The following is a 51,407-nucleotide window of genomic DNA, read 5'->3' as shown; positions in this document are numbered from 1 at the left end:
CCATCCAAAACTGATGATCGGGATTAAAAATTGCTGGGTTTTAAAACTCACCGATAATAAGAATTGAGAATTTGGGCCAGCTCTCAAAGTTATGGGTCACTTTTGAAATCATTTGAAAGTTCCAACTGAGAATTGAGAATCTGGATTTCTCTTAGAAAGGAGGGAGAGTGAGATAATTGAGAACCTGGACTTCTCAAAGACAATACTCATGAGCATGAGAGAGAGAGTTGAGAATTTGGAACACTTTTCAATGACATTACTCATACCAGTGAGAAAGAGAGTCTCACGTATGTCAAGGTCCACACGTGCATCCCACCGACCTTGATGTTCCACCACCCACGAAGAAAGCAATGGCAACCGTCGCCCATCTCTCTCTGTGTCTGCCCACAATTGATGCTGTCTTCGTCCCTTTCAAAGCTTTTGCCGACAACCCACCCAACTTTCTCTCTCTACCATCATTGCAACACCCCTCTTTCATATTCCATGGACAAAAATACAAACTCTGATCCTTAAAATCCAATAAACAAATGCAACCACTTTGCCCAAGTTCAAAGAGGGGCCGCTATAATTGAAACCAAGGTTGAAAAACAGTAAAAAAAAAAAATTGTGACTTTTATTCCTCTTTGGACCCACTTTGTAAGATTTGCACAAAAGGTTTTTTGTCTGGTTACCTTTGGCACTGCATTCTAGAGAGAGAAAGCAAAGACCCAAGCAATTTAAAATGAGCACTTATACTATGTTCCCATTTGAGCATATTATGCATCTACTCCCTCGTAAACACAGTATTTTATTATAAAATTTTTGGAACCACATAAGAACTAATAGATAGTTCTTTTCAAAAGAGAAATTTTGAATTTTGAGGTTTTGACACTCAGTTCTAGCAATTTAAAAATTAGACAGTCTCGATTCAATCTTTAGGCTACTGTATGGAGAGTTTATTTTGAACTTTTTTTTTTGTTGAGATTAGTTTTTGGGTAATAGAAATTATATCCCCAAAAATTGATATCTGAAAGGCATTGCTAGCATGTTATATCCAAGGGAGTAAATGGATAGTATACTCCAGCAAGAGTCGGAAATCTTTTGGCATTTAAAATTAGAGAGATGGGAAAGAATTGTGGGATTGGAATCGTTGGATTCATGGGTGGGTGCGGTAGTTGCAGAAGACTAAGACATGCTGCTTGCTTGCCTTCCATATAGCAAACATGTTCAATCTCTTTTCTTCTTCTTCTCTCTACAACATTTTGTCATCTCTAGGAGAAAAAGAGAAAGGCTCACGGGCTATGGCTTAATCCGCGACATTTGCTCTCCAAAAGCTCCCATGCCTGAATATGGCACTTTTATCTCTTTCTGGAGAGGGGAGAGGGAGGGGGGGGGGGGGGGGGGGGGGAAGAGACTGGTTAAACCCATGAGAGAGAGAGACAGAGAGAGATTGGACAAAAAATTTAAAAGTAACAGACATTTTCTGTTTGCTCCCCCTACCACTCTTCATATTTAGTATGTGCTTGATACTGCCTCTATAACTCAAATTTTTTTTTTTTTTGGGAGTTAAATATTGAAAAAGTTAATATAAGGGTGTAGTGTGTGCTTGATACTCCCTCTATATATCTCAAACCTCTTTTTTTTTTTTTGGGAGTTAAATATGGAAAAAGTTTATATAAGGGTGAGGTCCTAAACAATCAAATTACGGCGCACATCAAAAACTCACTAAAGGAGTTTGTTTTGATTATGAATAACCCTTATTTCGATCATCTCGACCATAGGATGCATGGACATGAGATCTGTTTCAGGTCTTGAAAATAGTGTCTTTAGACAATTAATTTTTAAGATTTTCAAGTGTTCATAGATCTGTTTGATCTATATTATTTTGTAATCTTTAAATTTTATAATTAGAAATGAATTTTCGGGCCATCACAAAGATTTCTGATATTGAAACGATATTTTCAGCAGTATTGAAGCTGTGCCTTACTTTGATTGTTTAGGGCCTTAGCCTTATACAAACCACGCCGGTTAAATGTTTATCTCAAATATGTACACTCCCCACTAATATATACACATATATACAACGTGCAATTCTTCATAAATGAGGAATGGGATTGTATACATTGAGATTGTTTATCTTCACACAAGGAGGTCATAATTATTCCTAGCTATTAAATGTCAAATTCAATGGCTTGGGGTGCATCATAAAGTTTGAGAATTTTTCTTCTGAAACTTTTGAGTCTAGTCGACAAGATGCTCACTACTACCAATTTGAAACATGAAGATCAAAAGTGACTTTGACCTCCTTGTGTTGAAAGAAAATAATCCCTTTGTATGCTTTTCTATAACATGATGTTGTCTCTCTCTCAATGTCTTTCAAATCCTCTTTCTATACTTTTCCAAACCAAAATATGGTCTCTCTGTGTGCTGTCTTTCGTAGCTTATTAATGTGTCTCTCTCTTGTATGATGCATGTCTGGACAGTCTTCAAATAGGGAGGAGCGATTTGCATTGGATCTGGTGTCGTGGACGTAGCTCCTTTAAAAATAAGGTATGGAACGAGGGTATTTTGGTCATTTTCCGTAGGGACAAAAAGAGGTCGCAAGGAAAAAAAGATAGCCCCAAGTTGAGTTTAGAGAGAGAGGGAGGGTGATGATGAGTGCAGGTTAGAAGGGGAGCAGGTGGTCCCTTCGGCCACCTCCGGACATGTCAAGACTTATGCCGTGTGCACCATCATCCAACCATGCTCATTGCACGTCACACCAACCCCCCCTCTCTCTCTCTCTCTCTCTCTCTCTTATTCATTTGTTACGTGCGCCGCACGTGCACTTGTGTGTTGGTGAGACTGATATGTTGCGGGCCTTAGTTAGTGCCAGGAAAAATCGAACCAATACGGTTAATCTGAGATAGGGCCAGAACTGGTTCAACTGGCTTGATCGGGCAAGTCTCGGGCAATCAAAAAGTGTTAAAAAATACAAAAAAATAATAAAATATGAAAAATATATTTAGAATATGATTAAATAAAGCACATTTGTAAAAATGGATTTTAATTTGGATGTGGTTTGTATAGAGCTGAGGCTCTAAACAATCAAAGTAGAGCCCACCTTCAAATAGTGTCTAAAAATGTAGTTTTAATACTTTAAATCTTTGTGATAGCCTTAAAATATATTTTCATCACTAATTAATAAATTTTAAGCTTAAAAAATAGTGTAGATCGAGCAGACCTATGAAACTTGAAAATCTTGAAAATTGACCGTCTAAAATACATTACACAATATGCACGTTTTCCAAAACTTGAAATCCATTTTTTTGTTATGTCCATGAATCTTGATGTAAGGATCATCAATTTGAGGATGTTTGGGGATCAAAACAACCTCTTCTAGTAAAATTTTTTAGGTAGGGCCTAATTTGTTTGTTTAAAGCTTAGGCTCTATATAAACTTCTTCGGATTTGTGTCCAGGGGTATTTTTGAAAATTTTCAAAATATTGGGAAAAATGTAAAAATTAGTATTAATCGCTAAAACCATTTCTAATTTTTGCCAAAATGATAAAAAAACATTAAAAATACATTACAAATATTTTTTGAAATTTGATATAAATTTTTTTGATTTTTTTTAAACGACCCGGCTGATTCACCAAAACCGACCAAAACTGGAAAAAGCAAGTGGCTGGTTCCGATATAACCGGATAGTTAGAATTTGAACTGCCTGATTTTTTCCTAACTTAGTCTATGAATCCTCCTCTAACCTTAACAGCAACAGGCTGGGCATGGGTAGCCCTTATCCGCATAGGGCCAGCCCAGACCGATCGGCCCTGTTAAGGCCGGGACGGACGAAGCTTGGCAAAATAACAATTGACGAAAAAATAACAAAAAAGACAAAAAAAAAAAAGGATGGCTGGGCCAAGGCAAACCAGGTCAGCACTGGCCTTAGCCCAGCCCTCGAGCCACAATTTGTGGCCCAAGTCCAGGACGACCGAGCCGATCCGTTGCCAGCCCTACCTATACATATCTTTTCTGTCAATAGTGTTGAACCCCGACACTACCATTTTAATCACAACAAACCCTCTCTCATTTAACATAAGCCACCAGGATGACACCTACCTGTCCCTCCTCATCCAACATTACTGATAATAATCCATAAATTTTCATCTCCCAGACGTGCATATACACACGAACACAAAGAACAATAGCCATTATAGTCCTCTCTCTCTTTCTCTCTCATCCAACATTACCAATTATAGTGAGTCCTACCAGACTATTTGTTCTCCCATCCATTATAGCCCCACAAAAACTTTATGGTGTGTCTCTGTGTTTCTCTCTAATCCAACATTTGCCATTATAGTCACACCAAACACTTTATGTGCGTCTCTTATGTGCTTTTTTTTCTTTACCTTTCCTGAAAAGTTTAATCTTCATTCTTTCTTATTCATCAGGTATTAGCACGAGCGTTGCACTATGGCCCATGATAAATAAGATGAAAGGTATATTTAATGTTTAATTTAGATAAAAAGTAAGTTTATTTTCTATTTTATTTAGTTTTTGAGAAATTTAGTATTATCTGTGATGGTATTTAACTTTTATGTGGTTATTATTTTATAAACAAGTATACAAAAATACCATTTATTATTAGTACAAGGAGGTCACATTCACTTTTCTCCTTCAGATTTTAAATCAGGTGGTGCTGAGTATATATCATTGAAAAAACTTTGTGCATATTCCAAGCTATCCAATTTGACATCTAATGGCTAGGAGTAATTGTAACATTTTTGTAAAAAAGATAAATAGTCTTATAATACACGTTCTCTTATTTTATTTCTTATATTGAGTTCTACTTTCTGGGTTCTAACTATTTAATATTAGCATTGTATACTATGAGACCATTTATCTTTGTTACAAAATGGCCAAAATTACTCCTAGCCATTAGATATCAAATTGGATGACTTGGGATATGTTATGAAGTTGAAGACTTTTTTTTTTGAACTTTTAGTTAAGGACACTTTTACAACCACCTAATTTGAAATCTGATGAAGAAGAGTGTTTGTAACCTCGTATCAAAAGTAAATGGTCATTATATACTTTTCCTTTATATTATACCAACTCTTTTATAGTTTTCTACATTAATATTTAAAGGAAAATCTTTATATAAAGTTACAACTGTAAAATGAAGAATTAAACTTGCATCTCAAAAATCCATCAAAAAATGTTGTTTTAATGTTGAAAAACCCTCTACTTGATCATCTCAACATTAAGAAGTATAAATATGAAAAGGAAAAATATCTCGAGTCCCCGAAATAGTGCACTTGCAATACATTATGCAAACCATCAATTTGCAAGATTTTTATATATTTATAGATCTACTTGATTTGAACTATTTTTGGAGTTTAAAATTTTATAATTAGAGTTGGAAATAGATTTTTAGACAATCGTAAAAAAAAATTTACACTAAAATTGTATCTTATAATAAAAATTTGGAGATGCGCCTTAATTGGATTGTTAAAGGTTGCAACCTTATGCAAACCACACCCATTTTTTAAATGGATATCACATTTGGGAAAATTATTGACATAGTTGTATGGTTGTTTAGATAGAGGTTCCTGCTTCGTGGAAACTCCTATTTTAACTTCATTGGGCTTGTTCAATTTCTTAGCATATAAAATCTTATTTTTAAATTTTTAAGTGTTGTTTAACGATTTATATATCTTTTTTCCAGCTATTCTAACTAGTTTACTTTTAGTAAACACTGGATTTGAATAACAAACGAAAGAGGTTTTTAAGGGAAGCTAGAAATAAAACTTTACCAATAGATCTGGATAACAAATGATATAAGATTTTAACCTAAGAGAAGTTTTAGTGGAATTGGAGGTTACTTAGTTATGGAAAGGAATTCAAGAACCACACTGTGCACACTATCTTAAAAATCACTAATCTGGATTGAAAAGTAATGGAGCCAATTCCCTTACGGAATTGGAATCATGATATTATATATAATGTTGCCTACTTTTGTCAAAGAACCTCGTAATCGGGATTGATGGATAGTCAAATCTAATCAATGATCTTATATGGTGCCTTTTGTATCCTTTATTTTTTTTTAACAAAACCTATTTTTTATGAAAAAAACCAAAATCAATGAGATTTTGAAAATTTTAGTTCAGATTTGTAGATTTCTAAGTTTTAGTCCATAATTTATCTAGAAGGATGTAGCTTCAATCTAAAACAGGTATTTCACAATTTCATACTGCAGGATTGAGGAGCACGATGTAGATCTCTTTTTACACACCGATTCAACTTCGATTGCGTTGGCAGGGCTTGAAGGCAAACACTCTGGTGAATATGAGCTCAATGAGCCCTGCTTAGATGAGGAGGTCATAGAGATGTGGAATTTATTGACCAGTTTAAGTAGACATGGCTGAGAATAGGGTGGTTGGAGGGACAATCGCAGCGCTTGAAGGCAAACACCCTGGTGATTATGGGCGCAATGAGCCCTGCTTAGATGAGGAGGTGGTAGAGATGTGGAATGTATTAACGAGGTTAAGCAGACATGGCCAAGAACAGGGTATCGATCATTATCTTAACTTCTTGGTGTGTTGCCGCCTTGGGTGGCTTATCCATCAGTTCTTGTCTCAAAAATAATTAAGGATACCACTCTATTGGAAGGTCGTCGGATAGAGTGGTGGAGGACGCGGGAGAGGAGGATGCGATTTAAGTTATCACCAGTAATGCCAACGCTTACACATCTTATAATGGGAGTATCGATCATGTCTGATGGTTGGAGGAACAAGACCATTCACAGTCATTTTCTTAAATTCTTGTGTATGTCCCTGGTGGGACAGTTTGCCACTTTAATTTAGATGTCTGAGGAATACTCAAGGATTCAACTCTATTGACATGTTTGTTGCATAGAGTGGTTGAGGAAATCAGGGAGGACTAGTGCATGGCAACATGCCAGGCTTGGCTAGGCTAGCGAGGCTTAGGGCTGGCCCAAGTCAAAGGGGCCCTTCCCTAGGTGCTGTATAGGCCAGGCCGAGCTCAAAGAAGAGAAACACAAATCTAGCATGGGTCATGTCACGACCATGGCCTAGCTTGGCCCACAGGCCATGGTGACCCGGCCCTTAGACGACATTTTGTAACCCAAGCCCTATGTTTTAGGGCTGGGCCACCCAGGGCATTGCCACCTTAGAGGTGACCTCATAATTCAAGTTTTGACTGATGATATTAAGGCTTACATATTTGCATGGAAGAAGTTGATGAGTAAGACGAGGCATTGGGAATGAACCATCTATTCACTATTCATGCAAATAGTCTTTATAGAATTTAATAGATAATTATGTTTTTATTAATTGTTGAAGATGCACATAATTAAAGTAGTTCAAGTGGAAGGTTCAAAAAGGTCAACAGGTATGCTCAGAAGGATATGGTTAAAAATAGTGAGAAAATAGTATAACTTTTAATAGAGCAGAATAGTAAATCAAGATTTGTGTCGCCAACCCTAATTAGTGAGAAAAAGACTTTGATGATGATTATGACATTCTCTTGTTGTTTGCAATATCTATGTTTCTTCTTCACCTCAAATATTATTATATAAAGCCAAATATTCCCGTCAAGGTCATGACTGAAGTGAAATACTACACAGTGAGATCCAAGAGAAGTAATTAAAACCAGACTGCAAGTCTTAATAGAAGTGAGAGTCAATTTTATATAAGGAAATTTTATTAACTTAGTGAAATGTTTGAAGTTTAATGATTATACCTTGATCTTTTCCTCGGCGTCCTATAGAGATGTGGTGGCACATTCTCAGCGGCCTTGTTTAGCTGCACGGTGACAATTGGAACAACAATGGTTTGGATGAGTATATGAGCTATCCAAACCATATGAGCTATCTCATTATTCATTGTGGTTCGAGATTTTATGTTTTGACCTATATAATAAAATATTAGATATTTGATAATTCGTGTAGATTTTCTTATGATTTAATTGCATTTTAGACTGTGCAATGAATGTGCTGGCACTTATACAAGAATTAGACTCTTTAAGCATTTAGATATTTTCGATAACATCACAAAAAAGAAGTAATATAAGGTCTATTTATGAATAAAGTGATGTAAATAATTTTCTATTTTTTTTGTGATTTATATTTTTTTCTCCCGCCTTTTTTTTTCTGTTTCTGGTAATTCAGTGGGGAAGACATGCCCCTATCTATCTTTTCACGTAGATAAAGAGTTTTTTTTTTTTTTTTTATAAAGTGCTAGTGGGGTGGTCTTAATGGTGGGATTGGAAGCTAGTGGATTTTTTAAGATGTTAGTGGGGTGGTATTAGCGGTTGGATTGAAAATTAGTGGGGTGGTATTAGTGGTAGAAATGAAAACCACAATGCAGCGTTCAAGATCGGGGATGCTACCACCATGTCTCAACGCCTTTTCCAAATGGATAAATAATCAAAAGTTTGTTTTTGTGAGTCGTGGGTAGAGGGCCCTACCCTATAAGAATTGTGCTTAGGATGAAGTGTTGCAAACGTCAAAGCGTCTACCAATTAAGCGAGGGCTCTTTTCCTAAAGCGCATTTATGCATCTATCATTATGTCACGAACATTATAAACATTCTCAGTATAAACATTTTCCGGTACACGTAAACTTTTAGTCTAGTAAGGTTAGCTGGAACCCCTTTGTTTCTTTTATGGGGCTTTTTTTGGGATCATTGATTTAGTTAAAAAAAGAAGAAGAGAAAATCAGCAATATTTTACACTTTTTATGCTATGATTTTCTGCTTTTTAAATAACAATATGAATATACTATTAGGGGGCACAGACTGTATATAAGCTTTTGGTGTGAATATTGAATGTTTAGTTCCCCTTACATATCGGAATTCTTTTTATTTGGAGGGTGCCCCATATGAAGGAAACTCTCAAGTATTTGATTGGAGTTGCAGGCCCAACTGGGTTTGGATCAAGTTCCACTGCTGAGCAAGTCACTGAGAACTCTTCTTCTTCCTTAATCCAACCCCAATTAACTGCTATAATCACTGGTTTGTTCTCTCTCTCAAGAAAAAGCTTGTGATTTGACGGAGAAATGGATTGTTTTGCATTTTTTTTGTTTGATAACTAAAACAACGTGTTCTCGGGATAGGCTCATCTCCATAGGATTTTTCAGAGGAAATCAAGATTTTATTGTTTTTAATTCGATTATCAAATTGCAAATGATTGAAAACCCAAATTTTATGTTAGTTTTTTGTTGGGGTGGAGGGGGGGGGTTTGGGATCGTATCTATGTGGTCCTGCAATTGAGCAACTTTCTAATTGGTTTATTTCCATTTCTTTCTACAATATTTAATAAGAATTACTTTTGATTTTTTAATTCATTAAAAATAAGTGTCCTCTCTCTCTCTCTCTCTCTCTCTCTCTCTCACACACAAATAAAATTTTGTTCTTAAGTCATTGTTTTTCAGTTTATGGGCATCCATAGATTTCGTTTAGAGCTGGTTTTAAGTAAGTGATCAGATTTTATTTCATTCAGAAGCCTTTTAATTGTTTCTTCATTTTTGTGGAATTTTTATAGGAGCAACCTCCGGCATCGGAGCGGAAACAGCGAGAGTTTTGGCGAAAAGAGGAGTGAGAATTGTGATTCCAGCAAGGAATACAAAGAATGCCTCTGAGGTTAAGTCCAGAATTAAGAGTGAGAATCCACAAGCTGAAATCATAGTGATGGAGCTTGACTTGAGCTCTTTTTCTTCAATTAGGAGATTTTGCAGTGAGTTTCTTGCTCTGGGGATTACTCTTAATATCCTCATGTAAGTCATCTCTCTCTCTCTCTCTCTCTCACTCTCTCAAATAATTTATGAGTTTTCAATCTATTCACTAGAAAGGTCATGGGATTTGAATTTTCAAATTTCTTTCTTGGATATCTATACTTATCACGAAGTTGGCCCTTGTAGAAACAATGCTGGGAAATTCTGTCAAAATTTGGAGCTTAATGAAGACAACTTTGAGATGACCTTTGCCACAAATTACCTGGGTACTCTCTCTCTCTCTCTCTCTCTCTCTCTCACTAAGAGTGGCGATTGGCTAGGTCCGGTCTGGGTCGACTCGGACCTAGACCTGATCTAGACTCAAACCCATCAAGTCTAAATCTTCGACCCGAACCCGACCCGATTTGGGTCCAGGTCTAGAACTAACAAAAATATTTTGAAAATATTAATATATATATATATATATATATACAACCAAGCACATACACACACATCATAGGCAAATTAATCAAAATATTATACATTTTAAAGAATATTTTAAATATATGTACCATATGGGTATATATCACCGTCCATGCCTTCTCCCAATTAAATACATATGTGTGTATAAGTTTATGTGTATATGTGTGCATGTGTGTATACATGTGTTTGGGTCAGGCCCGGTTGACCCAAACCCATATCCAACTCAGGTCCATGGTTTGGGACCCAGACTTGACCCACCGGTCCAAAACTTGAATTGGACCCAGACCCAAACTCGGATTTGGATCAAGTCGACCCGACCCAATTGCCACCCCTCTCTCTCTCTTTAAGAAAGAAGATAATTATCACATATATTTACTTATGCTTTTTTTTTTACTATTGTATTTTGACAAATTGCTTTCTTTTAATTTTTGCAGGCCATCATTTACTGACTGATATACTGTTGGGGAAAATGATCCAAACAGCACACCAAATGCACGTTGAAGGACGGATCATCAACGTTTCTTCCGTAATTCACAGTTGGGTTGGGAAGGAGGGGTTCCAATTTAATGACATGATCAACCCTAAAATGTATAATTAAAAAGATGATTATTTCTAAATTTACAAGTTTTATTCTAATTTGATAATAATTACCATGGTTTCTGTACTTTTGTTATTTCAGCTACAATGGCACACGTGCGTATGCTCAGTCGAAATTGGCAAATATATTGCACACCAAGGAAATAGCCAGGAAACTAAAAGTAAGTCTAATTTTGGAATTTTTTCCTTTTTATGCAACTTTTTACTCTCTGTTTATGTTTTATTTTATTTTCTATTTTTCAAATCAAAATCATGCGATCCAATGTATGCTCCGCTGAAGAAAACCGTATGCTTGCTCCCTCGGGCAAAATACTAACTTAGGAATATTTTGGTCACCTAAAAATTGCTAAAGCATTATATTCAAAACAAAAAAAAATTGAATTTTGAGTTTTCCACTACTTAAATCTTCCCCTTCAACAATTGGTGACTTCTATTCAATTTTGAACCCTTTTTTTTTTTTTTTTTGAAGCCAATGGATAATGCAATTTGGAAAAAAAATTTATCGAGTATATCATATAAGAAGTGCGAGTTTAAGGTGGAATGATTGAAAAAGGTAAGAGGTATGCCAAAAAAATATGGTTGCAAGCCGTCCGAAAGGATATAAGGACTTATGGTCTCACTAAGGAGATGACCTTTAATAGAATATAATGGAGAATTAGGATTCATGTAGACGACGCCAATTAATTGGAACAAGGTTAAAATGATGATGATGATGATATATAAGTTGAAACTTTAGAGTCCTAAAAATAGTATGTTTTGCTTATGGACAATACGTTCCCTCAGGAGCATGAAATCCATTTTATATAGGGATGGTATAGCATCATGAATCTTCAATGGTTTGGTTGTGCTTAGTCTCATCGAAGGATTTAAAATAATTTCATTTTTTTATTTATTATTTTTATTAAAATAATACATCACTAAAAGTTTCCTATAAAAAATACCTCATAAATATATTTTGGGCCTAAATGAATCTACACCTCAAATTTTAAATAAATTTAATATTAAAATAAAAATAAAAGTTATTTTTTGGTAGGTTGGATAAATCCTGGTTCAATTTGAATTGTTGGAACGGTGCATAAGTACCTTTCCACTATCGGAACGATGTGTACGGAATAATTTCCCATATACACGTATAAGCGCAAGTCTGCATGCTTTTAACCCTCTAAAATTTATTTTTAAGATGAATTTGAATCCAGAATTTCGGAGATCGATAATCTCCCATGGAAATTATTAATCTTAACATATATACGTATAAGCGCATGTCTGCATGCTTTCAACCCTCTAAATTTTAGTTTTAAGATGAAATTTGAATCCAAAATTTCGGAGATCGATAATCTCCCATGGAAATTATTAATCTTAAAAAATATATGAATGCCCAAATTTTGAAAGGTATTTTTAAACATTTTTTCAAATTTTTCATTTTACTTTTACGATTCATTATATCTTGACCATTTTAAAAGATGAACATATGGCAAAAAGTAATTTTTTGTGATTTAAAATGTATTCTAGATCCCAAATACGCAAAAAACCCAAGATAAGTTGCGGAGTGACATCAATCCTCTCTCTATATATATATGTATATATATATATATATGAAAAAACTAACAATAGTTGGACAGACAACTATAATGAATAGTAATATACGTGGAACTCTAGCTATCAGATCTTTGTCATATGGTTCAAAATGCATATCACTATATAAATTTTAATTTTTTTTTTATAAATTTGATTAAGATGAACTTTTGGGTATATATATATATATATATATAGGCATACGTGCACATGTTTTTTCTTTTTTTTTTTGTTTTTATTAAATCCAAAGTCCATATTACAACAAGTGGGTACAATTCCCATGGCATGTGATTTATTCGAAGCCATTTAATTGGATTTATTTTTAAGGCCAATATATAGGAGTGGAAAGGGAATGGGGGCAAGTGCCACACTGCAAGGCACCATTCCTGTTGTTAATTGGGGCAGTGGTGGTTGGGGACCAGTGCCACAGGGGGGCTCCATTCCTTTGTTAATGCTTCAAAAAGAAAAGTGAGATATACCATGGAAAGTGTAAAGGACCCTACTGTAGCTAAGCCGGGCTTGGTCTTGGGCATGGGCCTGGGCCTCTTTAGGCCGGGCCAAAGCTAAGGCTTGGCTTAGGGCCAAGGTCTTTTTTAGTTGGACAAGAGCTCATATACTTACCAATGGATTCATAGAAAAATATTTGCTCTTTTAAAATTAAATAAAGAAAAAAATTTCTATAAGGTATCGTCCTTATATTATTGAAGTAGGAAGGTGCACATCAAGAACAGAGTGTTCGAATATTGGAAAACCCTTTAATTTAATCATCTCGACTTCTAGATTTTCTTGATACGCAGAAAAAATAAAAATTCAAGTCTTGCAAATAGTATATTTTGTAATAAATTATCTAAATCGTCTATTTTCAATAGTTTTAAGTATTTATAGATCTAATCAATTTTTATCATTTTTAAAATTTTAAATTCAATCCATCATAAGATTTCCGACATCGGAACTCCATCTCCAGATAAAATTTAGAGATGCACTTTACATCTAATAGTACAAGGAGGGCGCCTTAGCTTAAATAAAGGGAAAGCTTTCTATGTGACCCTACCTAGATATAAATCATATCTGACCCCATTTCTCAACCATTCGATCCAAACGGATGGTTAGGATTGTTCATGTCATGCCAAAATATTTTTTGATTTTTAATTTTTTCTACAAATATTTTTGAGTGAGATATGGGGTTGTCCAATCTTTTTATTAGGCCGCTTCGAGCAAAAAACAAAGGAAAACATTTCTCATGAAAATAAATACGAACAATACCTCCAAACGTTTTAGGGGTATTTTGATAATTTTTATCAAATGAAATTTTTATTAGGACATGATTTCAATGCGGCCAGCCCGCATATTGTAGAAATGTAGGCTTGGCAATAAACATATTTTTTTATATATTGTTCCAAAATTTTTAGAGAATATATAATCTTTAACATGGAGATCATGAATATATATATAAAAAAAAAAAGATTGTAAATTAGAAATAATAATTATATTAAGAGAACATTTGGACCGTTTGTTACGGATCACCTATTTGCATCCATCTTTAAGATGGATGCTTTATACCTTTGGACCGCATATTGCATAAATGCGGTCCAGCCCACATCAAACAATTTTCCTTTTTTTTATTATTATTATCATATCCGCCCCTGCCAAATGTATGCATACCCCAAATTTTGCTACAAAATGACGTATAGAATAAATATTAAAAATAAAATACTCGAAGCTATCGAATCAATATCTGTCACTAAAGAGCCAGCTTGTGGCATTGTGGCTTAAGTCATCCAAGCCATCTACTCAAATTTGACGGTTGATATTTGGGTTATATGTATTTTGTATGTAGGTGACGTCACATGTAAAGCTTTCCCTGAAAAAAATCGAACTCCTCTTTATCTTCTTGATGTCTTCCTATTTTTATGGGGTGTGGTTTATATAAGGTTGAGGCCTTAAACAATAATGTAAGTCGCACTTTGAAATAGTGTTGAAAGATATTATTTCAGTATTGGTAATCTTTGTAAAGACTTGATAATTTATTTTCATATCTAATTATAAAATTTAAAGCTTCAAAAATAGTGTAGAGCAAGTAAATCCATAAAAAATTGATTATCTTGAAAATTGACGATCCAAAAAATATATTGCAAGATGCACTATTTCAAGACTTGATTTCATTTTTTCTCATGTTCATACATTTTGAGGTTGAGGTGATTGATTTGAGGATTTTTGAGCATCAAAACAATCTCTAGTGAATTTTTGAGATGCTACTTACTTTGATTGTTTAAGGTGTCACCCTTATATAAACTTTTTTCACTTTTATATGGCATCACACATTCAAATTATTTATCATAGCTATATCCAAAATAACCATCCTAAAATTGGGGGTAAACAGTTGTAGATTTTTGGAGTAGGAATTTTATGCGATCCATTAATTTTGATTCTTGATCTGACTTGTAGCTTTATTAACTTCAAAGGTATTAAAAATGTGGTTTATATAAGGCGGCGACCTTACTTGTAGAAGTAACATTACGATGTTCTATACTGTTTGTTTTAGTTGGACGATATAGGTTTAATACATCTTTTAAGACTCTCAGAAAGTCGTATGTCTTTTAAGATAGTGTCAAATCTACACCATCTAAATAAAATACATGATGTGGATTTATGAGCCTTACTTCCGCAAATTGCAACCTGATATAAATTTTGCCCCAATAATTAGGATAAGGCTCTAATGATGATGATCAAACTGTTGAGAAGATGCAAGTACACTGTTTGAAATCGAAATGCCAACCTAATATATCTCCAGATCTGCCTTAAAATTGGCCTTGTAAATAAAAGCCATTAAAATACATATGAGGTTTGTCATTAAAATACTTTATAATATTTTAATGCAAGTACACAGTGGATCTCTTCCAATTTAGGTTGGCATTAAAATAAAGAGATCCACTGTGTACTTGCCAACCTAAACTGTTGAGAAGATGCAAGTCATTAAAATAAAGGCCATTAAAATACTTTATAATATTTTTTTATTTAATTTTAAAGTGCCCATTAAAATACATATGAGCATGGAACAGTTGAAAAAAGATAAAATACTAAATTGTTGAAAAGTTCGGCATATCTTGATAAATTCCCCAAAAATTAATGAAAGTACCTGTTTATACCCAAACTTCTATTACAAATAGCTGTTTTATTTTGTTATACCATTATTTTTAATGTTATTTTGTGTAAAATTTTCAGGCGACAGGAGCCAATGTAACGATAAATGCCGTCCATCCCGGGATCGTAAAGACGGGAATTATCAGAGAAAAGAAAGGATTGGTTACAGGCATGATTTTATTTTGCTTTAATTATATATTTTTGACAGACACCTTGCCACATTCTAGCAATTATGTCCACTAGGAAATAACCAAAAAGATGATTAAATTTATGGCAGGCAAACAACAAAATTTAGTGCTAAAATGGTTACATAGCAAAACAAACAAAAAAAAAAAAAAAAAGGGAAAATAACTAGTAGATTCCGTACTGTGATACATACCACACACAAATAGTATACTGCATGTAACCTCGATTGTATGTTACCACACATGAAAAGTAGACATATGGGCTCTTTCCCATCCATTTTGATGGTTCGTTTCAACCAATGTTTTTAGAGTTTTTTTAACTCGGTCGTGGCCCTAGCCAAGTGACTCGGATGCGTCGAATGGACTCGGCTTAGTCATATAGGGCCCAAAAGGCTCTAAACAACAAAAAATACTAAAAAAAATAAAATAAAAATTTTAAAAGAAACAAAACTAAAGAGTAACTGAAGGAATCAAAATAAGCTGAAAAAGAATAAAAAAATTGTTTTAGAAAAGATTGATCTATGGTTGGAGACATTTAAAAAAAAAAAAAAGAGATGTATGAATTTTGGCAATAAGAACCCACAAATCAGTGTAAAACACATCCAATTATATGTATAATATTTATACATCAACCCTGCAAGTAGATATATTTTCTACATTTTTCTTCGTTTTTTTTTTTAATACACATGAGTCGTCCTCGGGTACTCTAGTCGGCCAAGGGCCATGTTGGAGTGGGCTCCACCGAGTCGTTAAACACCGATCTCAACCATCGATTGACTGTTGAGATTACAAGCAAATATCACTTCCATGCTACACGCATGTTATTAGACTTTCTCATTAGTTTTTTGTTGCATTGATTCAAAAAACGGTCGACCAACTAAGTAGGTTGTCTCTTGCATAGGGATCCTGGGCACCCTCCCAGGCAGGCAGGTGCTCAGGTGACTGCGCCCGCCTAGGTACAAAAATAGGTGGGGTATTTTTTGATGTTTTCTTTTGTTTGGATTAAAAAAAAATACATATTCTGGACCTAAAATAAGATTATTGGACACCTCTGACCCCTTTTGATGGAAACTTCCCCTTTAATTATAGCACTTTAGTTTTGCCACCACTAATTTTTTAATCAGACCCAACAACTTCAATTAGCACGACAGCACTTTAGTTTTGCCACCGCTAATGCAGTAACTAGACCCAAAAACTTCAATCAACACGAGTTAATAGGCGTTCAATGGTCTGATTAATGAATGGCCCAAGACATCCATTCAGGGTATATGACCGAGTGTGGAGTGTGACAGTTTAAATTTTAAGCTAGTAAGACTAAACCTCTTGGGTATTTTGTAGCCCAAGTACTATCTGGCATAGAAAGAGGCTATAGGGGTAAATCAGTCATTTGGTTCTTAAAAAGCTTCAAGGTAAAATGTTATTAGCCACTCAAAAAGTGTTGGAATTTAATCCAATTAAAATTTTAAATCATACCATGAATATTTCGGAAAACTAAAAAAATTGGATAATGTGATAATAAAAAAAATCTCTCATCTTAAAAATCATCAAAATCATCTAACAACATATTTGTACATATTTAGTAAATTTTTATTTTGTTTTTTTACATCTTGCTATGGTGCCAGGCGAATTGCCTCTGGAAATTCCCACAACTCAGCCACAGCATTGTCGAAGGCCGAGTTACTGGGCCAAGTCCTACTACAATGCAAATCAGTGATAGAATCCTTTGGTATAAAATAATCATAAATGTACCTAAATGCTCTTTTTTCTCTTAAAAAGTATTTTGTTTGCAGATACCTTGGGATAAAATTTAAAAATTATGAAAGCCCAAAATTGGGCTAGTTTCAAATTGTTTATTCAACAACGGTGCTTTCTTATAAAGATTGTATATTATGGGACTATTTGCCTTTGTTACAAGGAGGTTACAAATGCTCTTAGCCATCTGATTTCAAATTGGATAGTTTAGGATATGTCATAAAGTCCAAGAAATTTTATTTTGAACTTTGAACCTAGTCAATGACACAACTCCAACTACCTGATTCGAAATCTGATGGACAAAAGTGATTGCGATCTCCTCACACCAAAAGTAAATAGCGTCTTTGTATATTTTTGCTTCCTACAAATACCAAGCGTAAATTTATTGATTTAGAGAATGGTTCAGGAGTAGTTCTTTAAACATTCTTAACATAAAACAATAAATTGTTAGTCTTATGTGCTTTCTTTTACCTTTGCAGATTCAGTTTACTTCCTAGCATCCAAATTGCTTAAGTCCATATCTCAGGTTTGATCCCAAATCCCTTTGCCACTTTGCCAGTATTAGCATAATATGATAATATGGTGTTCTAAACACCGAATCCGTGGTTAGAAGTTAGAACTAGTCATTCATCACTTATGCGCCGGTTTAGAACTGCCTGAGCCAACTAGCTGGTTCTCTGCAGTTTTTTCTATTTAGAAAAAAGAAAGGGAGAAAACTGATGGAAAACCACGGATCTTAGACACTGATTGGTATCCCACTAGTCTCATATCGGCTCGAAAAACTTTAAAACATTGTGCTAACATATTCTTTTAGATACTACTACTGAACTACATACAGAGAGGGATTTGGATCTGATCATTGAAATGAAAACTAAATTAGGACTTTGGTAAGACTGCAAGAGACTTCAAAATTTTTTGAAAATCTATATTAATTCTAAATCTTTTAAGATGAATGTATGTGACATCATGTAGAATAAGAACAATAAGAGCTCTTGATTTTTGTTGATTTAATGATAACCTTTAGATATTTTACTTTCTTCTTACAAAGCGAGGAAGCTTCCTTCATAAATCAGAATCCTAATGTAACAGAATTGGTTGCATATCTTTCTCTTTCTCCCTGTAACAAGAGTAGACTTTGTTCCTGCTGGAGCAAAAAAATCTATTTATTCAAGGGCAAATGATCCACGTAGGAGAATTTTTTTGAAGTGAAATTTTGGGATCCACTTCGAAATCACCAAATAAGTATTTTTTCAAACAAAAGTGGTTTATACGTTGGAGAATGAATTTCTACATTTACGTTTCCCGAGGCATAAAGTATCCATTTAAAGATGGATGTAAGTGATTGTCCCTCCAAGAGAAGCAAAAATCAATGGCTCAAATATTTCCTTCTAAAAAATATCATTTTTAATTTGTTATTTTTATTTATTTTTACATATTAAATAAAAATATTCCTTAAAAATGAGGGTCAAAATTTATTTAAAAAAAGATTATTAAGGGGGTTTTCTGTTCTATATATGTGTCTGGAAACTCATAGAAACCGTAGTTTTTCCTAAAACAATAATTTTGAGTACGTAAACAAGTAGAATTGACCATCTAAAAATAAGATAATCTATGTAAAATTCTCAAGCTTGATTTTTTTCAGGGTGATCAACGTCCATATTTCCTTCTGGGTTGGCCCCTAGGTTGAGCAAATCCTGTTCTCAAAATTTGGGATACTAAAACTACTTCTAATTAGTGTTAACCCCGGGCAAAACATATGTACATTTTACTTTTGTGGGAGAATATAATCTTTTCATATCAAATTTCCCTGGTTTCTTTTGTATTTGAACTTTTTTATTGTGGTATTTCAACAGGGTGCGGCCACAACATGTTTTGTGGCTTTAAGCCCAAGTGTAAAGGGAATTTCTGGGAGATATTTTGAGGATTGTAATGAAAGTGCATGTTCAAGCCTAGCCAGTGATGAAATGGAAGCTCAGAGGCTGTACGAACTAACCCATGAAGCCATTTACTGTAGAAAATCATGTAAGAATGCCCAAAGTTAGGTTTTTAATAATGCTTGGAGGCTGTAAATCCTTTTTCCTTGTAAGGCTGGAACAGGAGATACGGAAAAGAGAAATTCGAGTCACAACATGTACAACAACAAAGGTGTAATATATATGAAAATAGTAAATTTTAATTCTATTTCATGGAATCTCTGTCTCTTTAACATAGTAAGGTGTATATCTGGGTGTAATTTATACGAAAGTAGCACGTTAAATTCTATATCATGAAATCTCTCTCTTGGGAGCATGCTTGGAATATCGAAAGTAAAAAAAGCTCTAAAAAAATATGCAGATAGAAAAGGCTTTATGACCATATGGTATCCCCATGGAGATTTAGAAGTACACCGGGGGGATCGGTATTGATTAACTGACGAAGTTATTCAACAAGTTGTTAATAGCAAAAAAAACATTTCAAACAAATGGAGAAAAAGTATTTTGGTACCTATTTATAACAAGGGATTGTCTACAAAGATACCATATATATTTTGTACATGGAGATTACAATCATTCTTGTCTCTTAGATTTAAAAATGGGTAGTTATATAAGAGTCATTGGATAGGCACAAAGTTCCAAAGAAAACAATTTGGACTTTGTGACTCACCTCAAACCATCCAATTTGAAATCTGATAAGTGTGAATGATTGTAATCTCCATGTACAAAAAAAAAATGGTCTCTTTGTAGAGAATCCCTTATAAGAATAAAGGATATATGCAAAATTGTACTAATTATCAAGGATTAAATATATGAGCCATAATATGAAACTATGTGAGCGAGTGCTTGAGAATGATTAGGGTGCATCAATAACCAATTTGGTTTTATTGCAAAGAGGCCACAATTGATATTATTTTCTTACTTAGGCAACTGATTGACAAGTTTATGGTTAAGGGGAAAGACCTCTACATGGTCTTTTATTGATATAGAGAAAACTTATGATAAAGTACCTCAATATTTAATTTGGTGAGTGTTACAAAAGAAATGACTCCTCAAATATTATTTAAATTTGGTGAGAGATATATACAAGGAGCAATAACTAGTGATCAAACAACTAGCGAAGAGACGTTGGGTTTTCAATAACAATAGATTTATATCTAGGGTCAGCATTGAGACCATACGTCTTTGTACTTAGTTATAGACGACTTAACCTGGCACCTACGAGATGAGGTATCATGGTGTATATTGGTCGCGGATGACATAGTTTTGATCAATAAGACCCAAAGCGGCGTCAACACAAAGTTAGAACTTTAGGGAGATTCTCTAGACTATAAAGGTCTTAAAATTAACGCCTAAGATATCATATAGAATGCAAGTTTAACAGTAATAGAAGTAGAGACAATGAAGTAGTTAAGATTGATAGCCAAGAAATACCAAAAAACACACTTTCAATATCTTGGATCGATAATCAAGTCGAATTGAGAGATCGGAGAAGATTTCGTACATAGAATTAAAACTGAATGGTGAAGTAGAGATGTGTAACCAGAGTTTTATGTGATCGCCATATACCAAAGAAGATGAAGGGGAAGTTATATAGGACAGCTATGAAACCGACTTTGCTTTATGGTCACGAGTGTTGGGTGGTCAAAAAACAACATACCCATAGGATGAGTGTAGTTGAGATGAAAATATTGAGATGAATGAGTGGCAAGACAATAAGGGATGAAATTCGAAAGCAATGCATTGGAAGAACTTAGATGTGACTCTAGTACTTGATAAGATGAAAAACAAATTAGACTTATGTGGGCTGACAATGTGTAGGATAGACCTAGTATAACACCTGTTAAGAGGTACAAGTTGGTTCAAGTGGAAGGCTAAAAAAAACAACGGGTAGGCTCCAAAGGATATGGTTGAAAGTAGTGAGAAAAAATACAGAGACTTGTATCCTCATTGAGGGTACGGCCTGTGATAAAGCAGAATGACAGACAATGATTCACGTACCTGATTAAATAGTTGGAAAAGTCTTTGACGATGATTATGATGATGACATACTATTAAATAAACATGGCCATCTGATAGGCTTTGGATGGTAATGAAAGATGAGCAAAACACTATAGAAATTTATTCATAGGGCTTTTAAAAAGAGTTTTTGTGACGTCAACCTTATACTAGGATCATCAGATAATTTTTCCAACTATTTGGAGTCGCTACACGAATCATGATCAGTCATTCTACTGTATCAAGGATATACCCTCAATAAGGCCATAAGTCCTCGTATCATTTCTCACTACTTCCACTAATGTCATTTTGGGTCTACCCCTTGCCCAAAAGGACATGGTAGGAAGTAGTGACACCTCAAAATTTTAATATAATAATAAAAGTGTAATTTAATCAAGGGATACATGACCATTGAGAGAGATTCAAGCCTATGAGTAGCAATAACTTGTAAGATGTAATTTAATAAACATCTTAGGCAACGAAATTAAGGTCTGTGTGGTTGAAAGATGACGATGAGAGTACTTATTACTCAATGGCTTCCCTATTTGCAACCCCAAACCTTGGATTTGTACAGTTGAGTTGGCAGTTTGGGTGATTAGGTGCTTAGGGTTGGAGTGGGCAGCCAATAAATTTGTAGGTATGCTGAGTGAGAAAAAAATTGGATATTATCATCCACATATTGATAGGTTTATTAACTTTATTTCGTGCACCCACCACACATCGAATGAAACGCATATAGAACTTTCAAAATTAGGTAAAGCTACCTCAAAATAATCATTGAATCAATCAATTTATCAGAATTCAATAAAATGTTAGCTTAATAAAATGATCTTGAGTACCTTTCTAGTTAGAAAATAACTAAAATGCTCATGCTCATCGTTTGAATAGGGTTATTTTGGTGATTTTAGTAAAATCAATAAAATGCCTCTACTTGTTCTCGATGTCAAACCAAAGTATTTTAACGAAAAGGCATATGCTTTTAGTTGAGGACTCAACATCATCTACTCGTTCTAGATTGCTAGCCAGAAAATAGATATTTCAATGAAGGGTGTGGTTTACATAAGGTTGCAACTGTAACAGTCAAATTAAAGTGTACCTCCAAACTTTGTCATGAGGTTCAATTTTGGTGTTGAAAATTCTTAGGATGATGCGATAATCTATTTTTATCTTTAATTATAAATTTTAAGCTACAAAAATAGTTTAGATCAAGCAGATTTATAGTACAAGATAATACTAAAATGGATGGTCCAAATAATGTGTTGTAAGATGCACTATTTTTAAGATTCAAGATCCTTTTTTTCTCTATATCTATACATCTCGATGTTGAGATGATCAATTAGACGTTTTTCCAATATCAAAACAACATTTTTTAAGAATTTTAGAGATGCACTTTAATTCTACATATAAACTTTTTCTTTTAATAAAAAGCACATTTTAAGGCATATGTTTTCGGGATGTCAATTTCTGTAGGTTATCTGCAGAAGTTGCAGCCTCTTTGGAAGGGATGGCTACGGAAGAGGAAATAAATTATGCAGTTTTCTCCTTGCCTGAGGATAAATATCCTGGACTTGATGGTTCACGCTATTCTTCTTTCAAAAAATTTAGGATTTGATAAAGGGTGTTTTGAGTAAATCTATCAATTCAATTTACATTGCCTTAATACTAAAAAGCAGTCAAATTCGAAATGCCAGACATTGGACCAAAAGGCCTTCGTACAAGTTTGTACAAAATAATTGCTAAGGTCTTAGCTAAAAGGCTAAAGAGGGTGCTCAATCTGGTGATATCAGGAACTCAATCAGCTTTTATTCGGGGCCGTATTATTATTGATAGTGTGTTGAGTGCGCAAGAATGTGTTCATTCAAGGAAGCAAGAAGGCAAGCCAGGGATTCTCTTGAAGCTGGACATGTAAAAAAATGATCGGGTGGACTAGGATGTTTTAGATAAGTGGAGAATCTAGATCAAAGGATACTGATCTTCTGCTCATTTTTCTGTCCTAGTCAATGAATGCCCCAAAGGTTTCTTTAAGGCAACAAGAGGTTTAAGACAAGGAGATCCACTCTCTCCTTTCATATTCATAATAGTTGTTGAAGATTTTAGCTTGATGATCCAAAATGTAGAGGCGCTGGGCAGATTCAATGGTTTTAAAGTATCTCCTTCATCTAGCTTGAGTGTTTCTAATTTATAACATGCAGATGACACTTCAATGTCTTGTGATGCGAAGGTGGATCAATTGTTAATATTAGGAGATTGCTTCTATATTGTGAAATGATTTTAAGATTGAAGGTTAAATTTTGAAAAAACAACTATTGTGGGGTTGGGTTGTGAAGCAAGTCCTCTAAATTTGCTGGCCTTTCGTTTGGGGTGCGATAATTTTTCAATTAAATATCTTGGCTTACCAATTTTAGATGGTAGGTTTCCTAAGTCGGTTTGGGATGCAGTAGTGAAAACGGTACATGCTAATTGGTTAGAACGAAACAAAATGATCTTTGAGAGTTTGGCGATGGAGATGGTGAAACGTAAGACAATGAATGCTATGTGGACCTGGTTTTTAATAACCAAAGAAGGTTTTGGGGCATTTAGGGTTGATTTGGAGGTCAATTTAACAAATTTCGTAAATCAGAAAATGTTGTAGGTGAGACCAAAAGAGAGATGGTTACCACCAATCATGGGTAGTTTCAAACTAAACTTTGATGGTAGCTTTTTTAGATAATCCAAGGTTTTCGGGTTTTGGACGCATCCTTAAAAATTCAACTTGAGATATTATTTTATGCTATGTTGGGCCCGGTGGAGTATCGACTGCGAATGAAGCAGCGATGGTGGCATTACAGTAAGGATTGCAATTGGTGGTCCAAAGGGGCATTCAGACCGCTTGTATTTTTTAAAGAGATTCTCTAAATGTTATAAATTGGTGAAACCATGTATCAGAGCGTCCAGCATTTGAGAAGAAAATGGATGAATATCATGGATCAATGTGCATCTTTGCAGGTATCTTTTCAGCATGTATACAGGGAGCCAAATGATATTGAAGATGGTCTAGCAAAACGAGGAATAGAGCAACATTCTATTATTGTTTCTGATGTACTCATTTCTTGAGTTGTTGTATATCTTTATTGGTCGAAAGTAATTTTGTCAAGAAATAAAAAAATAAAAAATAAAATAAGAATAATAATAATAAGGAAAAAGTTTATATAGTGTCGATAGTGTCGAGGCTCCAAACAATCAAATTTGAGCCTACCTCAAAAATTTCACTGGAAGAGGTTGTTTTGTTGCCTAAATATACTCAAATTGATCATCAAGACATCGTCAAATTGATCATCTCGACATCAAGATGCATGGACATGAGAAAAAAATGGATTTCAAGTTTTAAAAATAGTGTATTTTGTAACGTATTTTTGGACCGTCAATTTTCAGTATTTTCAAGTTTTAATAGATCTATCGATCTACATTATTCTTTAAATTTTATAAATAAAGATGAAAATAAATTTTAAGGCTACTACAAATATTTTCAGCATTGAAATCACATTTCTCGATACTATTTGAAAGTAGGCTCTAATTTGATTGTTTAGAGCCTAGGCTCTATACAAACCGCACCCTAATAATAATGTTTTGAGTTGAGAACTTGTAACGAACGGGATAATTAACATCACTCGTCTGGCGTCACATACGTTGGCAGAGCAAACTATGCAAAATACCCGGACTTCAAAATCCCTTTTGGCTTGAGCCACATGGTGGCGAAAATTGACCAAAATACTATGTTCAAGACTCCAAATTTGAACACGGGCATTTGAGGTAAATTTAAATAAAACAGCTAGAACGTACTCGGGTCATGTTGACTTTTTAAAGCAACCTTTTTTTTTTTTTTTATGAATAGATTGATTAGATCACCTCAATAATTCCAAAGTGATTTAATCATTTTCATTATCATCCTCGTCGGAATTTTTTCTCAACTATTTGGATCGACTACATGAATCATAATATGTCATTTTGTTCTATCGAACCATATTAATAATCCAAAAATATCATGGAGCCCCATTGCAGAGAGAGACTACCCGAACAAACAAATGGTGTCTGATAATGTCAAATTCCTAATCACATTTCTAGGATGTATTGAAAATAAAATCTTTGAGATGGACAATGACAGGGACTTTACGAGTCAACTAGAAAGTTCTTTTTCCGGTTAACCCAATGATAGATTTAAGAGTTACAACTAGAAAGTTCTCTTTCTAGTTAACTCAATAGTAGATTTAAGAGTTACAACCACTACTAGGACCATTGCATGCATGACACGAGATATTGTTGGAATAATCACATTAACATTAATATTTGCTTTGACAGTTATATTCGTTGTGAGATCGGTATTGATAGTTCCATTTCAAGTAGAAACGACCATTGCAATGACAATTATATTTACAGTTACATATGCAATGAAGGGATAAGTGATATCTGTAGTGAGGGTATAAGTGATTACATCTGTAGTGAGGGGATAAATGATATAAATCCATTTCAAGTAGCAGCGACAATTGCAGTGACAATTATATTTACAGTTACATCTGTAGTGAGGGGATAAGTGATAGTGATGGTATTGTTCTGTTCTTGATTTTCGAGTGTTCTTTCACACTTCATCCATCCAGTATCCCATAAAAAGGCGTTCATTCCTAGAAGGCTTATTTTGTACAAGTGGAAAGCCCTTTTCTAGCCAGAACACCCATTAAACCCTGAAACCAAACAGAATATCATTAATCTGATACTGCCAGTTTTCAAATTGAACATAATGCATGAGGCTCACTTGCAAGAATGGCATTCGTACACACCTACATTGCATAATAAAAGACGCAGTGGTTATAACTTAACAAAGAAATGAGGCAACAAATTCTCTGTCAATTTGCCATTCCCCCTTTTAAATAAAATTTAACCCACGATTTCCACCACTACATTGTATCAACATTTGAGATCACATTTTGACTGTTCCTGTAGTGAGAGATCCAGGCAAGACAAAAAACCAATAAAAAAAACTGTTCTTTGTGATGATACAGTATCCCTATCTCCTCTTTTAAGTTAAGCGCAAACTTCTTATTAATTATAAAGATCATCATCATCGCCAACAGGAGCTGTAGAAGATAATGGATCTGCAGCCCCTGTTCCTGAGGGATTTTCAGGTCGCTCGGGGAATCGAAACTCTGACCCAAATCCTCGAGATTGATGCAGAGTTTGAGCAAACATTTGGTACTTGCGAATGTCAGCATCACTGACACTCCTCCTGGCATATTTCATGGACTCTTCAAAATGTGCAGCCTTGATCTCGGGAACATCATCAATGTCATCCTCCTCCATTGCCTCGGGATTCTCACTCTTCTTCCTCTCCCGTTCGATGTCCTGTAATCCCCAAAATAGTCAGAAACATGCAAGGTATAGTATGAGCAGCATGCCTGAACACAGGCGCCCTGATTTTCAGGGGGAATGTCAAAACATGCAGAGGATCGATCTCTCTCTCTCTCTCTCTCTCTCACACACACACAAAAGATACCAGGAAATATATACACACAATGCACATGCACATAAAACCAATTACAGTTTCCCAAATTTATAGAAATTTAAAATATTTGGGGAAAAAAAAACAAATGAAACAAGCAAATATAGAAGATACTGAAGGAATTTGATATATGATTTATTTGTTTTTAAATTGTTTTTGAGACATGATTTTTAAAAAGAGACCCCTCTTGCCCATAAGAAGAATAAATGTCATTATGTAAGTCACTGTTTGTTTGTCCGAGTCACTGTTGTAGAACTCTTGTAGAAATAGACATCTTTCCTATGGTAGTTTACAAGTTAATGGACATAATTTCTCTATAATAATATAGACCAGTTATTATCACGACAAATGGATAATGTTTGAGAAAGCATGATTAAATACAAACATTTATTTTCATCAAACAGAGTCAATCAGCATGGTGAACATACCTTCTCAATGTTCTCTCTGATTGCATATTTGCAAGCACGCTGACATATTTCTGTGATATCAGCTCCACTGAAACCATGAGCATAGTGAGCAAGGGCTGAGAGATCAACATCCTTTGAAACAGGGGATTTGCGCAAGCAAGCCTTGAAAATTTGCAGCCTTGAAGCCTCATCTGGCAAGGGAATGTAAATCAGCTGGTCCAATCGTCCAGGCCTTAGCAATGCAGGGTCAATAATGTCGGGCCTATTGGTTGCCCCAATGATGAAAACTGTCTTCTTTGCATTCATGCCATCCATTTCTGTCAACAGCTGATTCAAAACCCTATCGGCAGCACCACCAGCATCACCAACACTACTTCCACGCTGCAAAACCCAAAAGTCGAACGATAAATTGTTGCACATTTGTAAATGAAAAGATTAAGAGTTGCCTGTTTGCAATTTGAAGAAATGAAAATGACGGATTTAGAGCTTGAGATAAAGGAAATGCATAAGCATGTGGAGAGAAATATTAAGGACACGGGACTGGGTCAAAGATGGCAGGAATTTGAGGTGAAACACAAAATCGTATCTAATGTTCAAGACTGGTGAAGATAGAAAGAAGTAAAGTGAGTTTAGTCATGAAAACTGACAAAAAATGCATAAGATAACTTTGAAGCACTATGGCATAGTGATGCCGAGCTCATTCACCAGGTCAAAGTGTTTTTGGTACCAACTTCCCCATGGAAAAAGAGAGAAGTAAAATAAACAAACATCAGGTAATTTTAGTAATGCAATCAAATGAAAAATTTGCACGTGAAAGAGTTCTATATGACAAGAGATACTGTTGCGCAATTTTACAAAATCAACGGAGTACATAATCCATTCGGGCTATTGTTGAACAATCAGGCAAAAATCAAAGATCGGCCCAAGTTATAAAGGGTTCATCATTGGAGAAGAATACAATGACCATTCTAGAATCCAAAGAATACATCTTGTTGACAAAAAATATCGGTTAAATACCACCTTAGGCATTTCCATAAAACCGAAACACCACGAGAAATTTGAAAACATGACGATACTCTTTATTCACATTGGTTAAGCTAAAAATAACAGATTAAAGGGTTTCACTGATAGGTCACTTCGCTGATCTCGGTGGAAAAACCATAGCAGCGCCATGAAATAAACACTGGGAAAGGTCAAAAAGAAAGCTGGCATCAGCATATTAGCTAACCTGAGTAGCAATCGAATCAAGTTCATCAAAGAAAAGCACACATGGAGCCGACTGGCGGGCTTTATCGAATATCTCTCGCACGTTAGCTTCACTTTCTCCAAACCACATCGTCAACAATTCAGGTCCCTTAACACTAATGAAGTTAGCCTGACACTCGTTTGCAATGGCCTTTGCAAGGAGGGTTTTCCCACAGCCAGGAGGGCCATAAAATAATACTCCTTTAGATGGTGACATGCCAAACTTCTCAAATTTCTCAGGATGCTCCACTGGGTATTGAACAGTCTAGAAGTAAACAAACAAAACCATAATTAGTTAAGAGACGTAAGCTACATAGCAAATTATAATCATCAAGCAAAACACTCAAAACACACAACATGACACGTCAATAAAGACAGGCCAATTTTTTTTTTTGAAGAAAGGTTAACTAGGACAGGCCAAATTTGGTAATGGATTTACTTATGAGTATATATTGCATTTCAAAAGATTTCTTGAGTATATAATAAAAATGTTGAGAGTATAAAACATAATGGAGAACTCAACAACACTATAAAATATGAAAAAGAGTAGCGAAAACAATCAGTTGGTAAACTTTAAGAATTAAGGGACAGGAAAGATAGGAAAATGTTGTGAAGATATGAAAACATCCTTCTAAAGTATAAGGACAAAAAGCTTAAGTAAAAATGTTTGAGCCAATCACTCAACTGGGAATCAGCACTCAAATACACCCAAATACAATTACGACCAACTAACTCCACCAGGAGACATTATCTAACAGAACATCTTGCTAGGAATGTGAATCAATTACTTTTTTGTTGTAAAAATTTCCACAGTCAATTGGAAAAGTAAGAGAAAATCTAAGGAAAACTCACCTCCTGAAGCTCCCTCTTGACATTGTCCAAACCACCAATATCTTCCCATGAGACATTCGGTACCTCAACAACCTATACAGCACAATTAGTAGCACCATGAACATTAACTCTAAGAATATTACGAATGACATAATAGGATGACCCAAATTAAAAGAATCGACTTACCGTTTCACGCAAAGCAGATGGATTCGAAGAACCCAATGCAGTTTGAAAGTGTTCATTTGTCACAGCCATGGAGTTGAGAATCTCGGCATCGATTGTTTCATCCTCCAGGTCGATGATGTCCATCTTTTCCCTGATGCACTGGAGTGCAGCCTCCGTGCAAAGAGCAGCAAGATCTGCACCAACATACCCATGTGTGTCTTTGGCTACTCTTTCAAGATCCACCTATAAAAAATTTAGAAGACGGAATAAGCAACCAAGGTTTGTCAGAATACCTGTAATTAAAGAATCCCAAAATAAATAGTCCTTGATGCACAAGATGCCATAAAAGTAAGGGAAAATAACCAATATACAACTGCTCTAACAAAGAAGAAAATCTCAAAAGGTCAGATTTTAAGATGGGTAGGAAAAGCATTTACTCTATCTTATATAAAAAAATCACCCTGACAGTTTATTTGAAAAGGCCATAAAAAGCGCTCATTTTCCAACAAACCAAAAAAATGACCCATGTAACTACTATTTTAAAGTCCCTCACCTTCCTTCCCCAGATGCCTTCTCTGCTGCTCCCGCAGACAAACATTGATGGAGAAAGAGAAGAGAGAGTAACATTTTTAGGCCGGTGTGTCATTTAACTTGACAAAAGGGTATGTTTGTTTATTTTCAAAAGCAAAAATTTAGGGTAGTTGCTTTGAAAAGCAATATTACTATCATAATAATTCAAAAGGTTGCAAAGAAGAGTCATACATCATCTGCAAGCTTCATATTCTTCGTATGAATACGAAGGACTTCCAGCCTTCCGACTTCATCTGGAACACCAATATCAATCTCCCGATCAAACCTTCCGAACCTTCTAAGAGCTGGGTCAATGCTATTGGGCCTATTAGTAGCCCCCATCACAATTACATGAGCTCGGGACTGAAGACCATCCATAAGAGTAAGAAGTTGTGATACAATGCGCCTTTCTACTTCACCATGTGTTTTTTCTCTCTTTGGGGCTATAGAGTCAATTTCATCAATAAAAATGATAGATGGAGCATTTTTCTCTGCCTCCTCAAAAGCTTTTCTTAGATTGCTTTCGCTCTCTCCAGCCAGCTTTGACATGATCTCGGGCCCATTGATTAAGAAGAAAAATGCACCAGTTTCATTGGCAACAGCTCGTGCAATTAGGGTTTTCCCAGAACCTGGTGGCCCATACAGCAATATACCTTTTGGAGGCTTCACACCGATAGACTTAAAAAGCTGAGGGTGTCTCAGAGGAAGTTCAACCAGCTCGCGTATTTGAGCCATTTGCTTTCTAACTCCACCAACATCATCATATCCTACCTCATTCAATCTTTCTTCATCCTCACGCCTCACAGGCTCCCCCTCACAGAATATCTCAGTATCTGGGGCAACAACACAATAATCACCAGGATCTGTCTCAATGACTTTGAATTCAACACTTCGCATACCACCTCTGACAAGAAACAGATCTCCCTTTCTAGCCGGCCGATAGGATTCCAAGAAGTAAGCTGTGAAATAATAACGCAAATATATAAGCATATGTAAAAACCTACAACATAATAAAGACAGCTGTAAGCAAAAAAAAGACTCGAAAACGCCTGGTTTCTTCCACAAACTAAGTGCTCTAAATATAATGGACACAACACTCTTTTCTCAGAAAATCATTTTTTAGAACATATAAATTGACTGAATTTGAAAAGACAGTAAAAGAACCAATGCTACACTTTTTCCCCAAACAACTGACAAACAAAAGAACAAATAAATAAACACACAAAATAAATGAATATTCTAAGTATAACTGTTTCCCGTACTAATTTACAGACAGGAAATTAAGGCACACAAGCAAGTTATGGCACGTGTTGGCAAACCAAGGGCATATATATGCAATTAAGGGGTCTTGGGTATTTCTCAGAATACTAGGAGACTCTGAAGTTATCCGGATTCTAAGCAAATCTTCAATGATCATTGAGAAGAACAGTGAGGATATAAAGAATAACAAAGCTAAAAACCTGCTTTTTAAAGGCACTCACGTTTTAAATAAGCATCAAAGAGATTCCCGGTCACACCCTCAATTGTATCATCAATTGGAAGGATGTGAACACGCTTCCCATACTTAACATCAGGGCACTGATGCACAGAGACGACATCACCAAGACGCACCCTTAGATTAGCCCTCACTACTTTGTTCATTCTAATCTTGGGTTCTTCACACTGCTCATCAACCAGAACGACACATACTGTATCCTTCCGCTTTTTCCCCTGAGAATAATCATCGGCAAAAAAAAAATCAGAAGTTGCTCCAAACTTATAAGAGCACTGTCCCATCACCCAGAAATTGACTAGTTGCAAACCAAAAAGAAACTGTATGCATGAACAAGTGTACTGAACAGGCATGTGTGCACGCATCATTTATATGAAAGGACAAATCTGTGTGTGAGTATATACACATGCAAGTGTGGGTTTGCATATGTGACCATGCCTCTCTGAGATTGTGTGAATATCACAGCATCACATATTCATGTATGTAGGCAGATATACACATGCATGCATGTGTGCTAGACTGCATGTAAGCATACATAACAAAAGTTCACCTTGATAAGAATAGTATCTCCACGGAAAAATTGAAGCTTCTCCATAGTTGCAGGGTTCATGGAGACAACTGAATTGTCATCATTGATAGCTTCATCGACAACAAGGCGATTAGGGGCTTTCTTACGTTCCAGAATTGCTGTGCTAAAATCCTTCTTTCCTTTTCTGTAGAATAAGCATAAAATCACAACATTGACTCAAAACTCTTTACGTTTTACATGATCGCAGTTCAGATCCTCAAATTCGAGAAAAAAAAAAAACTGGATATCAAATTACACATAGAATTATCAAATTACGCATAGAATTATCCCAAAGATTTCAAACATGCCTCTCCATCTCTACATTATGTAATATCCCAACCCTAAGTTACCAACTGGGGATTCAATTGTCACTTACCAACTCGGGGATCTAACAAGAAGACGGGCTTGATCATTGTTATATAGATATAAACCATACATTATATGCATCACATTCAAGTCGAACAAGCATCAAATTCAAGTCAAAGGGCAAGTAAACCATGTCACTCTCCAAGCCAACCACATCAACTACAAGTCAACAATGTATGGCAAGCCTTATGGATGACTTGACTCAATGACAAACTTGAATAGACTTACAGACGCATGAAAATCTTAGTCTTATTTTATTGGAAAATAACTGTTCACTAATATCTTTTATGGTTGGGTTTAAAACTTTGGGGTAGGCCATAGGCCCACCATTGTTTCTCTTTCTGATAATTTCAGTACAATGTATTTCATGATCCACAGTCCCATAGTTCTATGCTTCAAGCAAGAAACTCATCTGCTTTATCTTCTGGTAATAACTTATGCAAGGTTGCAATCCATCTGATTTTTTTTTTTTTTGGGTTGTTGTTACAGCCAATATACTTGACTGCCCATATAATTACAATAGGAAATGTAATCCAAGAGTTGGATTGGTGCAAAACTTCAAGGACTAATGTTTTAATAGCTAAAATCCAGAAATAATATCTGGGAAACAACAATCTGGGGACAACATGGTACGAAAATCCAAATCACTCCAAAAAAACCAGAAACCAGGTCAACCTTGCGTATCCTGTGGCATATATACCCTACACAAACATATTACCTATGAAAAAATAATCTATCACGAATAAAAGTAGTAGGTTTCTAGATCTTTTCTTTTTTCGCATAGAGTTCTTTTCTGAGTGTTTCTTTTCTTATTTTCAAGTCTTTTTTGCTAGTATGAAAAATCTGATCATCTATGCCCAATATCTAATCAGAATTCTTACAATACAGACACATGAATAACTAATTAAACCTTGTATGCTAGTACGTGAGCAACAATCTTAATGTTAATCTGGGATACCACACTTAATACTTTTATTATTCCTTTATTTCCCTGATAGTGTTTCATGTATCATGCTCAAAAAGGCCATTAAGATAGGATCCTAAGATTAAATGCTTGACAAATACGTGGGTCAAAGGCATATCCGCTCCTAGCTTCAAAACTACTGATACATTACCATAAACAATAGAAATCCAGAAACTTAAACAATTCAAAGCAGCTAGCACGGACCTCAATAACAAAAGAAACAAAAAACCCTAAAACCAATTCATATATGATCTCAACAAGAACAATTTAACATTGAACGTTGTCTCTTTGCAGAGTAGAAAGACCAAAACCCTAACCCTAAGAAAAAAAATTTCCAAGGAAGGAACACGAAAGTACAACCACTAAAGTTAACAGAAAATTCAACTAAATATGTAGAGAGCAATAAAGAAACAATTATTCAACAATATTAATGGAACCTAAAACTTACGCATCAGAAGACGATTCAGGTTGATCAGAACTCGATGCCGCCATTGTAAAAAAGAGGTCAAAGATCTGGAAGAGGAGAGGAGAGGAGAAAGAGCACGGCAAATACTATCGAGTTGCGAGAGCTCTTGGACCTTGGAAGATGCTAGTTGCGACAGCTCGTGGACCCTATTTATAGGCGTATAAGTATTTCTAGAGGGAATAGGAAACAGTTTTAGGATAAGATAGATAGATATATGTAACTTCAGAGATTTTAGGAAAGAATTATCGTATATTGATTAAATATACATATCTAGATACATTTTAGGAAATAATTATAATATATAAATTACCATATATAAATCATATATTATCGTGACCATTATGTTCAAAAGATAAGATCTCTTGTGGACAATCTTTTATTAAAAATAGATAAAATAATGTGTATTAGTAGAGATTGTAGGAAAGAATTATCATGTATAGATCATACAATATTTTGATCTCTATGTTCAAAAGATAAAGTCTTTTTGTAGATAATCATTTATTAAAAATAGAGAAAAAAATGTGTATTTTGAAAAATTTTAGGAAAAAATTATCATATATAGATTAAATATACGTATTTTGAGAGGTTCTAGGAAAGAATTATCTTTGAGAGATTTTAGGAAAGAATTATCATATTGATTAAATATACGTATTTTGAGAGGTTTTAGGAAAGAATTATCATATATAGATCATATGTTATTGCGACCTCCCCCTTGTAGATAATATCTTATTCAAAATAGAGAAAATAATGTGTATTTCTATTATATTTAACATTATTACGGATTTATTGTGAAGTTTCTGTTATTACAAGTATACTTTTTTTATATATATATAATATTGAAAAAAATACAGAACAACCCTTTTTAGTTTTTGAAAAACCAAAATGTTTAAACTTTTCAATTTATCAAAACTCGAAAAACTTTCATTTTCCAGTAACTTATAGAAAAATTTACTGGAAAATGTCGCGTTTTTTGTTTTTCAAAAACAACAAAATTGGATATTTTTTATTTTTCAAAAACCGAAAACTATCTTTCATTTTTCAGTAATGGAAAATTTACTGGAAAGAGACAAATTTTCTGTTTTTTTACCGAAAAGAGACAAATTTTCTGTTTTTTTACTGCAAAGAGACAAATTTTCGGTTTTTGAAAAAACAAAAAATGTCGTGTTTTCAATTTTTCAAAAACAGAAGATTGGAATTGGGTTACTTTTCGATTGTTGAGGGACGAAATCCAATTTCGACGGTTGAAAAACCAAATTGGGTTACTTTTCGGTTTTCCAAAAATAAAAAAAGCTTATTCTTTTAATTTTTGAAAAACTGAAATGTTTAAGCATTTCGGTTTTTCAAAAACCAAAAATGGCAGTTCCATCTTTTTTAAAAAACAAATATTATGAAGTTGAAAAAAAAATATACATATAATAATGAAAACTTCACTGTAATTCCATACTAACACTAAATATAACTAATATATACGTTATTTTCTCTTTAATATAAAATTTAAAATAAAAACATTTTATTATATATTAAGCTATTTTTATTTTATATAATTATTTAATAAAACTATTAAATAAGGAATATATGACCAAAAAAACAAATTCCAATCATAATATTATCATTTAAATAAATATTTATTTAAGTAAATACTAAATGATGGTTACTTCAATAATTATTATTTTTTAATAGTTATAATAAAACAAAGACAGTAATAAAACTACATTAATATTTTATATATCAGTAAGATATTATAATAAAAATATTTCATCGACCAATTTTTTTCTTCTATTTGTTGTTTTTTTTATTTCCTAAAATATAATAAAAAAAATTATGACTAGGTGAATTGTAACTATATATTATAATTATAATCCTAATAGTTTACTATGAATTGCATAAAACTATAACTAGGAAAAGAATTCGGTGAATCAACCGACTCATATATTTATATGACTTAAAACAAGCGCTCTTTCTCTCCGTGTAATGCAAATAGAAATCCCACTAACATATAGTTTACGGTATAGAGGCCATAGAAACTTGCCAAACCTTTTGCATGCTTTTGACTCTTGATTTGAAGCTCATATTTTTAAGGATTGTATACAATGAGATCATTTGTCTTTTGAATACGGAGGTCACAATTATTACAACTATCCGATATGAAATCTGATAGCTTGGATGCGTCAAAAAATTTCTTTTGAACTTTGAGTTTGATCAATAAAATAAATGTAGTCACTTAATTTCACATCCAATGATCAAGATTAATTGTGACCACTTTGTAGAAAAGGTAAATAGTCTCATTATATATTTTCCCTAATTTTAATATGACAATACTTTTTTTTGCTATCAAAGCCTTTCAAGCATCTCTATCTCCATAACTTCCAAATAATTTGTGAGGCTAAATCCGAAAACTAGAGAAAAATGAGCGAAAAGTTAGTTTAGTAAACTAGAAAGTTTGGTAATTACAAGCCAAAATCTTAAATCAAAAGAATTATACCAAAGTTAGTATGCTAGGGGAGTAAGTGTATAGTATGCTCCTACAGGATCATGGTATACACATCCATTTGAAAAATCCCTCTGAAAATTTTAATATTAAGTTTTTTTTTTTTTTTTCCAAAATGCCCTAACGATTTGGAACCTACAACTCTAAAGTTCTTTTATCTTTTTTTTTTTTTTTTTCACACGTATCTCTTTTTCGTGAGAGTTTATTGGATTACAACAAGCACATGTGCTTATTGCGTCCACAGGGAACTTTAGATTTTCGAAGTCCAAAGTTCTATGAACTTCACTAAAATACAGATCTGGAAAATCCAAATTTCTCTATGGATCTATGTTACGTAGAAATGGGCGAGCGTGTCCATTTGTGACATGGATACGGTTGTCAGAAATGTAAACGTACAAAATTTCATCTAGACATGACACGTTTATAGAATATAGGGGCATATGTGATATGTATATGTACAGAGATGCTTATGTTAAAAAGTATGTGCAATTCACATATGCATTGAGATGTACTAGAACTTATGCATCATAAAATTGGTAACTAATAACGCAACACAAAAAATAAATAAATAAACAATTAAATTGATTAACCAAAAAGTACAACTTTGTGAATCAAATTTTTATTCATAAAAAATTTCTCATAATCCAATTCAAGTTTGCATCATAACAACATATAGAAAAGTTCAAAACCATTAGGTTGATAATTAATTTAAAATAAAAATTAAATTTTTTATTCTAAACCATATCTTATTTCTAAAAATGGATGGGATGTTTACTTATGTAAACATGGATAGTTTTTATATATAAACATATACAATTTTCATATACAAACACGTACAACTTTTTAACATGACTAATGTAAACATGGAAATGTTTTTTTGTTTGGTATTTTCAAATTGACTCGTGCAAACACAGCCAATTATCCCTCTTTAAAAACTTAAAATGCAACTCAATTTATTGTAGTTTGAAAATAAAAAAATATTTGTGAAGAATAGGCATTTCAAAATTGACATCGGCAAATATTGACATTTTTATTATTTTATTTTAAAATATTTTTTATTTTGAAAATAAAATATTATTTATTAAAGAATGGTGTGTTTATACAAAGAAACTTCATATTCCATTTCTAAAAATGTGAATAAGTGTCGGAGTTACCCAAGTGTCACCACGTGATTAGACCTATGGGCACGCGTGTCCATGGTTCCTAGTCTAGAATGTAGGAAGCCTCGATGCTTGTTGCATGCACACGGAACTACTTTGGATTTTCAGATTTCGAAGTTAGTACATTTTTGATAAAAAAAACAAAAGAAAAAGAAAGCGTAGGAACATAGTATTTAAGTTTTAAGGGGTATAGTTTAATAACACTAATTTAAAGGGATGTTGCCATAAAGTTTATCAAAAAATTATATGAAGTCTCAACCTTATACTATAGATGAGGTGCAACACAAAAATCAATTGGAAAAAGTTGTTGTGGCTCTATAAAACCCTCTAATTGATCTTTTTAACCTTGAGATGTTTTGGGTACAGGGAAAAGGAATAGATTTCAAGTCCTAAAAATAGTGTATGTTGTGACATTAAGAATTTTTATGCAAGAAAAAAAAGTGGGAAATAAAATCTACATTGTTCGTTAACCTCAAACAAATAAAAATCATCAATTATAGAGAAAAAAACATGATTGTAAATTGAGCCAAAAAAAGAATAATGTTTTTCTTTCATAAAATAAAATTCATTCCAATAATATAAGCCTCCTAAAACGTGACTTCCAAATATTTTATAATCCAATAAAACCCTAAAATCAACTTGACATTAAATAAATATTTAAGACTCTAAAATATCCTAAATAATTCTAAAATTTCATAAATATCCCTATGAATAGTACAATATAAACAGTGATGTGAATAGTACCCATGAACAATACCTGTGAATAGTAACTAGTAATTAGCAAATAAAAAATCAAAAAATTCTAGAATTCTTGAAAAACTTAAAAATCCAAAAAATAAATCCTAAAACTAAAATTAAAATATGCATCTTTTAAAATTAAATAAAAATAAAAAGTTAGAATAACTGTCTTGCATCATTCTCCTTTAGTTGGAGAAAACTTGTCCTCGAGTTTTGAAGTGTACTAAGATGAATTCAACATCAAAACCATCTTTTTCAATTGTTGGCTCAAAATTTATTTACGGTAAAAAAAAATCATCAAGAAACGAATTTTAATATGTATATTGAGGAATGGATGTAAATTTATCATATTTCACTATTTTTGGATTCCCATCAAGTAAGTGACTCCAAACTCAATTTTATGGCATATAGAGCATTTTTCAACGTTTATTGAATTATTGTCAAAATTTTAGGCCATAATTTGCATATTTTGATTGACCATGCATCTACTACACTAATCTGATTCAAATGTCGTAAATCTCCAAATGTTATGCTTCTTTGATATCCTTAAGATCTTTAATACAAATTTTATTATCATAGATAAGATATCTTGCAACATCTTGTTCTCCAACTGAGCAAGGGTCAAAGAGTAGAGGTGAATCCCAATCTACAACTTGCTAATTTTGGATACAACTTGTATCAAAATCAATATTATCCTCAAATCAAATAGAAAACCATAGATAGATGTCCCCCATGTTGAGGTCTTCTATCACTTTCCTCTCTCTTGACTATGCACACGGAGCATAGAGGTGAAAAGGGTTGTCCTCGAGTTCTTCTTCAAAATTATACTTTAGTCGATGCCATCGTGCATCGAACCCATCCATGTAGTCTGGCATCATCATTATACTCCCACTCTGAATTGAACTATGTTTCGTGTCATTATCTATAAAAGCCTCCAAAATTTGGATCTATCTCCATAGATTCCTCTTTGTTAAGGGCACATTGTTGCCGACCTCACTACGCAACAGTTGTGTAACCCGCTCATTCAAGCTGTTGATTTTCTTGTGAAAATGAATCAGATCGGCGTCCCTATGGCGAAGACATCTATGACCAGTCATTACAAGCTCTAAGTGTCTTTGAATCCACCTTTTTTTTTTTACTAAGGCCCGATTCAAAGACAGTTAAAGCTTGTAATGACTAGTCGTAGATGTCTTAGCTATAGGGATGTCGATCTGATTTATTTGCACAATGAAATCAACAACTTGAATGAGCGGGTTACACAACTGTTGCGTAAGTAAGGTCAGCAACAACGTGGCCTTAACAAAGAGGAATCCATAGAGATAGATCCAAATTATGGGGGGAAATTAAATCCACCTTTTTTTTTAACCTCAAATAAGTAAAACTTAACAATTATAGATAAAATGCATGGTTGTAAATCAAGCTAAGAAAAGAAAAACTGTCTTATTTTATAAATTAAATTTCTTTCCAATAACATAAGCCTCCTAAAATGTATAATTCAACCTTTTATAATCTTAGGAAACCTTAAAATTAACTTGAGATTAAATAAATATTTAAGACTCTACAATATCCCTAAATGATACTTAAATTCTAGAAATGTTAAATTCTAGAACTGCCATTATGCACAATAATACATGAACAACACATGTGAATAGTAACCCACGAATAGTAAATACAAAATATACAAAATCTTAGAATCGCTAAAAAACTTAAAAACCTTAAAAGAGAATATAAATTTATTGAAATTAAATAAAAATAAAAAATTACTGTAATTTTATCCCACGTCAAATCCATTATCAAGATTTTCAAATGATATTATATCTGCTTGACTATACCACTTTGAAAATTTAAATTTCATAATTACAAGTGAAAATAGAGTTTCCGACCATTCTAGTAGGAATGTTTTAGACCAAAATTACGTCTTCCTATAAAGTTTGGAGGTTTGTCTTACTTTGATTGTTTAAGATTGACACCTTATACAAACCATACCCTATAGGTAGTTAGAGAGATATAGAAGAGAGAGACAGAGGAATTAAAAAACCCAAAAGGTGAAGAATAGCCAATTCTTGTGCATTGTTATGTATATCTTATCTGTATATCCTATCTATATCTATAATATATATAAAGGAAAAAGTTTATATAAGGTTGCAACCTTAAAATGTAGAATTACAAATGCACCTAAAAAATCTATAGGAAAAATGTTGTTTTAATGTTGAAAAGACCTCTAATTGATCAAGATGTATGAATATGGCCAAAAAAAAAAGATTTTGAGTCTAAAAAATAGTGCATATTACAATACATTATCTAGACCATCCACTTTGAAGATTTTCATATGTTTATAGATATACTCGATTTTAATTATTTTTTGAATTGAAAATTTTATAATTAGATATGAAAATAGATTTTGAGATAATCCTAATGATCTTTTTGACCAAAATTATGATACAATTTGGAGGTGTGCCTTAATTGGATTGTGTAATGTTGCAATCCTATAGAAACCACACCCATACATAAAATATGAGGTCCCTTTGGAACCACCGGTAAAATGAATAGGTCTTTCATTAGGTTGAACAAATGTAGTGTGATTACATAAATTTTGCATATACCATTCGTCATTTCATGGTCTCTCAGGTACATGATCCCTCACGTAATTTTTTAAAATAATGAAAATCTAACTTTTTCTTGAAACGGCACCCATGACTTCTCTTTCTCGGGAGCCCAATTTTGTAGATCAATGCAATATTCCTAAAAGCTTTTACTTGTCAAATGAATAGGTCTTCAAGGTTCAACATTTGATTCAACAAAGGTGCTTTGATTATATGAATTTCTGCATATACCACTCGTCATTCTATGGTCCCTCGGGTATATGATCCCTTTCATCTTTTTCAAACAATAAAACTCCAACTTTTTTATCAAAATACTCGTATGATTATAAAGTAGTGCCCAAACTTGTAGATCAATAAAATATTTCTAAAATTACATACATGATGGAATATATGCAGAGTATGATCTTGCAGGAGCGCACAACATTGTCTCCTCTCCCGCCCTTCAAGTCTTTTTGCACCATCATATCTACAAGTCTCACCCGCTAATCTACTACACATAAAATGTCACTTGGTTTGAAACCACCTGGAAATCATATAATGAATATGCAAGGTTGGACGAAGATTAAGTAAAAAGACTAAAGGCAACCACGTGGTAGCCGGATATAATATTTAGGGGAAATTACGTTAATATCTATTTTATTTTTCGTTATTATTAAAATAGTTAAAACTTTATGTTATTACTCATATGTTTTTTTTTTTTTTTAACTTCATAACTATCTTTTTAAAAACGACAAAACTACCCATTTTTGGTTTTTAAAAAAACTTATAATTTTTAAAAAATCAAAGTTTAAGAATCTTCAGTTTTTTAAAAACCAAATTTTAAAAATTTTTGGATTTTGAAAATCTGAATGTATATATTTTTATTTTAAAAAAGAGGCTTAAACCCTAGAGCTAGAGAACCAACCCATAAAAACACGGGCTCCCGCCCCCTTTCAGTGGAAACTCACCAATAAACCTCGCCATCTCTCAAAGCCAGTATTTTAGGGAGAGTTCTCACCGGAGAAAAGGATCAACCTGAATCTCAAACTTAGGCTAAAGTTTATTCCTGAAAATTTCACTCTATTAAGTCACATTTGTTTGCTATGATTTTCATCGTCCATTTGCTCATTTGTCTACTTTTGAGGGACTTTTAGTAGAGTGAGAAATCAGTATTTTGTATTGTTTAAAAAATATATATATATAAATTTGGATTCTCAAAATCCAAAAATTCTAAAATTTTAGTTTTTGAAAAACTGAAAAATAGGTAGTTTCGTCTTTGTAACAAAATTAGTTATGAAATCCAAAAAAAGGAACATATGAGTAATAAGATAAAGTTATAGGTATTTTGGTAATAATGGAAAATAAAATAGATATTTAATTTTCTGTAATATTTAAAAGAAAAGTCCCAAACATTAATACATACTACGTAAACATTAAGAAATTGTATGATCCCTTAGGGGCCGTTTGGATACTTGGAAATATATTGTCAGGGAAATATATTACGGGCGTAATACATTATTGCGTAATACATTACCTGCAAATGGATTGTCACTGTTTGGGTAGTACTTAGATGCAACTTGGGAAATACATTGCTATTGTTTGGCTATGTCGGGAAGAAATATGAGAAATGCATTACCATCCAAATATGAAAAATATTGTTATGTTTAGCCAATATGATTAGACTTTGGTTTCAACATGATAAGTCATTGGAATAATATGATTGGAATAACATGATTTTATTGTGGTAAGCTTTATTTTTATTTATTGTTTATAGAAGTTTTTCAAATGTATATATATATATATATATATATATATATATATATATATATATATATATATATATATATATATAAAATTTCAAATAAGCAATAAATTTATGATACCAAAATCAAAATCTTTATGGTACAAGTTAAAAAATAGGAAGAAGTTTGATTAGTAAACTAGAAGGCTTGGTAATTGCAGTAGAAAAATTTAAAGTATTGGAGGAGACTAAAGAGGTATCTTACTTCAATTGAGCTTTTACTAATATCTTATGAGGATTATGTTGTGTGAAATATTTTATTATGATTGAGTTGTGTAATTTCTTATCAATTACCAATTACTATTTTTATTATTTATGTTTTTATACTATAGCAGTTGGCGGGTTACAACTCAAATTGGATGTAGAAATTTTTTTATTATGATTGCAGTAGAAAATCGTCCTCATCAAGTTCTACAATTGTTTCAATCAATTTAGATTTCCCTTTACTTTCGCTTACAAATTATTTAATTTTTTTTTTTTTATATGAGAATGCTACAAACCAAATTGGAAATAGAGGGATATAATTTTTTTTTATTATGATTGCAATTTTCCTCGTACAACTGTTCAAATCAATTTAGATTCCCCTTTTCATATTCCCTACTTTCACTTTCTACTTTGTTCAAATCAATTTATATTCCCTATTTCATATCCCTTACTTTCATTTTCTATTTACCTTAATAATTATAAGGTACAATGTATATTTGAGAGAGGGAAATGCTTATTTAAACAACGATAGGGCAAAGAGAGCATACGCCAAAGATTTACAAAGATTACCTGTCAATAATAGATTTTTCACCGCGCGTAATGGATTTCGTGATTTTTGGGAAAATCTTGGATAATCTCACTAATATCTTTCCATGTCCTTACTATTAAAGTGTACCCAAAAAATATAAATATCATATTTCCTTGTAATCCATTATCACCTAATAGATTTCCACGTACCCGCCTCTTAGGTACATGTTTCATCGAATATATAAACTATTTAGGTTGTTTAAAAATTGAAAAAGTAACTTTTACTTTTTAAATATACTTTTAGAGCAAGTCTGTGTCCCAAGGGAGTACTCAACTACTCATACAATTTGCTCCTACAGGGAAATTTATAGCACTTTTGGTCCTTCCACGGCAGTCTCTTACAATCAATTATTAACTGAATCTTTTAAAAATACCTATATCTTCAAACCAAATAAGGCAACATAGTACTTTATCAATGATAATAATAGGGAAAAGTTTATATAGAGCCGAGGCTCTAAACAATCAAATTAAAGCCTATCTCAAAAATTTCACTAAAAGATGTTGTTTTGATGCCCAAATATCCTCAAATTGATCATCTAAACATCAAGATGCATGGACATAAGAAAAAAATAGATTTCAAGTTTTGAAAATAGTGTATTTTGTAACACATTTTTGGGCCATCAATTTTCAAAATTTTCAAATTTTCATAGATCTCTTGATCTACACTATTTCTTAAGCTTTAAACTTTATAAATAAAGATGAAAATATATTTGAAGGCTATCAAAAAGATTTCTAGTGTTGAAACCACATTTCTCAACACTATTTGAAGGGAGGCTCTAATTTGATTGTTTAGATCCTAGACTCTATGCAAACCGCATCCATAATAATAATAATAATAATAATAATAATAATATTAATAATAATAATATTAATAATAATAACAATAATAATAACAATAGTAACAATAAGAATAACAATAGTAACAATAAGAATAACAATAATAACAATAAGAATAATAATAATAACAATAATAAAATAATAACAATGATAATAATAACAATAATAATAATAACATTAATAATAATAATAAGAATAGTAGTAATAGTAACATTAACCGTAACAGTAATAATAAGCAGTAATAATAATAATAATAGTAGTAGTAATAGTAACAGTAATAATAACAGTAACAATAAGCAGTAATCATAATCATAATAATAATAATAATAATAATAATAATAATAATAATAATAATAATAATAATAATAATAATAGGGACCGCTTTATTTTCTTACAATGAGGGGTTAGGAACTATTGGTTTCGGACAGTTTGTTACAATGAGGGGTTAGGAACTATTGGTTTCGGACGGTTGGTTTCCTTTATTTTCTTACAATGAGGGGTTAGGAACTATTGATTTCGGACGGTTTTGGTTTCCTTAGAATTAGCCGTTTCGAGCTATTATTCCAAACTATTTTGATTATTTACATTGAGTGGTTTAAAATTATTATTAAAATAAATAACAAAGCACAAAAAAGGGGCATGGGTGTGTAATGTAACTACATAAAACTTGTTTAAGTGATATTATCATAAAATTTCCTTTTGAATTTAAATCAAAATCACCATAATTATGAAAGATTTGATTTATAATATCGCCTCACCAATGAAATAGTAAAAATATCGCCTCACCAATGAAATAGTAAAATATTATTTTTATGTTTTAACAATTTTATGATTCACATTATAAGGACAATGATAATTAAAATTTAGCACACACAATATTATTATTTTTTAAAATAAAATTTAGGCAATTGTTATTTCAACTTAATCTCCAATTATATTGTTATATATTAATTACAATAATAAAAATACATGAAAGCCATGAGTTTTTCATCAATTAATTAAAATAGGTAATTGTTTCTATCGTACTTTTGAAAACAAATTTTTGCTCAAATGGCATTAAAATTTTATTTTATATTATTAAAAAAAATGATTTCTCCTTGATAAAAAAAATGCTTCTAAAATTTATTTAAATTGTGAAATTAAAAATATACTACTTTAAACTGCTTTAAATTAGGAGAACATTTTATTTAATAACATTATTGAGACCATATTTTCAGTAAAAAATATATATTTTGACATTTCTCGATCTATTCTTCAAATATTAATCCCAATTAGGGGTCGCACATTTGATATTCACTTAGATGAGATACTTAATGAAGGACGGAGAAATTAGTAAAGGGTTGTATTGTACCTGATGTTGAACAATGCAGTGTTAGTTACTATAGAGATTGAAAATAGGGTGCGGTTTGTATAGATCTTAGGCTCTAAACAATCAAATTAGAACCTACTTTCAAATAGTGTTGAGAAATGTGGTTTTAATATTGAAAATCTTTGTGATGGCCTTAAAATATATTTTTATATTTATTTATAAAGTTTAAAGCTTCAAAAATAGTGTAGATCGACAGATCAACACTCGAAAATCTTAAAAATTGACGGTAAAAAAATGTGTTACAAAATACATTATTTCCAAAACTTGAAATCCATTTTTTTTCTCATGTTCATGCATCTTGATGTTGAGATTGTCGATTTGAAGATATTTGGGCATCAAAATAACCTCTTCTAGTGAAATTTTTGGGGTAGCTTCTAATTCGATTGTTTAGAGCCTCGGCTCTATATAAACTTTTCCCTTAAAAATATGGAAAAGAATACTAAATTGTTATATAGCTGGTATCATATGAAGGATCATAACCACAATTATGGTTGGGTGTTTCATTGGTAGATATAGATGGAAGTGGGTAGTTTTCACCTCATAGTCAAATAATTGAATTTTACATCCCTATTTTTTCTTCATGACCATTCATGATGGTTCATAACCTCGCCATTATAGTGTTGTGATGGAGATGTAAATCATATAACATAAAAGATAGTTTACAAAAATTACTTCATATTGAGAGATAGAGATGTATTCAACGCAGAGAAAGAAAGGTAATAATTTGAGAATGGGACTTTTTGGCTCATTCCATTACTATGATATTTTTAGCAATGTAGTCCGATTAACAAAAACTTTGGGTTTTTTCTTCACTTAAAAATTGATCTTTGAAAATTTTAAAGATGATTAACGATATTGAAAATCTGACGTTATCAACTGGCTTTATGATGGAGGTCAAAATTATCGTTGTTTTTTTATTTTTATGCAATTTCAAATGATTTATATTATAATTCTAATTTTGGAGTTTATTTCTAGGGTTTTTAGATTTTAGGAATTCTAGTTTTAAAGTTTTTATTTTTCGATTTCATGAGTATTATTCACAAGTACTATTCATGGGTACTACTCATCGGAGTAAAATTGTTATTACAAAATTTAAGTTTAAGTTTGGATGTATATATGTCTTTTTAATCATTATATGGATATATAATATCTTTGAACATTAAATTATGATATATAAGAGGCGTGTGGTGCCTTGAGGGGATCATAATTCCACATGATTTCTAGAAATTAAAATATAGGAAAGTTTAGGCTTATGGAACTTTAGCTTGGGATACGAAGAAGAAACTCTAGGTTTTTTTGAATTATACTTGTGTTTAACTTTGTTTCTTACTGATTTTATTGTTCAAATTATTCTTGATCATTTTATGACTTTGAGTTTGAAATATCCGGAGTGAAGAAAAAATAAAATAAAAACGTAAAAAGTGCTAAATGAGATAATGCGCACTATAAAGAAAGGAGATCAAATTAACAAGCAAAGTCATCCTTTTGCTTATTACATAAAATAAATATCAAAACCACATTTTCATAAAAAATTGTAGCAAGTAGATTAACTATATATTGTTAGTAGATTCCAAATTTTTGGGTGACTACTTCATGGACATAGACAACATTTTTTTAAAATACTTCACTTAAATGGAGCATATATACTATGCTTCCTCAGGAACGTAGTTTACTTGTCCCCCACGGTCAAAAAACTACCTAGGGGGATCTTTTCAATCTGAATGTTTGGGAACCCCCTAAAAATCACTCGATGATTATTCTCAAAAGAAAAAAAAAATGAAATTTGAGTTTTCTAATACTTAGACCTCACTCTCTAAAAATTGGATGGTTTCTATTAAATGTTGAGACCTTAGTTTTTTCAAGTGTTTAGAGGGCACAATTAGGATTTATTTATTTACTATTAAGGTTAGTCTATGTTTTAAATAGGCTATATCCCGAAATTTTGGGATTCCAAAATAAATCCTAAGTGAGATTTTACCCAAGGGAGTCAACAGTATATTACCTAATATATATTGAAAGTATACATATTCTTAAATCATGAATTGGGATCACAATAATATAATATTTAGAATTTGCATTAGTTATTTTCTATTTTGAGTTAGTCATTCTTAGTCAAATTCATGGTTTTTCTTAAAATAATTGAAATTTCTTTTGGAACAGCACTTTGCTAGTTCACCAAAATTTTGTGTGGTCATGAAGACTTTTATAATTTATAGCATAATGACAAAATCTTTGTACCAAAAGATAAAAGGATTTATATTTATTTTAATAAAATATCTTACTAATTCTGTATCTATATCCTATTAATTCTACTAGTGTACAACCCATATGTTGCTCATAATCTTAGAAACATCATCTAGAAGACTAATTAATGACAATAAAAATAATAAACCAAACACAAATAAAATTATCTAATTTTGCTAAATTGTAATGAGAGACATGTCAAGAAAAAGAGTAACCGTTACTGAACATTAAGACTACAATAGATATCACCAGTGTTTCAAAAATCGCCGATCCGATCCGGAATCGGGCAATTCGGATCGGGTATCGGTGATAACCGATCCAGATGCAGTATCGGTAAAACTGAGCGGTTCTTACTTTTTCATTTTTGAATCTGGTTTTCTTTTTATGCACCCACCCTGGTTTTTTTGAAATGTGAATGATACATTTTTATGCCAACTGGCACTCCACTTTTTTCCCCCACGTGATTGCCAATCATGGCACTCCACCTTATGTGGCCTTACTCCCTCTTTTTTCCCCATGTGATTGTCAATCATGGCACTCCACCGTACGTGGCCTTACTCTCCTTTTTTTCCCCACGTGATTGCAAATCATGACACTCTACCATACGTGGCCTTACTCCTCACCCCACCTACGTGGCCTACTCCCACACCTTACGTGGCCTTACTCTCTCACCTTATATGGCCTCACTCCCCCACCTTATGTGGCCTTACTGCCTTACTCCCCCACTTTACATGGCCTTACTCCCCAGCTTTATGTGGCCTTACTCCCCAGCCGTACGTGGCTTTACTCCCCCACCTTACGTGACCTTACTCCCCCACCTTATGTGACCTTACGTACTTCCCCACCTTACGTGGCCTTACTCGCCCACCTTACGCGGCCTTACTCCCCTACCTTACGTGGCCTTACTCCCCCAACCTTACATGGCCTTACTCCCTCCACCTTACGTGGCCTTACTCCCCACCTTACGTGGCTTACTCCCCACCTTACGTGGCCTTGCTCCCCACCTTACGTGGCGTACTCCCCACCTTACGTGGCATTACTCCCTCACCTTACGTGGCCTTACTCCCTCACCTTACGTGGCCTTACTCCCCACCTTACGTGGCCTTACTCCCCCACCTTACGTGGCTTTACTCCCCCACCTTACGTGGCCTTACTCTCCCACCTACGTGGCCTTACTCCCCCACCTATGTGGCCTTACTCCCCCACCTTACGTGGCTTTACTCCCTTTATGTGGGGTGTGGCCTTACTCCCCACCTTATGTGCCTTATTCGCCTACTTTATGGGGCCTTACTCCCCAACTTTAGGTGGCCTTACTCCCCCACCTTACGTGGCCTTACTCCCCACCTTATGTGGCCTTACTCCCCCACTTTACGTGACCTTACTCCCCACCTTACGTGGCTTTACTCCCTACCTTACGTGGCCTTACTCCCCCACCTTAAGTGACCTTACCCCCCTCCACTTTATATGGCCTTACTCCCCTTACGTGGGGGTGTGACCTTACTTCCCCACCTTACGTGACCTTACTCCCCCACCTTACATGGCCTTACTCCCCCTACCTTATATGGCCTTACTCCCCCTACCTTACATGGCCTTACTCCCCCATCCTTACGTGGCTTTACTCCCTCTACCTTACGTGGCCTTACTCCTCTAACTCCCCCATCCTTACGTGGCTTTACTCCCTCTACCTTACGTGGCCTTACTCCTCTAACCTTACCTGGTCTTACTCCTCACCTTACGTGGCATTACTCCCCCACCTTACGTGTCCTTACTCCCTACCTTACATTACCTTACTCCCCCCACCTTACGTGGGGAGTACTCCCCCATCTTACGTGGGGAGTACTCCCCCACCTTACATGCCCCTCCCTCACCTGACATGGCCTCACTCCCCCACGTGATTGTCCTTACTCCCCCACCTTACGTGGCCCCTACCTTACGTGGCCTTACTCCCCCATCTTACGTGGCCTTACTCCCCCACGTGATTGCAAGTTTTTTCTTTCCTACCTTACGTGGCTTTACTCCCCCATGTGATTGCAAGCTCTTTCCCCGTGGCCTTACCTAACGTGGTCTTACTTCCCCCACGTGATTGCAAGCTTTTTCCCCGTGGCCTTACTCTCCCACGTGATTGTAAGCATTTTCCCTCCTCACCTTACGTGGCTTTACTCCCCACGTGATTGCAAGCTTTTTCCTTGTGGCCTTACCTTACGGGCCTTACTCTCACACGTGATTGCAAGCTTTTTCCCCGTGGCATTACCTTACGTGGCATTACTCTCCCACTCGATTGTAAGCTTTTTTCCTGTGGCCTTACCTTACGTGGCCTTACTCCCCCACGTGATTGCAAGCTTTTTCCCCGTGGTCTTACCTTACGTGATTGCAAGCTTTTTCCCTCCCCACCTTCCCCGTGGCCTTACCTTACGGGCCTTACTCTCTACGTGATTGCAAGCTTTTTTCCCGTGGCCTTACCTTACGTGGCGTTACTCCCCCCACCTTACGTGATTGCAAGCTTTTTCCCTCCCCACCTTCCCCGTGGCCTTACCTTACGGGCCTTACTCTCCACGTGATTGCAAGCTTTTTCCCCGTGGCCGTACCTTACGTGGCGTTACTTCCCCCACCTTACGTGATTGCAAGCTTTTTCCCTCCCCACCTTCCCCGTGGCTTTACCTTACGGGCCTTACTCTCCACGTGATTGCAAGCTTTTTCCCCGTGGCCTTACCTTACGTGGCCTTACTCCCCCACGTGATTGTAAGCTTTTTCATTGTGACCTCTCCTTACATGGCCTTACTCTCCCTACGTGATTGCAAGTTTTTTCCCCGTGGCCTTACCTTATGTGGCTTTACTCCCCTCACGTGAGTACGAGCTTTTTCTCTGTGGCCTTACCTTACGTGGGCTTTACTCCTCTCCCATGTGATTGCAATCTTTTTCCCTGTGGCCCTATCTTACGTGGCCTTACTCCCCCACTTTACGTGGCCTTATTCCCCCACCTTACTCCCCCATGTGATTGCAATCATTTTCTCCTTGGCCTTACCTTACGTGGCGTTACTCCCCCACATTACGTGGCCTTACTCCGCCACGTGATTGCAAGCTTTTTACCCATGGCCTTACTCCTCACCTTACGTGGCCTTACTCCCCCCACGTGATTGATTGCAAGTTTTTTTTCCCGTGGCCTTACCTTACGTGGCCTTACTCTTCCACCACGTGATTCTAAGTTTTTTTTCTGTGGCCTTACTCCCCCACCTTACGTCCCCCAATGTGATTGCAAGTTTTTTCCTCCCCACCTTACATAGCTTTACTCCCCCACGTGATTGCAAGCTCTTTCCCCATGGCCTTACCTTACGTGGTCTTACTCCCCCCACGTGATTGCAAGCTTTTTCGTCGTCGTGGCCTTACTTTACATGGCCTT

General features: G+C 34.0%; 2 protein-coding genes across 5 annotated transcripts; one reads left to right on the top strand and one right to left on the bottom strand.

Moving 5' to 3' along the window:
- The first annotated feature begins 8,335 nt into the window (after nucleotides 1-8,335).
- On the top strand, nucleotides 8,336-19,615 carry LOC18430770 (NAD(P)-binding Rossmann-fold superfamily protein). 4 transcript variants are annotated; one of them, XM_020665141.2, is made up of 8 exons: nucleotides 8,336-8,996; nucleotides 9,526-9,757; nucleotides 9,902-9,981; nucleotides 10,612-10,765; nucleotides 10,857-10,935; nucleotides 15,569-15,656; nucleotides 17,904-17,950; nucleotides 19,278-19,615. In XM_020665141.2, the coding sequence occupies exons 1-8, from the start codon at nucleotides 8,864-8,866 to the stop codon at nucleotides 19,464-19,466; spliced, it is 1,002 nt and encodes a 333-aa protein (XP_020520800.2). In that variant the 5' UTR covers nucleotides 8,336-8,863; the 3' UTR covers nucleotides 19,467-19,615. The 4 variants fall into 4 exon arrangements, 2 of the variants coding, with proteins under 2 accessions (XP_020520800.2, XP_088719671.1); XR_016053104.1 differs by having other exon boundaries at nucleotides 8,477-8,996; nucleotides 10,612-10,713; XR_016053105.1 differs by lacking the exon at nucleotides 15,569-15,656 and having other exon boundaries at nucleotides 8,485-8,996; nucleotides 10,612-10,713; nucleotides 19,278-19,374.
- Nucleotides 19,616-26,253: 6,638 nt separating this feature from the next.
- On the bottom strand, nucleotides 26,254-34,121 carry LOC18430769 (cell division cycle protein 48 homolog). Its single transcript, XM_006840912.4, has 9 exons — nucleotides 33,982-34,121; nucleotides 32,186-32,348; nucleotides 31,625-31,853; nucleotides 30,336-31,102; nucleotides 29,595-29,816; nucleotides 29,430-29,501; nucleotides 28,561-28,842; nucleotides 27,354-27,713; nucleotides 26,254-26,768 (listed from the first exon to the last, which is right to left on the bottom strand). Exons 1-9 carry the CDS (start codon nucleotides 34,023-34,025, stop codon nucleotides 26,469-26,471), a joined length of 2,439 nt encoding a protein of 812 aa, XP_006840975.1. The 5' UTR covers nucleotides 34,026-34,121; the 3' UTR covers nucleotides 26,254-26,468.
- Nucleotides 34,122-51,407: the final 17,286 nt, after the last annotated feature.

The sequence above is a fragment of the Amborella trichopoda genome, chromosome 3, assembly GCF_054954075.1.
Source record: "Amborella trichopoda isolate Santa Cruz 75 chromosome 3, AtrichopodaSantaCruz75HAP2 v2.0, whole genome shotgun sequence".
Lineage (NCBI taxonomy): Eukaryota > Viridiplantae > Streptophyta > Magnoliopsida > Amborellales > Amborellaceae > Amborella > Amborella trichopoda.
The sequence above is the reverse complement of the archived record's forward strand: the minus strand, read 5'-3'. Positions and strand labels throughout refer to the sequence as shown.

What these genes read in the sequence shown, in the direction of transcription:
- LOC18430770 (XM_020665141.2), top strand. Translation starts at nt 8,864, where the DNA reads ATGAAGGAAACTCTCAAGTATTTGATTGGAGTTGCAGGCCCAACTGGG. An exon ending in ATTAACTGCTATAATCACTG is followed by an intron (nt 8,997 to 9,525) that starts GTTTGTTCTCTC and finishes GAATTTTTATAG; the next exon opens with GAGCAACCTCCGGCATCGGA. An exon ending in ATTACTCTTAATATCCTCAT is followed by an intron (nt 9,758 to 9,901) that starts GTAAGTCATCTC and finishes TGGCCCTTGTAG; the next exon opens with AAACAATGCTGGGAAATTCT.
- LOC18430769 (XM_006840912.4), bottom strand. Translation starts at nt 34,025, where the DNA reads ATGGCGGCATCGAGTTCTGATCAACCTGAATCGTCTTCTGATGC. An exon ending in CTTTGATGCTTATTTAAAAC is followed by an intron (nt 31,103 to 31,624) that starts GTGAGTGCCTTT and finishes ATTATTTCACAG; the next exon opens with CTTACTTCTTGGAATCCTAT. An exon ending in TCAAGAGGGAGCTTCAGGAG is followed by an intron (nt 28,843 to 29,429) that starts GTGAGTTTTCCT and finishes GTTTACTTCTAG; the next exon opens with ACTGTTCAATACCCAGTGGA.